We start from the raw sequence: 72,089 nt of genomic DNA, 5'->3' as shown, positions 1-72,089 counted from the left end.
TAAAGTACCTCAAAATTGAATGTGTGTTCCTTATGAAGGGAATAGTTCACCTAATATTGGGTATACATTCCTGCGCACATTTGTGTCTAATTTCAGTTGGATTTTCATTGTCACTTCCTCATCAACATTAAGTGGAGAATCATTGCATGGTTATGCTAATGCTTTCTATTTTTCATTAGAGCAGTGAAGGAACCTTGGTGGAGCTTATGGACATCACAAATTTGTAGGGGGGTCAACATAGACCTCTTTTTATCTCTCATATGGGGGATTATTTTAGCAAATTATTGTGTGTGATTCTAGTACTTATTTACAATATTAGGCACTTTTGGTAGTGTACTATAGGTCACTCATGCTTTGTTAATCATGTTCTTTGATCATAGTTCTATCTCTTGATCTACATCTTTGGAGGTTCATTGATTCCAACATACACCAATTCATCTTTCAAAAGAGTTTACGAATTTCACCATTCTCTAGGAGCTATTCATTATCATGTTCATCTTCATGTGGACATCTTTGAATGAGGTCTTATCATTTTTTCTCTCTCTTTTAGAGGATCTATTTTGTTCACACAAGGTTTAATCTGTTTCTTTGTTTAAGAGATTTTTTCATTTGTACATGAGTCCCTTATTAGGCCATGTTGTTCAAGCATCTTTTATGTAATTATCTCACCCCCTAAGTATTTCTTAAAGTGGGTGGTAGTGTAAAAATAGGTTTTCTCTAACTAGTCAGTTTTTATTCTACATAGTAGAGTCTTATTCACACTACAATTAAGCTCACTTGGAGGTTAGCTAGACTTTTTTCTTAACTCATTTAGACTCACTAAGTTTCCCAACACTTTTCATAGAGTCCTACACTTGTTTCACTCTACCTTCTCACCCCTTCATAGTGGTGTTTAAAGTTTTACTCCTAACTTCTCACCTCTTCTTGCTTGCTTTTATTTCATGGCATTTTTTAATTGACATGCTTATGAAATTTTCTCATTTTACACATTTCTTGTTGTGGAGAATTTTGTATTTGCAATTTGATCTTTTTTTTTCCAACACTCTTTTGTGAGTTACTTTTGTTGAACTTTTTGATCTTGGGATTCCTTAAGTGGAAATAGATAAATGTCATTAATGAATTGATGATGATTGTATGAGTTAGGCTTGAGCTATCTAACCTTATTTTTAGGTTTATGTTCAAGGAGTCTCTCATTTTTATTATCATCATTGTTGTTGTGTGGGACCCTCAACCCTTCCCGACACTCTAACCTCTCTAATGGTGCTCTGACTAACAGTTTGAACTTTTCATGTAGTGGTAGTTGGTCTATGTCAACAAAAATAGTGACTATACTAGGGAGGTTTTGATTCCCGCCCATGATATCTTACTCGCCTTTTGGTCAAATGTGTCTAGTATGGACCTCTCCTCTCAATGGGCTAAACAATTGTCATGTGGTACTCTCAACCCTTCCCAACATCCTAACCTCTTCGATGGTGCTCTCACTAACAGTTTAAACTTTTGGTGTGGTGGTAGCAAGTCTATGCTGAAAAAATTGGTGACTCTACTAGGGAGTATTTGACTCCCACCCATGACATCTTACTTGCCTCATGGTCAACTATGTACAGGACAGACCTCTCGACTAGGGGATTTTAATTATGGGACCCTCAAGCCTTATCGATACCCTAACCTCTCGAATGGTGCTCTCACTAATAGTTCAAGCTTTTTGTGTAGTTCCCTCTTGCCCACAACAAATTAACTTGCCTCATGGTTGACTATGTCCAAGATGGACCTCTCAGCTCAAGGTGCTAAATTGTTGTCACAGGGGACCCTCAACCCTTGCCAACACCCTAACCTCTCTAGTGGTTCTCTCACTAACAATTCAAGCTTTTGGTGTAGTGGCAGTTGATCTGTGTTAACAATCAAACTTTTGGAATAGATGATAGAGTGAAAATATTGAGTTAAGCTTCAATGGTGTGTAATGCCCTTCCCATTTGTAGCTTTTGATGTGTTGATCTCAGGTTGGTCCAACTATGTATTGAGGGATGCATAGGTGTTGAGATTTTTTTGCTTCTATGTGATTATTCTATGTTCTATTTTAGTGTGTATATGGTGTCAATTTGACTCATGATGTGTATGGACAACCCACATGTTCTAGATGAGGATCCATCAACATGTTAGTCATCGATGTTATTGCGTTGAGATATGTGACTAATATTGCACCAAGTTCCCTACAAGGACTTGATGTATTCTTTTGTGATGATACTTCATGTGATGTATGTTAGATGGTATTATGCCTGATTTTACTATGCTTAAATTAGTGATCTAAGAGATATTGTTAAATATGAATTTACTATAATTGTGAACTTACAATGTTTCAAGATATTAATATTGATGTTGAAATTAAATGATAACATGATTTAGATTATTTTAATGCAATAAAGTTATATATGCGATAATTGACCTTGTTGGGTAATTTTATGAAGCTTCAACTATTATATGCATCCATAGGTACACTTGACGTTTGTGAAGTGATTACAAGTATAGGGTATCAACTCCACTTGGCTCCACAAGTCTGAGCATACCCCAAAAATGTTTATATGCAAGATGTCACATTGGCCATAAATATTTAGCCCTAACTCATTGTACTTGGTTTGAGTTTGATTTGTTGTTATTGTGGCCAACATTAATATATACCTCAGATACCATGGTTGGTAACACTTTGAAACCCTAACCCCTATGTGGACATCCTATAAAGAGTGCTTGGGTGTTTTGGTACTAATTTATATATCTCATTCAAATTAAAGTGAGAAAATGAGTTTGATGGTTTAAATGGTAATTTTTTCATAATTTTTAATGCTAATATATGCATATATAGGTTTGAATGAAAATATGAATATTGTATGCATAAGAATAGGTTTTGTATGTCTATTTTGGGTCCAAGGGTGAAACTAGGGGCAAAGGGATTTTTTTAATTTATTTTAATTTATAATTATACATGGTGTTTTGGGGGTTAGAAGCAAATTAAAGTTCATTTTTATACTTATTATGTCAGAGAAAAAACACTCTTTTTATTGAAAACTTAATTTGTGCATTAGGAGGGCAAATATAAATGGATCAAGTGAATTAGGATAGGAATACAGAAAGGATCATATTGTTGCATGGATTTGAGCTATTGTTTTATGTGTGGAGAGTTTCCAATTTGAAGTTTTAGCCTGAATGAAGGTAAGTTCCTCATTTCATCTCCATTCTCTTGTTCTTGTTTCTAAATGGTTGTAAAATGTTTAATTGAGTAGGAAAAGAAATTTATTTGTTTTTATAATTGAAGAAAATGATTTATTTAATTGTTTTGTTAATTTTTTTGTGAAATTTCCAAAATATGGGGTTACCATGCCCATTTTTTTGTAGAATGATGAAAACATGAATTTTATATTAAAAATGGGTGTTTGGCACTTTTAAACCAAAAGGTATTCTTGAAATTTTGATTTTGCAATTTTAAAAATTTTGACATAAATTTTGAAGGTAATTTAATGAAGGTTGAAGAAAATTTATAGTTTTTAAGTTTTTGAGAAAAATAGAAAAATGCAAATTTTATGAATTTTATGATGGATTATAATGTGGAGGTATTGATATACCTTGGAAAATGTAAAATTGGATATGTTTAGATCATATTGTATGTGCTTTTCATGAATTGAGAAAATTGTCAATGTAATGTGAAAAACTGTGAAAACTTGTGAAATGACCTTGTTTGATGTTGATTCTACTTTCGTTGGTAAATGTGATGAGCCTAGGGTGTAGGTATTAGAGTTAGTTATGGGAGTGTCTTCCAATGGGGGCTAGCACACAAAGCGACTACCAAAATAACCCATTGTGAAGTATGATAATAAGTAAAAATTATTGAAACTTGATTAATAATAAACCAAGATTTAAGGTGTGCCCCTTCATACCTTGAGTGCTCGCAAAGAATAAGGATGGTCCTTGGGAAGATCTAGCCATCCATGAGGTGTTGATCTTGTAATATCAAGTCTCCTCATCTATTGGAGAGGACTACTCTATTTTGTGTGAGGCAAAGCATTAAGATCCATTTGGTCTCTTCCATGTTAACCCAAAAAGACACTTTTTGATTCATCTTATGTTCTCTTATTCCATTGTGCTCATAGTTCCACTACCTTTGGGGGATCAGGTCAATTTATAACAATAATACTTTCTATACATTATTTTCTAAAGCCTTTAATGTGGAGGCATACACTCTATTATAAGTTACACTTTGTGCAGAAACCACAAAGTTTGGTTTATACACTTTGGTCACACACCATGATATGCTTGGTGCCATTGCAGCACCTACTTGGTGCACACCACAAAACCCATTTTGCAGCCACATTTTTGGATTACGTAGCAAGCCAAGACTTTGTTTTATAATCTTTATGTTTGGTGTGATGAATAAATTATGAACAGTTAGTACCAAACCAGTACTGAGAGGGTCGGGGTGAATCACTACAAACAAAAACACTTTCCCTAAATCGGTTTGACTGCAAACACTACACTTTGACTAGAAAGCACTAACATTGGTCTAAATCAGATTACTACCAGTAAAACACAGTGAGAATGTCAAAGACATAAACCGGTAACCCTTAGCTTTCCATACAATCTAATACCTCATTTCCACTTCACCCTTATGCATAAGCAAGTAATCTATCATAAAAAATCTAATGACTGCTAGTTCAACATATTTTACCAGTTTGACATAAAGCACTAAACCATCACAAGAAAGGCATCACACATGACACACTGATTTTTCACGTGGAAACCCAACTGGGAAAAAGCACGATGGGGATGAATACCTGCAAGTTGTTCTTGAACTCTTTTGAAGTCCACTCTGTTAGGAGCCTAGTCCAGTTAAAGACTATTACAATAGGTTCTGTTGGGAACCGATCCTGTAAGGGATCACCCGGTTAAGGGATGGTTAAATACCCGGTTAAAGGTTACAACCCTGTTAAAGGTTACCTCGCAAGAGGATTTGAAGAACTCATTGAATTGAGTCACCCTATTAAAGGATTTACACAAAAGCCTATTAAAGCTACCCGATTAAGGGATTTTCCAACTGCTGAAATGGTTAGAAGTCAACATGTAATACACTGATCTAATAGCAGCACTCAATGCCAAGGCAAATCCACTTTAGGTCCTTTTCTTCTACAATCACACTCTGCAGGTATGAACACACTTCTCTAGTTTGGCAAGAATCAAGCATCATTCATTGGGATACACACATACCATTTTCCAACAACTTCAAAATGAAAAACATCATCGACCTTATAGGAAATAGATAGGTCAGTAGCATAAACCCTAAACCCTAAACATTTAGGGTTTACAATCCAGTTGGTTCAATCTTGATCGTTAATCACACTGCATTGAATACAACAGTCTTGAACAGATCTCAAGATGTTCTCCAACATTCATTCTTTGCCACTTCAGGAAGCTGATAACTCATCATGTGCTCTCCACCATTTACAGAGACTTCACACATTCCCGAGGTAGATAGGATCAATCTCCATGCAAGATCCTTAAGGAAATCCTTCACATGCACAAGGCTAACGTGGCAACACTTATCTGGTCTTCATTACAATGCTAACTCATCACAAGATGTCATCGATTGAATCGCACAATCTTGGAATGCATCAACCGGAAACCCTAAAGCTGAGACTACCAACCGATAGTCATGCCAAATGAAACCCCGATACAAAACTTCCATTTACTAGTTCTCATTCCAACATACCGGTTCACCTTGAACAAACATACTGCTTCATTTTTTCACAAATACTAGTTCTTTTGCCAGTTTTCTTACTACAACATACTGGTTCATTCTTCAGCATATTGACATCAATGGTAACATACAATATCATCATGTCATCATGCTCTACACATATGCCAACAATCTCCCCCTTTGGCATTGATGGCAATATACAAAGATATTTTTTTGCTTATGCTTCACATCTTCTCCCCAATACAATAGATATCTACTCCGCTTCACATCTTCTCTCCCTTTGACAACAATGCCAAAGTGGAGGCATACACATGTATGTTCCACTATGCTGCTCCCCCTAAGGAGTAGCATCCTTCAACATGCCAATCCTGAAAAATATATATCAATGTAAGACCTAACTAATGTGGAGCACACACCTTTAGTTCACCACTTGAAGGGGTAGCACCCCTAATTCACCTCTCAAATAGGTAAAGGTAGCCTTCGGTAGAGGCTTGGTGAATATGTCTACTAACTGCTCCTTACTGGAAACATGTTCCAATACAACCTCTTTGTTCTAAACCTTCTACCTCAAGAAATGATACTTGAGCTTGAAGTGCTTGGTTCTAGCATGTAAAACTGGATTCTTGGAGATGTTAATTGCACTTATGTTGTCACAAAATATACTTACTGGATTAGATACAGGAACTTTGAAGCCATTTAATACATGCTTCATCCAAATTGTCTGGGTGCAGTTCATAAATGCTGCAACATACTCCACTTTTGCTATAGACTGAGAGATACAACTCTGCTTCTTACTCATCCATGAGACTAGTCTACCACCAAGAAAGAATGCACCACTAGTTGTGCTCTTCCGATCATCCACATTACCAGCCCAATCAGCATCTATAAACACTTTCAGGTTGAAATCATTACTGTATGGATACCATAATCCATAGTCAATAGTTCCCTTCAGATATCTAAGAATCCACTTGACTGCTACCAAGTGGTATTCTCTTGGGCTTTTCTGGAACTATGCAATGTTCGATCTTCTATGTACTACATAGTGCAACTTACCAATCATTGATCGGTATTCCTTCTCATTTACCAACACTGAGTCATCCTCTTTTGATAATTTACAACCGGTCACCATCGGTGTACCAACTAGTTTGTTGTCTTCCATGCCAAAGGTCTTCAACACCTCTTTGACATACTTGGACTGAGTGATAAAGATTCCATCTTTCATTTGTTGAATCTCTAGTCCAATGAAGAACTTAATCTCCCCTATAAGTGGCATCTCAAATTCCTTCTTCATCTCATCTGCAAAGTCATGACTCATCTTGTCATCTCCACCAAAAATTATGTCATCAACAAATACCTCACAGATTAGAATCTGATCTCCTTCTGATTTCAAGTAGATATTGCTATCTTCGCCCATTCTTTCAATTCCAATCTTCACAAGATGGGAGTGCAAGTGTTCATACCATGCTCTAGGTGTCTGCTTTAGTCCATACAAGGCTTTATGTAGCCTACACACCATGTCACTATCTTCTAATAGGGAAAACTCATCTGGTTGCTCTATATACACCTCCTCTTCAAGTATTCCATTTAGGAATGCAGATTTTATATCCATTTGATATACTTTGAATCTCTTGAAGGTTGCATATGCAAGAAGCATATGAACTCCTTCCAATCTGGCTACAGGAGAAAAGGTTTCTCCATAGTCTTCTCCTTCTTCTTGAGCATATCCTTTACACACCAGTCTAGCTTTGTTTCTTACCACTGTGCCATCCTCATTCAACTTATTTCTAAAAACCCATTTGGTGCCTATGACATTTTTATGCTCAAGTCTGGGTACCAAAGGCCATGTACCATTCTTTTCTATCTGGTCAAGTTCCTCTTCAATTGCATTGATCTAGTCTTCATCTTTATGTGCCTCTTTAAATGTTCTAGGCTCAAATTCAGAGATCATGCAAGAATTTTCTCTGACCTTTCTTCTTGTAAGAATTCTTGCATCCTTATCTCCTATGATCTGCTTTGGATCATGATTCAACTTTACATACCTAGGAATGATCTTAGTTGTTTCCTCTTGCTTTTCTTCTTCATCCCCATCTTCAACAGCATTAGCATCTACTGATGTAGGAGCACTGTTACTGTTGCTAGGTTGTTTTGCAACTGGTTCCCAGAAGGTTACTACATGTTCCTCTCCTACTTGCTCACTATCGATTTCCTCAGGTTTCTCAGAGGTTTCATCAACTCTAACATTGATACTTTCAACAATTCTCTAAGTCCTATTGTTGAAACATTTGAGAGTTTTTCTCTTTGTGGAATACCCTAGAAATATTCCCTCATCACATTTTGCATCAAACTTGCTCTGATGTTCACTCCTCTTGATATAACATTTGCTACCAAACACTCTAAAGTAGCTTACCACTGGTGTCTTGCAGGTCCAATACTCTTAAGGAGTTTTATCCTTACCTTTCTTGATGAGTACCCAGTTCATAGTGTAGACTGTAGTGCTCACCACTTCTCTCCAAAAAGTGTGGGCAACTTTTCCTTGGATTAGCATTGTTTTGGCTACTTCAACTACAGTCCGGGTGTTTCTCTTTGCTAGGCCATTCTGCTATGGAGTCCAGGGGGTAGACAGTTGCCTCTTGATGTCGTTCTCTTCACAGTACTTGTTGAATTCACTAGAAGTGAATTCTCCTCGATCAGTTCTTAGGCACTTAATCCTCTTACCGCTTTCTTTTTCAACCAGTGCTCTGAAGGCTTTGAACTTTCCAAAGGCTTCAGACTTGTCCTTCAAGAATGTGACCCACATAGTTCTTGAGCGATCATCAGTAAGAATCATAAAATACCTATCTCCCTACACACTTCTATTTTTCATAGGACCACACAAATCAGTATGCACAAGATCAAGTAAATTGTCTACAGTGAAAGATTTACCTTTGAAGGTTGAGGAAGACATTTTCCCCAGTTGACACTCTCTGCACAAAGGATTCTCTAGTTTGCTCAGTATAGGCAATCCTCTAACTACCTTGATCTTACTAGCCTTCACAATACTATCAAATTTTACATGGAAAAGTCTCTTATGTCATACCCATCTATCATCAAACTTAGCCATTAGACATGTACTGATATTTGCATTTAGCTGAAATAGGTTACCTTTGGTCTGGATACCGGTGGCCATCATTTCACCACTCTTACCTTTTATTTTACACACTCCATCTCTGAATTCCAGAGTGAGTCCATTATCATTCATCTGGGAAACACTCAAAAGGTTGTGTCTAAGACCTTCTACCCAATACACATTGTCAGCACAGCTTTTTCCATTCAGAGAGATGGACCCTCTACCTTTTACCATACATGGTGCATCATTACCAAAATGAACCACACCACCATCATACTCTTCCAGAGATATAAACTTACTTCGGTCACCAGTCATATAGTGAGAACAACCACTGTCAATAATCCACTCATTGGAATTATCAAAGCGGGAGGCAAGAGCCTTCTTGTCTGACACATCTTCCTTAACTGCTACAAACACAATGTCTTCACTTTCTTCATCTTCTGATTCCTCATCAGTGACACCTTCATCAACTGCTACAAAATAGTTTCTCCTATTTCCTCCTTTGAACTTCTTGAACTTCTCCGATTTGTCCTTATTATCACCATTAGGACAGTTTACAGCAATGTGTCCTATCCTATTGCAAGAAAAGCATTTCAAAGGGAGCTTACCTTTGTATTTACTAGTTCCCTTAGGAAGTCTCTTGGCAAGAAGAGCTTCAAATTCCATCAGGATCTCTTCATCATCCATTTCTCTGCTTTGTCTTGGTTCACCACTGGTACTAGATTTTCTGCCCTTTCTAGATGGTGTAGCAGATGCTCTAAAGGCTTATTTAGTCTTCTGAATACTGCCATCATAATTATTTAACTCATAAGCTATCAACTTAGCAATGATGGAGTCTAGGGATACCTTTGTCTTGTCTATAGACCTCAACTCTTGAATAGAAACAACCCTAATTGCATAGACTGTTAATAAGGATCTCAAGACTTTGCTAATGACAGTGGAATCATCTATTATACCACCTGCACTCTTGATGTCTCCAACAACAGTTTTGATTCTTATTCCATATTGTTGAATGGTCTCTCCTTCAACCATCCACATGTCTTCAAACTTTCTCCTAAGGCTCTCTTCCTTAGCTTGTTTCACATGCTTATCACCACCATAGATATTCTCAAGAGCATGCCATACTTCTTTGGGATTGTCTTTATCCTGAACATCAATAAACTCAATGTCAGATAGACTGCTGATTGGGGCTTCCATGACTTGCCCATTCTCCTGATTCTCTCTCTTTTGATCATCGGTGAGAGTACCGGTAGGGATAACATAAGCATTCTCAACATAGCTCTAGTGTTGAGCACCCATGCTTCTGATGTATATATTCATTTTGTCCTTCCATATTTTAAAGTTGTCTCTGTTGAACTTTGGACCTTCCCTCTTCATCATTAGAGTAGGATCTTTTCCTGAAGCGGTTAAGCTTAGAACACAGAAGACCTGGAAGATGCTCTGATACCAATTGATGAATAAATGATGAACAGTTAGTACCAAACTGGTACTGAGAGGGGGGGGGTGAATCAGTACAGACAAAAACACTTTCCCTGAACCAGTTTGACTACAAACATTGCACTTTGATTGGCAAGCACTAACACTGGTCTAAATCAGATTACTACCAATAAAACACAGTGAGAATGTCAAAGACATAAACCGGTAACCCTTAGCTTTCCATATAATCTAATACCTCATTTCCACTTCACCCTTATACATAAGCAAGTAATCTATCATCAAAAATCTAATGACTTCTAGTTCAACATATTTTACCAGTTAGACATAAAGCACTAAACCATCACATGAAAGGCATCACACTTGACACACTGATTTTTCACATGGAAACCCAACTGGAAAAAACCACGGTGGGGATGAATACCCACAAGCTATTCTTGAACTCTTTTGAAGTATGCTCTGTTAGGAGCCTAGTCTAGTTAAATACTATTACAATAGGTTCTGCTAGGAACTGATCTTGCTAGGGATCACCTGGTTAAGGGATGGCTAAATACCCAGTTAAAGGTTAGAACCCTGTTAAAAGTTACCTCGCAAGAGGATTTGAAGAACTCATTGAATTGAGTCACCCTGTTAAAGGATTTACACAAAAGCTTATTAAAGCTACCCGGTTAAGGGATTTTCCAACTGCTGAAATGGTTAGAAGTCAATAGGTAATACACTGATCTGATGACAACACGCAATGCCAAGGCAGGTCCACTTTAGCTCCATTTCTTCTGCAATCACACTCTGCAGGTATCAACACACTTCTCTGGTCTGGCAAGAATCAAGTATCACTCACAGGGACACACACATACCATTTGCCAACAACTTCAAAATGAAAAACATCATCGACCTTATAGGAAACAGATAGGTTAGTAGCATAAACCCTAAACCCTAAATTTTTAGTTTTTACAATCCAGTCAGTTCAATCCTGGCCGTTAATCACACTGCATCAAATACAATAGTCTTGAACAGATCTCAAAACATTCTCCAATGTTCATTCTTTGTTGCTTCAGGAAGTTGATAACTCATCACGCACTCTCCACCGTTTACAGAGACTTTGCACATTCCTGAGGTAGATAGGATCAATCTCCATGCAAGATCCTCAAGGAAATCCTTTACGTGCACAAGGTTGACATGGCAACACTTATCTGTTCTTCATTACAATGATAACTCATCACAAGATGTCATTGGTTGAATCACACAATCTTGGAATGCACCAACCGGAAACCCTGAAGCTGAGACTACCAACCGGTAGTCATGCCAAATGAAACCCCGATACAAAACTTCCATTTACCAATTCTCATTCCAACATACTGGTTCACCTTGAACAAACATACCGCTTCACTTTTTCATAAATACCGGTTCTCTTGCCAGTTTGCTTACTACAACATACCGGTTCATTCTTCAGCATATTGACATCAATGGAAACATACAATATCATCATGTCATCATGCTCTGCACATATGCCAACATGGTGCACATTGCAACAACCATTTTGTAGTCACTTTTTGTTAGATTATCTAGCAAACTGTGGTTTTTCTTTGCAGTTTTTTGCAAGAGTAAAGTAGTATAACACATCTTGCTAGACCTATTTGACTCTCTTCTCTTATGGATCCTATTAGGATAACCGATGAACAACTGAGAGTGGGGGGGGGTGAATCAGTTGTTCATAGATTATAACTTTTAATCCACAATACAACCTTAAAACAAATCAAGTACTGGTAGGAACAAATACTGGTAAACAATACAACCTAACAATTAAACAGATAATCAATGCAAAGAAACCATACCACATAACACCATGATTTGTACGTGGAAAACCCAAAAAGGGAAAAACCACGGTGGGAAGCCTACCCAAAGTCAGATGATACTTCTGCAGAAAGCATGTGTTACAATGAGGGGCCTGCACATACAAGAAGGCACACTTCCTAGAGCATACTGCTCATTACAAAAGAGTCTCACTAACTACAAAGAGGCTACAACCATCTCAAGATAAATGGACAACAATCCAATAAAGTGAACTATCGGAAATAACATCTACCATGCCTGATTACAGTCCTGGTTAAGCTCAATGTTGGAGGACTAAATCCTCTTTTGAAACCAATTCGATCACAAATGATCGACCAACTCCTCTGCTTGAATGATATTACAATATTCACACATTACATTCCTTGACCATGATCTTTTCATAACCATGATACACTACAAAGAGTTTCTACCTCTTATTTATACAAACCCTAAGGCCTAAACCAATTAGGTCGGCCACCTAAAAGATATTACAATAAGAGCATTACATAATTCCATATTACATTGATATGCTGTGTCAGCTTAAGATTAAAACAACAATATCAAATCCATAAATCATCTCGAAACATCCTAGTAACGTGTAGAGTACATGTTAGCATGATACCAGTCCATAAACTAGATAGGTACCTAACCTATTATGGGTCCACCACGCCAAAGAAATGTCTTCAAGCAGTTGAAGAATGATCAAAGAACATCTTCAACATCCTGAAATCCATGTAGAAGCTGCACCAACACCAATTATGCATCCTGTCAAGATTCCTTAGTGAAAGCTCTACCGATGGAGCCTTAAACCAATGTCGGTAAGGGTTTACCAGAGTGTATGATAGCATCTGATTACTAAGCCAATACCAACTGAACAAAACATGCTCATGGAGCATATAACACATGTAATAAAACATACTTTATTGATCCAAACATGCCGAAAGTGTCCAACAGATAATCTCTTCTGTCGGTAACACTAGATCTTCTACCGGTAACCAAAACCTGTCTATCGGTAACCAACCATAATGCTAGTGTTGACATCAATGACAAAACATCAATGCAACACATAATCAATTCATCCATAATGCCAACAATCTCCCCCTTTGGCATTGATGGCAACACTAGATGTGAAAAACATCTAAGTACCAAGAAGTGCCAAACAAGTCTCCCCCTGTGGAAGACAACCAACAATCTCCTGAATATCAATAGCTCTCCCCCTATGAATGATATCTCTAAATGATTTTTCACATCACTATCACTCTCCCTTTGACATCAATTCCAAAAACCTGACAAAAATATCAAAGCAATAATGTAAACCTCTGAAACTCCGAGCTGACTACTCCCCTTGAGTCGTAGCACCACTCATCAGTGCCGAAATGAACGATGTCTCCTATAATGCATGTCAGACTGATGACAAAGTATTGTATCAATCAAGTCTCTACCAGAGGGGCAGAAACCCCTAACCTATCTCTCAAATACTCAAATGATTCCTTAGACAATGGTTTAGTGAATATATCTGCAATTTGTTCTTTAGTGTTCACATAAACCAATTTGACTTCCTTTGCTTCTACCTTCTTCTTCAGAAAGTTATACTTTATTGAAATATGCTTAGTCTTAGAGTGAAATACCAGATTCTTAGACATGTCAATAGCTACATAGTTATCACAGTAGATAACTACCTGTTCACTACAATTTACCCTAATATCTTTCAACATTTGCTTCATCCACAAGACTTGAGTGCAATTAGTTATTGCTACAACATACTCAGCTTCTGCAGTAGATAAAGAAAAGCATGATTGTTTTTTTTTTATCCATGAAACCAATTTCTTTCGAAGAAAGAAAGCTCCACCAAAAGTGCTCTTCCTGTCATCAGTATCTTCTGCCCAATCTAAATTAGTATATGCACATAAAGTGAAATCATCATTTTTAGAATACCATAAACCATATTCTGTTGTTCCTTGCAAATACCAGAATATCCTCTTTACTGCATATTCATGATTTTCTTTAGGGTTACTTTGATATCTTGAAACAATACTTACTACATTCATAATATCAGGTCTAGTCTGAGTTAGATATAAGAGACCGCCAATCATAGACTTATACATTGTCAGATTTACCGGTGTAGAAGTATCCTTGATAGATAATTTCTCACTTGTCACCATAGGGGTACTTACCGGTTTGGAATTATCCATACCAAACTTCTTCAACAACACCCTCAAATACTTAATTTTAATAGATAAAAATGCCTTTGTTAGTATGAGTAATCTGCAAACCTAAGAAAAATCTCATCTCACCAATCATGGACATTTCAAATTCATTCTTCATGTTGTTAGCAAATTCCATGCACAATTTATCTTCTCCTCCAAAAATTATATCATCAACAAATACTTCAATAATTAGAATATCATTATCAGTGATCTTATAATATAAATTACTATCAGCATTGCCTTTAGTAAAACCAAGCTTGAAAAGATATTTATCCAACCTTGCATACCAAGCTCTAGGAGCTTGTTTCAATCCATATAAAGCTTTCTTCAATCTACAAACCATATCTTTATCATCTGTTAGTGAAAATCCATCAGGTCACTCAATGTAAACTTCTTCCTCAAGCTCACCATTCAAAAATGTACATTTAACATCCATTTGATAAACCTTATAGTTTTTAAAAGTTGCATAGGCAAGAAATAGTCTAACAACTTCAATTCTAGCTACAGGTGCAAATGTCTCACCATAATCCATTCCTTCCATTTGAGAATATCCTTTACAAACCAATCTAGCCTTGTTTCTTACAACTTGACCATCCTCATTCATTTATTCTTAAAAACCCATTTAGTTCCAATAATATTCTTATTTTTAGGTCAGGGAACTAAAGACCAAGTCTCATTTTTCTCTATCTGATCTAATTCATCTTCCATAGCTTTTAACCAATGTTTATCTTTTCAAGCTTCAATAACAGTTGCCGATTCAACTTGAGAAATAGGACATACTTCTTCATTTGCCAGTTTTGTTCTTGTCATAACTCCCTTGTTCCTATCTCCAATAATTTGATCTTCAGAATGATTTAATCTTACATACCTTGGTGTCTTCTGAACTTCAGGTTCACTGCTCTGATCATCAGTCACAGTTGAAATTTTTGATTGTGTTGGTGTAACTGTTTCAATTTCTTGTACCGGTGGAGGCATTGTCAGTTTAGTTATGATCATTTCCACTGTTGGTTCCCTGTCATATGATATAGAATGATTTATGTACTATTCATCCACTTTCACATTAGCACTTTCCACAATTTTTTGCAATCTTTTGTTATAACATCTATATGCTTTTCTTTGAATTCAATAACCAAGAAATATCTGTTCATCACATCTAGGATCAAACTTTCCAATTGAATCATCTCTTTTGATATAGGATTTACTTTCAAAAATTCTGAAATATTTAACAGTAGGTGTATGTCCAAACCATAATTCATAAGGGGTCTTACCGGTTTCACCTTTGATGTGAACTCTGTTGAATGTGTAGACTGTTGTACTCGCTGCTTCTCTCCAGTAGATATGAGGCAATTTGGCTTCGATCATCATAGATCTTGCTGCATCCAAAATGGTTTTGTTCTTTCTTTCAACTACTCCATTCTGCTGAGGAGTCTTAGGTACAGATAGTTGTCTCCTAATTCCATTTGTCTCACCATAGCTATTAAATTCATGAGAAGTGAACTCACTACCATGATCTGATCTTAGACATTTGATTTTCAATCCAGTTTATGTTTCAACCTTCACTTTAAAGATCTTGAATTTCTCAAAAGTCACCCACATCATTCTAGAATAGTCATCAATATTCAACATGAAATACCTATCACCTTGAAAGCTTTTAGTCCTTGCTGAACCACATAAATCAGTGTGAATCAAATCAAGTACATCATTAAATTTATCATGTATGCTTTTAAAAGAACTTCTAACTTGCTTTCCTAATTGACATTCCTTACATACCGGATTATGAGGCTTCATAATCTTAGGTATATCTCTAACTGCCTTAGTTGAACTGATCTTAACAATACAATCAAAATTAACATGACGCAACCTCTTATGCCATAACCAACTCTCATCAATATGAGAAATCAAACATGTCTTATTACCAGTGTTCAAGTGAAAGATATTACTTCCTGTCTGAATACCGGTTGCAATCTCCACCTTGAAAGCTTTTAGTCCTTGCTGAACCACATAAATCAGTGTGAATCAAATCAAGTACATCATTAAATTTATCATGTATGCTTTTAAAAGAACTTCTAACTTGCTTTCCTAATTGACATTCCTTACATACCGGATTATGAGGCTTCATAATCTTAGGTATATCTCTAACTGCCTTAGTTGAACTGATCTTAACAATACAATCAAAATTAACATGACGCAACCTCTTATGCCATAACCAACTCTCATCAATATGAGAAATCAAACATGTCTTATTACCAGTGTTCAAGTGAAAGATATTACTTCCTGTCTGAATACCGGTTGCAATCTCCAAACCAGTCTTGTTAATGATTTTGCATTTTCTATCTTTGAACTGAAGTTGGAAACCCTTATCAACCAATTGACCAACACTCAAAAGATTATGCTTTAAACCTTCTACATAATAGACATTATCAGTATTATGCTTACCATCTAGAGAAATAATACCTCTACCTTTGATCATACATTCTTTGTCATCTCCAAATCTGACTTGACCGCCATTGTTTTCTTGCAGGGACATAAATTTCCTTTTATCTCCAGTCATATGATATGAGCATCCACTATCAATTACCCATTCATCCTTATCTTCAACTTTTTCTGCCATGGCCTTTTCTTCATTCTTGATAGCCGGTTTCAGTTCATCTTCCTTCAAAGCATAGAACACCCATTCTTTTCCATTGCCAGATCCACTAGAAGAGTCTTATGTCGGTTCATCTCCAGAGTCATCAGTTACTCCTTCCTCATCTACTATGTAGCATTGTTTACTTCTTGAATCTATATCCATTCTGGTTAGGCTTAAAAGATTTCTTAACTCTTTCCTCAAACCTTGCATTCCTTTCAGGACATCTAGATGCAAAATGACCAATCTTATTACATGCAAAACATTTAAAAGGTGTTTTTTCTTCATACTTACTTCCAATTGGTCCTTTAGGTACTCGTCTAGCAAATAAGGCTTCAAGTTGCTCAAGTTCTTCATCTTATTTCCTCATGTCTTCCAATTATTTTGCATGTAGGGCTCTCCAATCACTTTTGCCAGTAGATTATGATGATGATGCATGAAAAGCAGGTTCAGACTTTACAGCTCCAGAAGATCCAAATTCTTCAAGCTCAAAAGCAGATAATTTCCCAATCAGAATGTCTATGTTAACTAAAGAGTTTGCCATTGTTCTTAACTCATTAATTGCATTTGTCTTCATCTTGTAAGTCGGTGGAAGGGCTCTCAAAAATTTGGAAACTATTTCATCTTCACTTAGAAATCCTCCACAACATTGAATTCCTATAACAATCTCATTTACTCTTTCCATAAACACAACAATTCTCTCATTATCTTCCATCTTTAAGTTTTCATATCTTACCTGGTAACCATCAAGTTTAGCAATTTTGACAGTAGGATCACCTTCATTCAGAGTTTGCAATTTGTCCCACATAACCTTAGTTGATGATTTATCAGTCAATCCCATGATTTGTTGATCAGTAAGTGCACACAAGAGGGCTTCTCTAGCTCTGCTGTCATTTTCAATATTCTTATCCAAGTTTGTAGGAGCAAGATTGCCAGATGTCGGATCAGAAGGTGTGTATCATTTCTCAGTGATCTCCCAAATATCCTTGACAAGACATCTAAGATGAGTCTCCATTTGAATTTTCCATATCCCATAATTTGTTCCATCAAGCTTAGGGGTTTCTCATCTAAAAATAGTTGCCGGTGGATTAGAAGTGTTAGTTGCCATAGGATCTACCTCAAGCAGTTAAGCTTCTATAAAAGAGGACCAAAGCTCTGATACCAATTGTTAGGATAACCGGTGAACAACTGAGAGGGGGGGGGGGTGAATCAGTTGTTAACATATTATAACTTTTAATCCACAATACAACCTTAAAACAAATCAAGTACTGGTAAAGCACATATAGATGCTGGTAGGAACAAATACCGGTAAACAATAAAACTGAACAATTAAAAAGATAATCAATGCAAAGCAACCATACCACATAACACCATGATTTGTATGTGGAAAACCCAGAAAGGGAAAAACCATGGTGGGAAGCCTACCCACAATCAGATGATACTTTTATAGAAAGTATGTGTTACAATGAGGGGCCTGCACATGCAGGAAGGCACACTGCCTAGAGCATACTGCTCATTACAAAAGAGTCTCACTGACTACAGAGAGGCTACAACCATCTCAAGATAAATGGACAAAAATCCAATAAAGTGAACTACCAAAAATAGGATCTACCATGCCTGATTACAGTCTCAGTTAAGCTCAATGCCGAAGGACTAAATCCTCTTTTGAATCCAATTCGATCACAAATGATCGACAAACTCCTCTGTCTGAATGATATTACAATATTCACACATTACATTCCTTGACCATGACCTTTTCATAACCATAATACACTACAAAGAGTTTCTACCTCTTATTTATACAAACCCTAAGGCCTAAACCAATTAGGTCGGCCACCTAAAAGATATTACAATAAGATCATTACATAATTCCATATTACATTGATATGCCATGTCGGCTTAAGATTAAAACAACAATATCAAATCCATAAATCATCTTGAAACATCCCGATAACATGTAGAGTACATGTTAGCATGATACCAGTCCATAACCTAGATTGGTACCGGACCTATTCTGGGTCCACCACGCCAAAGCAATATCTTCAAGAAATTGAAGCATGATCAAAGAACATCTTCAACATTCTGAAATCCATGTAGAAGCTGCACCAACACCAATTATGCATCCTGTCAAGATTCCTTAGTGAAAGCTTTGCCGGTAGAGCCTTAAACCAATGCCAGTAAGGGTTTACCAGAGTGTATGATAGCATCTGATTACTAAGCCAATACCAACTGACCAAAATATTCTCATGGAGCACATAACACTTGTAATCAAACATACTTCACTGATCCAAACATGTTGGAAGTGTCCAACAGATAATCTCTTCTGTCAGTAACACTAGATCTTCTACTGGTAACCAAAACCTGTCTGTTGGTAAACCAACCATGACAGCTAGTGTTGACATCAATGCAACACATAATCAATTCATCCATACTGCCAACATATCCTAGTAAGCAGTCTTTATTAGATAAAGAAGCCATATTCCTTTTTTTTTCTTGTATGCTCCATGTGTGTAAAACTTATGTTGATCATGTTGCTCCTTTTATCTTGATACTTTAGACCAATAAGATCATAGGTCTTGTGGGCTTGGTGTTGTCTTGTCTCTTTATTGTCTTGGTGAAAGGTTTTTGATGCTATCATGTACTTTACCAAGAGTATGAGTGTAAGACCATACTCCCACTAAAGTGAGGGCTAAATGTAGTATTGTAAATTATATCTTCATATAATTCACACTCATTTGGAGCTCACATTGGTGGTTTTTCCCTCATGCCCCTGATTTTGATTGATTGTGCTCAAGCTAGTGCCAAATCTAGAAGCTTAGCACCTTTCTTTACTCATTGACCAATATTTTGGCTCAAAATGCTAGGTCTATGGTGCCTAGCACCCTAGTCCTCCTAGACTATGGCACCTAGTGCCCTACACCTCTTAGCCTATGGTGCCTGGTGCCATGGTCCAATCAAAATGAGAAGTTGTTGAGCAAGAAAGTGCTCCTTGATGTTAGCCTTCTTCAAATTGTTAACATGTTTTGTGAGGTAGTGTATATATACAAATCTTTCCCCCTCATTTGAACATCTCTTCATGTCTCTCTACAAGGAATTCAATCCCAATTGAGAAATTATAATCAAGTATTTTTAAGGCAGTGAAGTAGAGATCAAGCATTCAAGTTAGCATCCATGATCACTTTTATGCATTTCCTCCATGAGTGAAGACATGCATGAACCCTTATCAAGCAACATCAACCTTTCACGAGGATACAAGGTAAAATGATTCATAGCAAAGGTACATAACATTGTCAATTTTACATTTCCTTAATTTTTTTAGCCTATGCCCTACAAGGGTAAGCTCTCATTTCAATCAATCATTGTTGTAATGGAGGTTAATTCCTACATGAGGTTTGACTTATAAAAACCCCTATATAGCCCAATTTGTTTCTCTCTTTTCTATGCGTAGGTGACAAATCTAATGGCGAAGAGTCGCATATCCAGAAAGTGCAAACAAAGATACATAGTTTTAAATTCAGAATAGGTGAAAAACCCTAGTCATTATCGACTAGTGAATAATGTTTGACATTTTTTTGCTGCAACTTTAGGAGGTTGATCTACAGAGCATATTGATATGGATTCTGCACACCTTAGTTGATTAAGATACCCCTTGGACAATGGTGCCTAGCCACAATGGCTGACACTTTCAGGCCCAGATTGCATGCATTGTTTCTCTTTGTATCACATTTCTAGATTCGAGCTTACTTTTTTATTTATAGTTTTGTATCTCCCTATTCATGTTGTTTCTTGTCAAAACCCCTAGTTCTTGCATCATTTCTTATTCTAATCATATCCAATCATATCAAAATCCAAAATAGAATAATCAACCACAAGTGCCTAGCTCTCTTAAGGGTTTGAAGTTGGGCCTAACTGGTTATTCTCCAACGTATGGTGATGTGAATGAGTTTGATTCCTAGTTTGCATGTTTAGACCGGTAAACATCCATTTCCTTCACCATTTCAATAGGTCATTAGGTGTTATGTTTATCATATCCTATCAAGGGATTAAAATACGAAATTCTCTCTTTCATCTAAAATTCATGAAACCAGATAATTCATGATCTTCATATTTATTTGATAATAAGATAAATTAAAATGAGTTGATTACTTAAAACTAAACAATCGACTTAAATAAATGTAAGGATAGATTCAATATACTCATAACTCACTACCGAGATATTCAAGCTATCAAATAATTCATAATCAATGTTCATATTAAAAAAATCAAATATGTTTGATAACCCATAAAGAAGGCTCCTAACATTCTCTCCTTATAAGAGAGTATCAATTTAAATAATTAGAATAAATTTGTAACATCAACTATTTAATTTTCATCATAACAAAAAATAATTAAAATTAGTTAATCAAACAAAACTAATAAATGCTAATTAATAAAATATTCATTCTAAAATTTGTGAGGATTTTAGATAAGGCACATAAACCATATGACAAAAGCCTTTAGAGACTCTCATGCAATGACAATAGGTAGACATTATTTAATAGAATATCTGAAAAAAAATTAACTGAAAAATAAGTTTATTCCAATAAATTATCTATCATACTTATTCAAAAATATTATTATAAGCTTGAACCAAGAAGGATTGAGTCTCAAATCTTTTATCTAAATCGGCATTGTGAAATAAAAGTGTGGCTGCTGGGATTCGAGCCCAGGTCTCCACGGCCACAACGTGGAATTATCACCACTAAACTACAGAATCATCTACAAAAACTCTAATTAAGTGTAATATCTAGATTTGATGTAAAAATGAACATAAAACATAATTCGAAGACCATTTATCTTCACTTGACATATTTACAGAGCCTAATTTATGTCTTGATGCTTTAACCATTGATTTTTCATCATGCTTAAAAATTATATACAGATTAATATATTCCACAGCTCATTATAGACTGAACATCATATACACATATAAAACGTGGAAACCTTTCATATCATCAATAATTTTGGTGATATTATGTTTGACTATGACACAGTTTTTTATAGCGTTTAAAGTATGATTAAAATTTTTAATGCTCGCTAGCATATAGGAGGCTATCCTCCTTGCTTGTTTTATTTATAGAATGTACTTAGAGTCGGTGTAAATGTCATTCGGACAATTTTCCATTTCATAAATGAAAAATAAAAAATATTTAATTTAATATAATAAAGTTAATTAATATCAATTGTTATATTAATTATAAATCATTTATACATTTATACAATTTAAACATAAATGTAAATATCAATAAGATTCAATAATAAGCATAGTGTTCAATTAGAAAACATAATAAATCATATATAATCATAATATGTGCATCTCATAATACACAATCAGACAAAAGATGTCAATACAAACATCATCAACTAAATACATTGATAAAAATACTCTTAAAAAAATATATTATCTTAAACAGATATTTATACAAGCAATCATGGAAGGTTTGGGCACCTAAAATCTTAAAACCACTTAAAACCATAAATAAATAGTTTAACTTTAAATAGTTTAAAACTGGAGGGAAAGTAAGTACTTTTCACCTTTAACATCATGTCTTAATGTAGCTTTATTAGTGTGTTTTCTACTTGAATTTGGGTTGTTAGACTATTCCCATGCCAAATTTTAAATTATGGAAAAAGGGTAATTTGGAATCTAATCCTATTTTAATAATCTACTTCTTAGGAATTGTAAATAAATTGTGGAAAAAAAGAGGGGCTTGAAATAAGTAACTACTTGGGGAAAGGATCTATAGTAGTTGAGGGCATTCCAATAGCTATGATAGCATTTGTTGATTTAATACCCATACTTGTAGACTTTGTTGAAATGGTAGAGCCAACATAGAATAGAAAAAACTAAACCATGATTGCAGAGAATGGCACAAATGAAAAATATTATTGATTTGATTTTGTAGGATAAAATATATTATCAGATGCTCATATTCATTCTAAATGTGTGCCTTTAAATAGACAATACAAAACAACAAATGGTTGTGTAACTGCACAACTGAAAACACAACCACTGGTAGTTTTATTAATTAAATCTAAACTAATGTAATAACACCAACATTCCCCTTCTTATTACATTAATCTAAACAAGAGTGGAAGTTGCAAGGGTTTTAATCCAACCCTTGAGTGACTTTGATGAAGCGCCTTCACCAATCCTCCTCACTCGCCCAAGAAACACCGAATTGACTACATCAGTGGATCTCTTGACCGCAAAACTTGGAACTGTCTACAAAAGAACAAAAGTTCCCACCTCCCCTGCACAATGAGACACATTTCCTCCTAAATTCTTCATCTCCTATGAGTGTGTTTAATGCCTCCTCCAGTGCTGCACATGAGACGCCTTTCCTTTGAAATTTCAGTCCACATCTCCTCCGAGTGTGTCTAATGCCTCCTCAAGTGCTATGGAAACTTGATCATTGCTGCTATGCCTGCACAATCATGTCCCTCCCCTTGCTCCTAGAAGGGACAATCACACTACCAAGCTCCCTCTTCTCTTTAGGAACACAGATAAATCGCACCCCTTTTTTAGGGACAAATCTACCAAGCCCCAACTTTATAGGGACACAGATAGGTTGCTTCTCATGCAATGATCATCTTTGAGCGAGAAGCTAACTCGAGATGATAAAAGATCCTCTTGCCTCCGTTGCCTCTAACCTCTTGTCAATATTCACTATTCTCTAAAGTAGAAATCTTGTATCAACCCTTATATCATCTGATGGACTGTCACCATCAGATGAGTCATTTTTATGTACTGCAACTCCACAAAAGTTGGCCTCACCTTCTGTTGCAACAAAAGATGTATCTTTCTTTAACTTTCCATCGATTAGATCTTTGGCCCATTGAAAACAGTTCATCTGCACATGCCCATTTTTTTGACAATAAAAGCATTTGAATTCTCTTCTACTAGAAACATTAGATTTATTCCTAGCAACCAAAGCACATTCTTCAGGAAGTTGATAGTTCTTATTAGTTCTATTTCCTTCATCAATTAGAGAAGAGTTTATTGTTTCCAAGCTAGGATTTATTTTGTTTAGAGTAAAGACAATATGGTCAAAACTAGAAGGCAAACTGTTAAGTAATATTGCCTTGGCATCATCATCAGTGAAATTAGCATTTATACCTGCAAGTTGATTAAGGAGAGAACAAAAAATGCTTATATGATGAATAATATTATCACCTCCATTCATCTTTAACCCGAACAATTTCTGCTTAATAAACATCTTCGCACTGGAAGCCTAAGAACCAAACAAGACATTGAGCCTGTCCCATATTGTTTTTGACGTTTTTGATAAATCAATATGATGCAAGTATGCATCTGATAAACCAAGACCAATCAATGTCATGGCCCTACAATCTTTTGTCGTCCACTTCGTTGTTGCATCTACATCTTGTGGCTTTGTTATAGTCTCATCCACAATCTCCCACAAATCTTTCTCAATTAATGATAGTTGCACTTTAATTTGCTATGTGTGGAATTCATGCCCTTCGAATTTAGGAATTGTAACTACTTTATCCATAATCTTTCTCACTCAAAGACAAATAAAATGATAACAAAAGATTTGTGATATCACCCTATAAAGAGAGAGTCCATTTCATACCTCTTTTCTTGGAACATGATTGCAAGATTCTAGTTTGGCATTTGGACTTGAATCATATCTCTATTTTCACTTCCACCTTCCTTTTATTGTTCCTCTCTCACCATTACAAACACTAAAATCATATCACTACCATCTACAGTTCTTCTAAGTCACGCCCAGTAGCCGCTTTGTCTCCTCTGCAACACAGTAAATGCAAAAGCCAACCCCAATCTTATTCCTCCATTAGCCACAGATCATAGAAACAAGTTTTCACTCTGATACCATGTTGAAATGGTAGAGCCAACATAGAATAGAAAAAACTAAACCATGATTGCAGAGAATGGCACAAATGAAAAATATTATTGATTTGATTTTGTAAGATAAAATATATTATCAGATGCTCATATTCATTCTAAATGTGTGCCTTTAAATAGGCAATACGAAACAGCAAATGGTTGTGTAACTGCGCAACTGAAAACACAACCGCTGGTAGTTTTATTAATTAAATCTAAACTAATGTAATAACACCAACAAATTTAATGTCCAATATTTTTCTAACAACATTGCACCAATAGTTGTGACTTTAAAGTTGTTGATGATGATGACTACCCATAATTGAATGAAATGTATCCCTTAGATGTAAAAAGCAATGAATCGTGTGATGCCACATCAGCTCACAAGTATCGGTCTCCCTTTTGCACAAGTGTGTGTCTCACTTTTTTTTTTCTTTGGGAGGGGGCTGTTTTGGGTGACTCCCAAACCTTGATTATAAGCAAGAGACTTGCCAAGTAAGCTAATATAAAATATTGAAAGTGATATGAAATTGCACCAAGTTAGGGTGCTCAACTACTAGATCCTCTCTCCTACATATTGTCAAAAATGTCACATTGCTCCACAAATTTCTTTCTCTTCTTTAATATTTGTCTCCAATTTTAAAAATACACAAATTTTTATTAATATTTAATATAAATTTAAAAATTAAAGAAGTTTCGGCTAACCAAAATAAACCAAACAAATATGAACTCATAAAATATCCATAGATTTTCTACAAAATTCACCCATATACATATGTTTTGCACATCAACTACAAATAATCCTCTCTTTTTAATAATTAAAATGGGTCTGATTCTTTCTAATTCCCCACTTCAGTGAGCAGCACAGTTGAAGGGAAATTACCAAGACATTTTTAATACAATAAACTGTCTTTTCACTGTTTCTTGGGCCTAAGAACAATGAGTGCAAAAAGATGCTTCCACGCTATGCAAATTACAATAAATCTAGTTTTTACTACAAGATGAATAATGGTTATGATGAGCATGGCTCCCTGAATCTTTGGATCTCTCCCACACATACATTTGAATGGCCAAGATTCTCATAGGATGAATAAAGAAGCTGCTGCAATGAAAATCATGATGAAAACAGAGAGATTGTGTGGGCGCAGAGTAGGTGGAGTGGCATTTGGGAGCCATGGATATGTATCTGGTGGTGGCAAAATACATTCATCTCCATTGAAATATAATCTCCGAGGAAAAGCCCATCCCTGCTTCAATGTGAAAGTTTCTTTGTCCTTCCGAAGCAGCACTTCTGACTGCACACTGCCCATCACTCCAGCCTGCATTAACATGTCATTGTAGAACTTCTCTCCCCAAAACATTGCAGTGTCATCTGCACCAAGCTTAAACATGTTAGACTTTCTTTTGCAGTGGAAAGATGAACCCACACAATCAAATAAATATTGCAGCACAAATTAATTGCGAAGAAATAACAGAAAAATGAAACAAGATGACATGATCCAACATCCTGCATATGTAACATTGATTTCATTGAGAATGGCATAAGGAAAAGAAAAATGCTTACTGATAGAGCCATAAGGAGTCAATGGCTTATAGTTGAAACTGAACACCTGGGTGACATTATTGAAATTTGGGTGCTGAGCAACCAATGTCCAATCGGTGTGGTTCATTTTGTAGTTGAAATTGGTGATGGTGATTTTCACTCGCCAGTACGATTTGTAATTCAGCTTGACATGCCAGTGTACTCTGATTGGGCACATGTGACGTGTACATTGTAACAGAGGCATCAGATTCTTGGTGGGGGAATTTATCCCTGGGTTCTTCAAAATGGGTGAATCACTCCTGCATAACATATTTCATCACAGATTGTTATTTGGGAATTTGGATGACCAAATCATTGTTTTAAGCTTCGCCCACATGAATTCCCCGATGAATTGAAGTTAGTAGACATACTCAATACAGCCAGGCTGAGTGAGGTTTTTCCGGCAGGTGCAAGCACAATTGGGGCATGGCGTTATGGTGTCGTTATAGAATGAAGAGAATGAAACACAGCAAGTTGGATTCTTCTGAGCCAGGAATTGAGAATAAGTGCATGTTACGTTCCATGTCACTGCAAAACGTTTCAAAGTTAAAGATTTTAGTGGGTAGAAGAAACCAAGTTGAGAATGAATGTAAAATCCAGACATTGTGTATGATTAAGCTTACTTAGAGCTTGCGTGGTTCGTCGGCGATCTGGAGTGAAGAACAAACTGGCCGGAACTTTTTTGGCAGGGCCACAAGTGTAACCTGGTCCGGGTGCCAATAGAGTGAAATTCTTAGGCAATTTCACAGTTTTGTTAGTGTTTCCTGAATTACCAACACTGATTTGGAAGGATGCAATAGAGTTGGGAGGATCCTGAGCCCATGATGCCAACGCCCCTGCTTTGCAGCAATTGACAAACTGTTGGTTGTAGGGTACCCCTGCTAGCAGATCCACAACAGTCGGAGTTTTCTTGCAACAGTGGGGAATATTTGCTTTCCATTTAGAGCAATCGCCTTGCTCTGTCGTCTGAGCACCCACCATGGACCAGATCACCTCCTTTTTCGCCCATGCCCACCCCAATGTCCATCCAGGAGGGCTCGGCACATGTCTGTACTGCTGAAAATTGTGCATGGTCACCGCCACCTATGCACATAAAAAACATACATTTGATGAAATTTTGGTTTGAATAGCACACTCTAAGCTTTGATTTGTTTAGGTGGTTCAACTGAAATTGCATTAATAGATGAGTCCTATTTTAAAAGTTTAAGTCATTTAAGCAAATCAATTTATGGATCATGAAAGCTTCAAATAATTTTTTTGAAATTTTATATCATCTACAGATTCATTTTGTTATCTGATACATAACACGAATCTATGTCGATGCCTCTTCAACTAAAAGATTTGAAAAATATGTAAGAATAAGAAATATATTAGCAGTAAGAAGGTATTTTACTTACAACATAGCCATCTGCAGTCCAGGACATGATATCCCATTTGATTGTTATATTCCCCAATGGATCTAGTGGATCATATGCATCTATACAATATGCAACCCATATTATTATATAAAGAATCTACAAAATTTGCTGATTAAAACAACTTTGTGAATGAAGATATGAAGAATCAGATCACTCACCAGCTGATTGAAAGACAATAACCAGGACTGAAAAGGCCAAGAAAAAGCATACATTCTTCCTCATTGACATTCTAGAGTTCTGCAACAGTGAAACCTGTACTGAATTCAGAATTCAGAGTGAAAAGGCAGAGTTGGGTAAGCCAGTATTGCATTTGCATTTCAGTTCACGATGCTTGAGTTTTAATGATAAAAGGAAACATTTGTTGGTTGATGAGGACAGAGTTGTGTGTAGAGGAATCTCGAGTCCCACCTAGAGTTTGTTGAGTAGAATGTGTCAAGCAATTAGTTGGGATGGAATTTGGTGAGATGCCCAAATAGAAAGCAAAATGGAGATGATTGACAAAGTGAAGGTTGCCTGATGTGGCGTGGGATGGTCAGCTGTCACTCTACATGTAATTGCATAGACATGAAGATTTGCTGGGCCCATTGCTTTACATTCAAGAGTTTATACGTTGATGAACTTGAAGGTATTGAATATGAAAATATCATTTGGTTGGTGGAGAGCAACTCCCCAATTCAACCGGTTGAGGAGGACAGCCTAACATTTGCTTAGCATTTACAAAGCAGCCAGGAGGTCCACATCCATCACGCAACTAACAGAGTAGTTCTTTCAAATATACTCTATTAGTTTCTCATTTGGAGTGATTCCTACTCCATCAACTACAATATTAGTTGTATACATGATTTTTTAGAAGGTTTTATATATAAATACTTATTGAAATATTATAATATGGTATTGTTATGTAATTTTATATTTACAAGGCTTCAGATTTTTCCTTAAATGGGCCTTGTCATTTATATCATGTGGTTTAATGTATGTATTTTATATTTGCGCTTGTTTGTCTCAGAATTCTAACATTAATGGAGAAAAGTTATTTAGTAAGAAGTAGTAAAATTTAGTTAAAAAAGTAAGTGTGTAAGTTTGTAAAATGAGTTTAGGAGTAAAGATCTGAAACATTGAACACCCTACAAGTTCATAATAAGATTTCCTCCATCTGCACAGCTACAGCTATCCAATACCGGCAAATTGGTTTTGCAGGAACATCGTGTGCCTGCATTTTTAAATAGCATTTCTGCGTATTACAAAGTGTTGGAGATAAGATTTCAGTTCTGGAGATAATATTTATCCAAAACATTTCAGTCTGTGGAACATTCGAGCATATGTAAACTTCCATTTGTTTCTGAATTTTTTTTTTCACACTTTTTATTAGCTATTCTAGATTTTTTTAGAATTCTATGAAATCTGTAAATACAGTAGTCATTCTACCACTATACATCAAGAAGAAAGCATCAATTTTTTTAACAAATGAAATATTTGATAAGTTTAAAGAATTTAAGTTTTTGGCTGAAAATTAAAATGGAAGATCTAAAGATAATAAAGATAATAATAAAAAGTACTGAATATGTGAATAAACAACATAGCATAAAGAAGAAATCAACTATTTCCTATTCACCCGAACAAAATGGAGTTGCAGATTGAAAAAATAGAATATCATAGGAACAACTAGATGCATGTTACCTCTCGAGATATAAGAGCTTAATTTTAGGCTGCAGTGATTCATATTGTTGTATATATTTTGAATAGAACACCTAGTAAGACAGTTATAAACATAACACAAGAAGAGGCATGGAGTGCTCAAAAGCTTATAATGTCTTTGGATGTAATGCATATGCTCACATTCTTAATGAAAAACAGTAGCAATTTAGATAGGAAGAGCAAGAAGTACATAACTATTGGGTATAGTGAAGAATCCAAGAGGTTAATTTATTATAATTCTTGTTCATTCTAATATCATTCAATTTGGAGTGTACACATTTTGAATTATTCATCTAAGTTTAAATTTAATTCATTTAAAAAAAAATATGATCACTTTTGACCCTTATTATGTTCTCTATTTCCAAGTGCTCACTCTTCTCTTAGTTCTAAATACATATAGGGTAAAACACCTGTTGCATGTAATCTCAAATTTATTGTACACCTCGCATAATGTAATATTTTTATTTAGTTGTAGTACATTTTAGAATGTGTAAAACATTAAGAACACATGGGATATTCAACATGATTTAGTTTTTGGGGGTCATAAATTAGTGGGCACATAGTTTTGAGCTTGTAGTTTATATAATAACACATAATGATTTTGTGCAAGTTTTTCTTATAAAAGCAAGAACATGGGTAGTTGGAGAGCACCCCAACGAGGTTGTATATGTGATAGGATCCTAAAGAAGGCATGGAGTGGAATGTGTGGCTCCCATACTTTTTTGAATTGATCACATGTAGAATGCACTTGAGTTTTGTAATTTTGTTGAAACTTCAATGGGGAACTTTGTTGGTGTATTAATCTCATTCTTGAAATAACACATTGAACTTGTTGCATTCTAGAAGCTGGGTTTTTTCTTAAAGGGCTTTACAAAAGTATGTATATGATGTTATCTTTTGTTTTTTACATTGTTATTCTTTCCACTGTGCAGTTTGCATACTATTTTAGTATAAGTTTTTTGATAAAAATTATGCATATTTAATATTTATGACTTGAAGTTCATAACATTTGATATTAGAACTTAGTTTCGAGTAGTAAGAAAGGATGTCTTTCTCATTCATTTAACTTTTTTTCTTTAGTAGAATCTATGTATAAGTGAATCTGGAGTTTTGCTGAAAAGGATGACATGCCTTGCAAGATATCAAATGTTTTGCATACCCATGTTATGTAAGTTTTGGTGCAAGTGTAATATACCTCCTTAACCCTAGCCTGATTGAGGTGATATTATGGTACTGATTCATGCTTTAGATGCTTAATGGTTAAATTAGATTTATGATTGCAATTTGATGTTAATTGATTAAATGAGATATATATTGAGAATGTATTGTAAAAACTGTGTATGTATCATGGGCTTGCTCAAACTATGATTATTAGGCTTCAATTAATCATAAGATGTAAAGAGGATGATGTTATATCGCTCAAATATAATGAGAATAAATACAATGTTAGAATCCCCATATGGTGATCATTAATGGTTCATCTATGTATAATATATATTGAGTAGGTACACTTTACACGTGTGTGTGTGTACCAGTATTGACTCGAACACCTAGCTCCACAAGTCTAAGCATACCCTGATAGTGGTTAATTGGAAATATCACACTAGCCAAATCTTTCTAAGCCTTACTCGTCGTACTCAATGGATTATGGTTTGTCATGTGATGACCATGTTATACCCTCAAATACCACGATTGGTGATGTATGAAAGCCCTATCTCTCATGTGAATGCCTAGCAAAGGGTGTATGGTATTAGTTTTATTCATGATGCATTTAGTTGCAAAAGTGAGTTTATGTTTTAACTATTTATTTATCATAATTTAACAATTAAATAGATTTATTTGGCTTTTTAAGGAAATAATATATGTCATATTCAAAAGATTAGATTTCAAATGCTTGTACTAGGTTCGGGAGTAAAATTTGGTTGAAAAGGAATTATATTATTATTTTATTTCATATTTAAAATGAACTTGTGTCTTATAGTTTAATTGGCAATTATTATTTAAAAGGCAAATTAGAGCTACATATATTCATTTTTAAGGTTATTGCATCTCTAGGGCAAAAATTGGACAAAAGGAAGTATTTTATTATTTTAGTTCAGTTTAATATTAAAATACGTTTTATATTTCTAATTGGTAATTTTATATTTAAGAAGGAAAATAGGGCTTATCGTCATTCCTTTTTATATGCATTGCATAATTACGAAAAATACATATTGTTGAGAAATTGGAGATTTTATTCATTTAATTTTAGTTATATTTCAAAAAGGTATAAGTCAATCTGGTTTTACAAGAGGAAAATAATTCATTTCACACTTAGCCAATTTTTGGAAAAATTGGGAGAGGAGAAAACCCTCATGCACTTGGATTTTGGAATGGAGATGTGAAAGCGAAATCATGGGAGAATTTTTGTGGGTATTCTTGCATTGAAATAGGAATAGAAAATTGCTCTTGCTACTCCAAAATTGTTCTAATTCATTTGGTATGGTTAAAGATTTAGAAATTTTAAATTTGGAGCTAATTTGAGGTAGAATCTTATTTCTTTCTACCTACTCTTTATTTTTTATTTCTTTGTTGTTGCAAATGAATTTTATGATGAAAAAAATAATTCTTTAGTTGAAAACATTGCATTTCAATGATTAGATAATTAGTTATGAGAAAAATGTGGAAAAATTTCATTGACAAATGCTATGCCAAAAAAATTATTGAAAGGGTGAAATGCTATGCAAAAACTCGAAAGAACACACACAAATGGGAAACCAAAACTATTTATTTGCTTCAAATCTTCAACCATCTTCAACAACTGATTATCATCAGTCTTTCCAAGCCTTATACTATCCTTGGTGTAGTTACAAACGCTCACAACTGATTGTGTCAACCAACTAACCATTGGAGTATGAAAATGTTGCAAAGTTGCTATGAGCAACTTTTGCAACTATTGCAAATTGTTGCATAGGTGAGCAACTTTGCTCAAACACAAACTTGATCACTCTCAAATGACTCATATGATCTTAACAATCTTAAAACAACATCAACCAACCTACATTAACCCAAAAATAAGTTATCCTATTAAGTGCTCTACTTGGCACCCTTAAGGGCTCACAAGCCAACATTGGCCAAACAAAGACTCTTAGGGCCCTTACAATCATTTGAGCACACTCTTAGTGGCCTCTTGACCTTATTACAAAACTAAAAACATGATTCCAACATCCTAGAAACAAACTCAATAGAATTTGCTAAGTGCCCCTACACCAATAACCCATATCAAGTTATGCAATGAAACTCTCCCCTTGTGAGCACTAGTGTCTTGCCCCCATGTTATGGCTTCTAGAGCATACTTTTTATGTGATCCATCTATGTGTGTCTCAATGGTGATTTTACCCGGTGGAAGTGAGTTTAGACCATGTATTGCTAGTTTATCCATTGTTTGTGTGCTTGAGGGCCCTATTGTCATCTCCTAGCTCGAGGGTAGACATTTTGGTTCCACATGATTGGGTGGTCGATGCCTTCTACCATTGGGATGTCTTCATGTTGAGTTGTTTGTGATGATTGGTGGTTCCTTGATCATTTTTGCATTAGTGTATTCTTGTTGTAGATTCTATATCTTCATGTATTGAGATCCTATATGATCCTTGTATTATGACACACATTTATATCCTATGTGAAGGATACCTTGATGTATTATGATGCCAATTGTATCAAGTTATCTACATCTTATGTAATGTTGTAGCATGTTGTATTACAATGTATTCTACATTATAATATAACAACCTAAGAGGAAGTGATATATGTACTGTAATTATTGGAATTAAGATAGGAATCTGATTTATATCATATTAAGTTGTTATCATAGGAATTATATGAAATGGGATTAAATGAATATAGTATATTGAGTTAATACGCATTTTATGATGAAGTTGTGTGGTATCATATCCTAGGTGAATATATTATAAATGGTGAGTATTAGCTAGTGAATTAATGATTGTAACATAGAGTAGGGCCTAGCATGCATGGTACTTCATAACTCAATCTTATGTTAGGAAATGAGGAGGATTAATGAGTAATTTAATATCTTGGTGTTGGGAAAACTATTAATGAATGTTTATGAGCATTTAAGGAATTACTACCTAGGTGTCCAATATGCATTGGTAGAGATTAGTATCCTTTGCTTTGGCATTATTATATGTGATGGATATCATAATGTATTATTATATGACTATGGTATACATAATTTAGTGTTAACATTGATGGAATTTATTATAAGAAATAATTGTGTTGATTTATATACTTGTGAAATGAATTATACATAGGAAATGATCCTTTATGTTTAACGAATAATAATTGTTTGTTTTGAATGTAAGCTCATTGATGTAAATGTTAGGTAAATGAATGAGCCTAGTAATGGTGGAAATGAACATAGTTGATTATGGATAAAGTTAATAATGAATTGATTAGAATTCTTTTATTGGAAATGACACTTAGGATAATGGTTGTAACTGAATTCAATAATGATATCATCAAGTATCTTAGTTGCATTGAATGTTAAGTTATTAATGAGGTTTAGTTTCCCTAGAGTATAAGGGTTAGTGCAGGATCATGGGGGGCCAAAAAGTGGCGATGTGAAAAAAATAGCCTTCTCCACTCACCTATAAATGCGAAAATCTATGTTGACTTTTTGTTTGGCCTGGGTGTTAGTTCACCTTGACATGGTAAACACCTAAGCAAATCGGATATCGAATAAAATCGAATATCCGATTAAATCAGAAATCCGATAATATCGGATATCCGATTTTTATTTGTAATTTGAAATTAAAAAATAACTTATATAATATATAATGCAATATAATAATATATTATATATTACATATTATATAATATATTATTATATTATATTATTTTTGTATTAAGTATCATAGAATCACAAAGCTCTTTTTTTGCTCATTGAGCATCCACGTTACAAACTTATAAATACCAGCTCCTTTCGAGCAAACTTATTACAAATACTAGCTCCTTTTGAGCACCAAACTAGAAACAATAATTGGAATACCAAGGGTCACAACTTAGAAATCCACTTTAAACCAATGGAAGACCAAGAGTCACAACTTAGAATTCTACACAACGGTGTCCCTCATGGGAGTTGAACTTGGGTCTCCACATTGAGAACTCAATGCTTTAACCAACTAAGCTCAACCCCTTGGACTATATAATATAGTATTATATTATATATTACATTATTATATTATATAATATAATATATATAATATAATAATATATTATATAATACATATTATATAATATATTATTATATTATAATATAATATTATATATTATATCATACGTATTATATAATATATTATCATATTATATATAATACATTATCATATTATATATAATATATTATTATATTATATATAATATATTATTTTGATTAAGTAAAAACAGGTATTTGAAAGGTACCTGAACCTTTTACAAGCCAGGAAAACAGAAATGCTAAAAAAAGTGTCTGATCACTTCAAAAAGTCAAAATGAACCCACCAGAAGGGCACAACTTAGTACATCATTACATAGCTCAGAACAAACAACAAAAGGAAATCAAAAGACAGCAAAGAGACAGAACCAAGGATAGCAACTGGAACTAAATACTATTCAAAATCTCCTCAGCATGAACAACCATTTGTTTCATGTTGTTTGTCGAGGTCTTCATATCCTCTAGCTCACAACCATCGATGTCGACCTTATTCTTTGTGTTGGCTCTGGTCCTCCTTTCATGACCCTTCTTGTTCACCTGCTCTTTATCACCATCCTTCTCTGCATTATTCTCAAACCTGTTGATAAAGATGTTCATGTTGTCCACCGAAGATTTAAGGATTTGAAAATTTTGATCAGCAAGCTACTTGACATTGTGCTCCAACTTGTCAATTCTACTGCCAAAATCTTTCAGTTTGTTGTCCATTTCCTTTCTATCTCCCATTTCATTGACCTTTTTCTTCGTGGCTAAGATTTTTCCAGCCATACATTCAATAGATTACACATTATGCAGAACGACCACTAACTCTTTAACATGCTCCGCCAAGGGCTTGTCACCAACTGTAATTCTTGCCATGGCCTTTGTATCAGTTTTCAAACTATTAATATCCTTCACCAAAGTAGTAATGGTCTCACAAAAAGCCTTAATGGTATCTTTGTCAGCACTATCACTTTGACCCCCTTTTTCCTCGTTATGCAGACTAGTGGTATTCACGGTCTCCACGGTTTCCAAATTATCCTTAACCGGGTTACCCTCCCCTTCTTTGTCCTGACTATCAATCCTCTTATTATCATCATCCTCCTCCTCAGACTCAACCAGAACATAATTGGATCAGAATTGCTACCCTTTTTAGTGTTCTTTTTCTAAGCCTTCTTTCCAGAGGCTTTCCCTTTCCTCTTTTTAACAGATTTTTCCTCAAGGGAATCAGTTTCAGAGTCCGACATTTCAGAGTCCATAATAATCCTCCTCTTCTTGGCCCTAATCCTCCCTTTTTTGCTAGTTTCTTTCGACTCTCCCTCGGTCTCAGAATCAAAGTTGAAACCACTATCCTTACTTTTCGTAGTCTCATCTCTGGCTTTTTTGCCTTTGATAGGCTTTTCAATGCACTTCCCCAATAGCATTTTATAAACCAAGACCATAAGCCCCTGGTGGAGGGCATGATCGCCTTTAGGGTCCTTCTGGATCTCCTTTATAGTATGATCCATTGAACAGGCCACGTAATAGGGAAGGCTAACCCTTTCTCTAGGATGGAAATGGTTAAGAAGGATGAAGTGATGCCCATAAGCCCTGGTAAACCTACCATCTAAGGTAATATACTCAATAGAAGCAAATAAGACAAACCTCCATGGCCTGCAAATTCTCTTCGGGGAGTGGTAGGAGTTGTCAATTTTGATCATCTTTCTTCTCTCACCATCCGTAATAGGAAACTTGTCTGCAGCTTTATTTGATATCCCTCTGTCCCTGTAAAATTTCATACCCTCGATAGTCATCCCCGTGGCCTCAGCGATAACCTCTTCATCTACATTCATCATATGTGATCCAATCAGAACTTTTCCATTTTTCCAATTCTTGATGAAGTAGCTAGTAATTGTGGGGTCCTTCCCATTCAATCATTCCATGAAAACATTGAGACCCCCCTGCTAAAGGATACTCCAGACTTCTTCATTATTTCTCCATTCAAAGCAGGAAGCAGGTTCAAATCTCTTCTTATTTCCTCCCATTTTTCCAGCACCTTCCTTGCAATGCCTTCTCTCATTTTGATAACTTTTCCTCTGGTTTCTGTGGTTATTCTATAAGAGCGCCCATAATCCGTGCCAAATAATGATGATATGACACCTATTTAATAGCTCATTATCTTCAAGCAAGCCCTGCATCAAAAAAGGCGGAAAGGTCATTAGAAATAATGATTAAAAGTACCACGTTGCCTTGTATAGCTTTGGTCCTGATTGAGCAAGGATTTCATTTCACTTGCAATCTCCATTTCACCATAACTAGTGATGATGTCTCCCGATTGGCAAGCTAGGTCGGCTGCCCAATTAGCGCAAGAGTTGGCCTCCCTATAAACATGTGTAAAAACACACATTTCAAACTCTTCGCTAATTTTCCTAGTTGCTTTAATAGCATTACTAATCGACCATGATGGCGGGAATTTCATATTTAAACAATTGATAATGTTTAAGGAGTCTCCTTCACACCAAACTTTAGTTCATTTGGCTTCTTTGGCAAAGATAATCCCATGATAAGCCACCATGGCTTCGGCAACATGGTTGGTTTGTTTTCCTATAGGAATACATTTTATGATTTTACATATTCCCCATTCATCCCTTAGGACCACTCCACATCCTGCAACCCCCGGGTTTCCCTTAGAGGCCCCATCAAAATTGATTTTCATCCATCCCCTAGGCGGACTGGTCCATATCACTCCCTCTCTAGGGTTACTCTGGATACTCTCTTGAGCTTTTAATCTCCATTTTTTATAGACAATTTGATCCTCCTTAGTGTTAGGATTATCAATACCACCTATAATATTCATATTTTCCACTATGCTTCTTCTTATTTTTTCAAATATAGGAGTTGAGAAATACAACCCCACAGTAGCCTGAAGATCTTCTGCAAGCCTAATAACCTATTACAAGGAGAAGCAATGAAGCAAAATCTAAAGAGCACACAAAACACAGAAAAGTATTCTCAAAAGATGAGAGCTCCAATTCACCAAAAAATGTATTGTGAAAAGATAATACAATGAAAAGAAAAATAACCTCTAATAGGTCAAGAAACCCTAAAAAGGGAAAACCCTAGGCTTGCACATAATAATTAATTAAAATAATTAATTATATGCACCTAATGTTAGCTTAAGTGTAAAAAGATAATTGGGAACTTAAAGAATTAAACAAATATTGTTTAATTAATCAAGTAAAGACCCAATTACTCTAACACCCCCCCTTAAGCTAGACTTAGGGAGAAGCTAAAACCTAGAACAACTACTGAAAGCATGAAAGATAGGTCCCAGCAACAAGGCCTGATCAGGTACCCAAATACACAAAAATCTCTACGAAACGGAGACAAAGGAGAAAACCCAGTGGGAAAAAACTCCTCTCCAAAAAGAGATAAAAGAACATGCTAAAAGAAGAAGAAGGAAGGAAGGCCTCATAAAGACCCCCCAAGGACAACTTCCTTCACCCCAAGCATAGAGTGCCACTGAAGATAGCGCGGTGATGCAAAAGGTTTCGTGAAGATGTCTGCAACCTGCTCAAAAGTGGGAATGTACTCCAGAATGAGAACACCATCCTGAATCAACTGACGGATGAAATGCATGTGAAGCTCAATGTGCTTCATCCGCTGATGCTTTACTGGGTTGTAGGAAATATGAATAGCACTTTGATTGTCACACCAAAGAACAGTGGGACTATCAGGAGGAAAACCAAACTCAGTCATCAACTGTCGAAGCCATAAGATCTCCTAACTAGCGAGCACAACAGCTCGGTACTCAACCTCTATAGATGATAATGCATGAGCAGTCTACTTCTTGCAAGACCATGTGATAAGATCAGAGCCAAGAAAAAAAACAAAGCCAGAAGTAGACTTCCAATTAGTGACATCACCAGCCCAATCTGAGTCAGTGTAGCCAACAATGTGAGGTTCCCCTGATGTGTATTGATTGCCATGAGAACTAGTGCCCTGAATGTACCTCAAAATGCATTTGGAAGCTTGCCAATGAATCTCATGAGGATCATGGGAGAATCGAGAGATAAGACCAACTGCAAAGGAAATATCAGGATGGGTGTGAGTCAGGTACAACAAACTACCAACCAACTGCCTGTAAAGTGAAGAATCTATTGAAGGAGTGGGGCAAGCAGTGGTTAAAACAGCCCCTAACTAAAATGGAGTGGGAGCAGGCTTGCAATCAAGCATGTCGAAGCAGTGAAGCATGTCAAGAGCACACTTCTACTGATAAAGAGAGATCCCATCAGAAGACTGAATCACCTGAAGACCAAGGAAATAGTGCAACAGACCGAGATCTGTCATCTCAAACTGATCCATCAAGTCACGCTGAATATGCTGAATCATAGAGGATGAGCTACTCGTGATGAGAAGATCATCAACATATAGCACAATAATCAGTATGTCACCCTTAAGAAGCTGAATGTACACTGTGTGATCAGAATGACTGCAAGAGAACCCAATGGAGACCAAGAAAGAGTCCATCTTCTCATACCAAGCACGAGGGGCCTATTTGAGACCATACAATGAATGCCGAAGTCTACAAACCAAAGAACTATCCTGCACAAATCCCTAAGGCTATTCCATATAGATTTCCTCCTGTAGATCCCCGTACAAGAAGACACTCTTCACATCCATCTGAAAAACAAGCTAGTGCCAATAAGCTACAAGAGATAGTACAAAGTGAATGGAATTCATCTTGGCAATAGGGGCAAATGTCTCAGAGTAATCAATACCCTCAACCTATGAAAACCCCTTCGTAACAAGATGTGCTTTGTACTTATCAATGGAACCATCAGCAGCATATTTAGTGTGATACAACCAGTGACACCTAACCATCTTTCTGCCCTTAGGAAGAGGACAGAGATCCCAAGTATGATTCCTCATCAAAGAAGAATACTCCTCCATAGCACAATCCCACTCAGGGTGACCTGTCACCTCTAAAAACTTTTGAGGATCATCTGAAATAGCATGACTCAAAAGACTAGAACCCACTATATGAGAATGAGTGTGATGAGTATCTAAAGGATCACCAACCATAGGACTGACTACCTCAATAGTAAGGCGAGCCCACTTGGGCATCTAAGGTGGAGTAGGGGGACATGGGGATGGTGGAGGTGGGGATGGTGGATCATCAACACCATCATCAGAATCATCCTCAAAAAGATCCTGAAGGTGTGCAGAGGCCAGAGGAGGCAGAGGAGGAGACACTGGAGTCGGGGTATCCACTGTGGGAAGATGCTCATCAAACTGAACATCCCGTCGAAACAGGACCTCTCTGGAATCAGGATCAAACAACCTATATGCCTTAACATCCTCACGGTAGCCAACAAAAATGAGTGGTCAGCTCTTTCGCTCCATGGCTTTCCTCTGAGCATTAGAAATAAAGGCCCATGCCTCACTACCAAACACTTGAAAAAAGGAAACATCAAGCTTGTCATGAGACCAAGCCTCCTTAGGAGTCATATGTCGAATAGCCTTGTGAGGCATCTGATTCTAAATATAGTTGGCACAATTGACCACCTCAGCCCAAAAAGATGAATCCATGGACCTGGACTGAATCATACAATTCGCCATCTCTCGTAAATTTCTGTTCTTGCGTTCAGCAACACCATTTTGTTGAGGGGTGTAGGAAACAGTAAACTGATGCTGCAAACCATGCTCAGTGCAAAAATCTCTAAAAGCCCAATTCACATACTCCCCCCCATTATCTATACGTATCCGCCGAATAGAACAGCTAGACTACTTCTCTACATATGTCTTGAAGATTCGAAATGAATCAAAGACATCAGACTTGTACTTAAGAAAGTACACCCATGTGCGTCTGGGGAAGTCATCAATAAACATGAGTACATACTTGGCCCCGAAAAAAGAATGAGTGGGAAATGACATGAGGTCACTGTGAATCAACTCCAAGGGTGCCAAAGCACGAGAGGCTCTCCCCTTCGGAAAGGGATCTCTATGACTCTTGCCAAGCACACAACCATGACAAACACCATCAGTGCAAGAAATCTGTGGGAGCCCAAGAACAAGTGCCTGTGTACTCATCTGTTGAAGATATCTGTAATTGACATGGCCCAATCGCTCATGCCAAAGCTTACTCACTGAATCTGTATGTGCTATGAGAGATGAACTTGTACCTAAAGAGGGCTCAAAGTCATCAAATCTATAGAGACAAGATGCAGAATCCACACTACCAGTAGCCACAACCAAATCAGGGTCATGGAGGTCCCGAACAACCACATCATGTGGTGAGAACTCAACTGTCTTGCCAGAGCTAGAGTGGCAAATCTGATAAATGGATAGGAGGTTCATTGAGATGTTAGGGACAACCAAAACATCCTATAGAGTACCCCCATCCAAAGAAACAAAACCTAAACCCAAGACGGAAAGCTGAACTGAGTCACCCACTGCAATCTGTGAAATACCACAAGAGGCAAGAGAAGTAACCAACTACTGAGTGTGTGTCATATGGTGAGAAGCACCAGAATCTAGAATCCTTATGGACCCATAGGTTGAAGCTCTAGCAATGAGAGCATGACCTTTCCCTGTGGAAGGAGAAGATGCCTGAGGTGAGGAAATGTGATGCTGCTGCATGGCTTCCTCTAAAGCCTCTAATCATTTCCAACACCTAGAAACTGGATGTCTGTCCTTGCCACAAAAACTGCAAGTGTTTGATGATTTCTTCTTAGTCTTGGAGGAAGACTCACCAGACTATGAAGATTTCCCTTGTTTGGGAGGAAATGGTTTTGAATCAGACTTAAAGGCTTGGAGGAATTCTCACTACCTATAGAAGGCTTCTTCGGCTTTGGTTTCTGCTTCTGTTTCTCCTTCTCCTTAGAGGACTGAGCAACCAATGCTTTGTTCTTGGAGCTTGAGAGCATATCCAGCTGAGAAAGATGAGTCTGCTCATGAGACAATCACTCACAAAAGATATCAAAGGTAGGCATGTTGAAATGAGTACCCAAGCCATCCACGGTGGAGTAGAAAGCAGAGGCAAAAAACTGGAAGTGACCTCAAAGCTTCGAAAGAATCAAATGAATGCACTCTATATCAGTCTTGTTCTTTCCACATCCCTGAAGAACAGATCTAGTAGTCTTGAATTTGTTCAAAAAATCCTCAATAGTGGGAAAGGAATCAGGTAACAAAGAAGTCAACTCTGCCTCAATTTGTAATGCCCGAATTTCATTGACCCTCCCGAAGAGAGAATCAAACTTCAACCACATATCTCGAGGAGTAAGCAACTCATCAAGGTGAAACAAAAGACTGTCGGAGACATGAAAAGAGATCAAACCCATGGCCTCATCCAGCTTGTTCCGGTGCATAAGAATCTCATAAAGACATTGCAGGACTGGCTGAACCTTATCCAAAGAAGCCCACAACCCTCGTGCCCTGAGAAGCCTCGTGATGCGGGGCTTCCAAGTGTGATAGTTGTGTGAAGTCAACAACTCAACTAAACGATCTGCCATGAGAACAAAGAAAACTCTGCACCTGCACCTATTTGTTGGTTGTTTTTATTATGTGATCTTTCAGAATAGACAAAAGATGCAGAAGGGTTTGTTTGTTTTGAGAGTTTAGGTGTTCTTGATTTCTAATATAAATGACAGAAAGCGAGAAAAAACACCCCCCCACAATAGAGAAACCCAAACCCTAGTACATAGTAATGAGAAGGAAGTAGTGCATAAGCAAAAAAACTTCAAATTGATATCTCATGTACCTGGTCAAAATTCTGAGAAAAAAGATCACAAATCTGAATAGAGCATGCCGGAGTTGCCGGAGTGGAGCGGGGGCGGAGCTGGGGTGGCTGCCAGAGCTGGAGGTGGGGGTTGCCGGAGCCAGAGGTCATCGGTGGGGCCGGGTGGGCCAGAGGGCCGACGAGGCCTGTGGGGCCGGCTTGACTGGCCTGCAAGTGTCGTACGACGCCGGACAATCAAGTCCAGTGCCCAACAAACTTCAAAAAAAAGATTTTTTTTCCTTTTCCAATTTGTAGTTTTTTTTTTTTTAAATTTTTGTGAATTTTTTTAAAAAATGAAAAAAAAATTGGCCTGCATGCCGTAAAAAGGCAAAAAAATAATTTTCAATTTTTTTTCTCGGTTTGCATGCCAAGGCCAAACGACCTGGTTGAGAGAAAAAAAAATCACCCAAATGCTTAGGGGTCAAAAATGGACAAATTTTATATGACTATAGGGGTTTTGGGGCCTTTTGAGCACGATGGCAAGGTTCATTTAGGCCCAAAGTGCTCAGAAAAAAAACCTTAACCCTAAGCACACAAAAAATGCCCGAAACCCTAGATCTGCTTCAAATGCAAAATTTTCAAAAACAGAAATAGGTAGCTGCAGATCTGAGCTCTAATACCATATAGGAGTTGCGAAATACAACCCCATAGTAGCCTGAAGATCTTCTGCAAGCCAAATAACTTGTTACAAGGAGAAGCAATGAAGCAAAATCTGAAGAACACACAAAACACAGAAAAGTATTCTCAAAAGATGAGAGCTCCAATTCACCAAAAAATGTATTGTGAAAAGATAATACAATGAAAAGAAAAATAACCTCTAATAGGTCAAGAAACCCTAAAAAGGGAAAACCCTAGGCTTGTACATAATAATTAATTAAAACAATTAATTATATGCATCTAATGTTAGCTTAAGTGTAAAAAGATAATTGGGAACTTAGAGAATTAAACAAATATTGTTTAATTAATCAAGTAAAGACCCAATTACTCTAACATCAAACACAATGTTATCCTTAGTATTCTTTTCTCTGAAAATTCTATCATTTCTCTCTTTCCATATACCCCAGCACATGTGTGGTAAAGCAATTCTCCATAGTAAGGTAGTGGTTCTATTTTTTGAAGGATGATGCCATGACTTGAAAATCTCCTGAATCGAGTTGGGGAATCCCCAACTGATATTGAATTGATCTAGACAACTTCCCCAAACATCCGCTGAGAAGGGGAAATGAAAGAGCATATGATTTATTATCTCCTCATTTTGCTTACAGAGAGTATAGAAACTTGGTATGCTGATACCTCTTTTTTTTATATTCTCTGTGGTAAGAATTTTGTCTTGGAGGGCTATCCAAAAGAAAATTTTGATCTTGGGGGTAAGGCCTTTCACCCATGCTTTAGCCCACTAAGGACTTTCCATGTTATTGTATTGTTGATGATAAAGAGATGCCACAATAAAAGTACCACTAGCTGTGAGTTTCCAAATTAACTGGTTTTCTTCTTCAATCCTCACCATTGAGTTCATGACTTTGTTCAAACTACCCAAATATTGATCCACTTGAGATAAGTCTTTCCATTGTCCATCTTTCCAATTATCCTCCACCTTGGTTCCAAATCTTTCCTTGCATTGGTTCTGATATCTGTTCCACTCAGGGTTTTCATTTAAAGGGATCTCCAAAAGCCAAGGGTCCTCCTAGAACTGAATAAGATTCCCTTTCCCCAACTTCCATTTGTACCTCTGCTAATTAAGTCTCTAGTCCTAGAGATATTTTTCCCAATATTGGATCCAATTGGGATAATCTCCGCTTTGAGGAAACTTTGAAGATTTGGACATTGGCTTTTATATTTGTTGTCCCATATTTTTTTCCACTCTCCTTGATTTCTATATCCTCTCCAAATCTGCTTGGCCATAAGGTATTCATTTATGTCTCTTATTCTTCTAAGGCCCAGACCACCTTTATTCATAGGCTTACAGACCTTCTCCCAAGCAATTAAGCTCATTCTCTTCTTCTCCTCAACCCCTGTCCATAAAAAGGATCTCTGTATTTTTTCAATGGCCTCAACATACTTAGTAGGAATCCTAAACAGACTGATGGCATAGAGAGGGATACTTTGAAGAGTGGTTTTTAGCATTTGAAACTTACTTGCTTGACTAAGTAGAGCTCCCTTCCATCCAGACAACTTTTTATGGAATTTATCCACCAAGGCTCCCCAAAAGGTATCTGGAGTATCTTGACCTAAAGGGAGCCCCAAATAGGAGGCAAACAAGCTACCAATTTGGCCACCTAGAATGTTACTAATTTTAATCCTCCTTCTCTCTAGGGTATTGATAAAATAAACAAAGCTTTTAGACCAGTTTATAAGCTGACCAGTAGCCTCTCCATAGTTATCCAAAGCCTTTTTTAGTCTTCTAGCATCCTTCATAGTGGCTTTTCCCATTATTATAGAATCATCAACAAACTGCTGATGAGAGCATATTTGATCTGCTGAAGAAGGATCCAAACCACAAAACTCCCTTTTCTCAACCAGTTTTCCAATACATCTCCCCAAATATTCCGCCATGATGATAAAGATCACTGGAGATAGGGGGTCCCCCTGCCTGAGACCTCTTGAGGCTTTAAAGAAAGGAGAGGGGGAGCCATTCATTAACACAGAGAAAGTAGTCGAAGAAACAAGTTGCCTGATAAGGCCAACACTCCTAGGATTAAAACCAAAAGCGGAAAGAACATCCATCATAAAATCCCAATCCACTCTATCATAGGCTTTAGAAAGGTCAAGTTTTAGAAAAAAAACCTTCTTTTTTAGAAAAGGCTAGAGAATGGATGTTTTCATGAACAAAGATGATAGAGTCCAAAATTTGCCTTCCCAGGACAAAACCACTTTGTTGAGGTGATATAATGGAAGGAAGCAATTTGATAATTCTAGAGGTAAGGACCTTAGAGATAATCTTGTAGAGAGAGTTGCATAAGCTTATAGGTCTGAAAAGATCCATTGAATCTGCCCCCATATTTTTGGGTATAAGAGCTATAAAAGTACCATTAACTTCTTTCAAAAGTTTTTAGCACCAAAAAACTCTTTCACAAATTTGGTAACATCATCTCCAATAATATGCCAGTACATTTGGAAGAAGAACATGGGAAAGCCGTCCGGACCTGGGGCTTTGCTGCCCTCAAAGGACTTAACAACTATCAGAATTTCATCATGGGAGGGAATGACAGTTAAATGATCATTGTGATCTTCCCCCATAATGGTAGGTATACTATCCAAAAGTTCCCTTTGGTCCTGTATATTCAAATTATGATCCTTAGCAAGTAAATTAGAGAAAAAATCCATAGCAGCCTTGCTCATGGAATCATCATCTTCAACACATCTGCCATTCACTTTAATCTATAAAATTCTATTTATGGCCTTATGTATAAGGGTGGACATATGGAAGTATTTAGTGTTCCTATCCCCCTCCTTTAACCAGACGTTTCTCGATCTTTGTTTCCAATAGCTTTCCTCTTTAGCTATTATTTCATGATATCTCATTAGAATAGCATCTTTAGTGTTTCTAGACATATAGGTATAACCATTGTGTTGTATCTCATCCTGGATTTCCTTGAGTTCTAAGAGGGTTGTTTCTTTTGAGGTAAAGATGTTCCCAAAGAAATCCTTATTCCACTTCTTAACATTATCTTTAACATTCTTCAGCTTTTTGAACACTTTATAGATGGCATTGCCTTCAATACTAGCCTGCCACCAGTCCTTAATCTTACTTTCTAGATCTAGGTGTCTAGTCCACATTTTTTCAAATCTATAAGGGAAATATCTCCTTCTATTCTTTACTTTAGTCATTAAGGTTATAGGGTAATGATCTGATCCCGCCCTTATGTGAGAAGATAAAGAACATTCATGAAGATTAAACCAATCTAAGGAAAGAAGAGCTCTATCTAATCTAACCTAAATCTAATTCTCACCACTTCTTTGATTAGTCCAGGTGTATTTGACTCCTTGCAACTCCAGATCATGAATGACATTATTGTTTATAAAGTCCATTAGGTCCAATCTGCTATCCAGATTAGCATGACTCCCTCCCTTTTTCTCATTTTCCTTCAAGGGAGTGTAAATCTCCCATAATTATCTAGCTATCCTCAGCAAACCTTCTTCTCAGCATAGTAAGATATCTCCACATCTCGCTTCGTCCAATCTTAGTGTTAGGAGCATAAACATTAGTTAGGACCCACGTAGTGCAATTCTTAATGTGCTTAAATCTAATACAGGCCATATTATTGTCCTGAATTAACACCTCTCCTTCTATATTGTTTTTGTTCCAGAATGTAATAATTCCTTCCGAGGCACCTTCTGAACTACCTCCGTTGACTCCTCTGTTTTTGAAAATATTCAAACTTTCAACTTTATCTTTCACCATCTTAGTTTCTTGAATCAAAAAAATGTCAGGGTTTTTGTCTCTAATCATGTTTCTAACTAGATTATGTTTGTGAGGACTATTAAGTCCCCTAATATTCCAGGAGATGATTTTCATGGATTTTTAGAAATACCTGCCTCAAAGATGGTTCTTTGGGTACCATCTGCTAAATTCCTGCTTGTTTCCAATGTTCTTTCTTTGGCATTTGATTGTCTTCCTGGAGAAGTGTGTTGCACTCCCACATCACCAAGCCTGCTTCTAGTGTTTCTAGTCAGCGTCCTATTTACTAGGTTATTGTTATTCTTTTTTTTTTGCTTATTCTTTCTTTTCTCCTCTGCTACTTCTTCATCCTCTTGCTTTGATTCATTCTTCCCTAGTGCCTTTTTTATGTCCTCTTCATCTCCCCATTTTGGATCTTGTTCCTTTGAATAGGCCAACTTTCCCTTTGCTGGGGTGGTTAATGAGATTTCCAATAGCCCTTGGCCCAAAATGGTATCAGGTTAGGCCTCTTAGAACTAGTCTATTTCTTTATCTTGATCTTGAGATTTTGAGACAAGGTTGAAGTTATCTCCTTCCTCTTTATTATCTGTGGGTTGTTTATCTTCTTTCTCTACCTTTGTCTTATCCTCTTTCTGATCCTCTTGCTGAGTGTTGTCTTTTTCTTTGTGTACTAAGTCCTTAACACCCTATTCCAACATCTGAATCTTTGGTTCATTACCCACTTCACTGGTGATTTCTTCCTCCACCCTTACCATCTGGGACTGCTTCTCCTGATTAGGATCATTGGAATCCCAAGCTTTTAGTGGCTTGTCCACTTTTTTCCAAACCTTAGTTTGGATATGGGGTTTATCCTCTATAGATGGACATTTTTTAACCCAGTGTCCAACTTTTTTACAATGAAAATAGGCGAAGGGGATTGTTTTATAAACAATATTCTGCTTCCACTTCCCCAGTTTTGATTCTATCTCTATTTCCTCTGGCAAGTTCGTATCAGGTCCACCTCCAACACAGATCCTTGCATAGATCAGCCTTCTTCTAGAAGCCGTGATCTGATCAGTGGTGATAAGCTCCCCAAAGGTATTGGCAATTCCTGCAAAAATGTCTTCCTCCCAGAATTCCATTGGGAGCCCAGGGAGTTTGACCCACACCGAGACTTGGGCCAAAAAATTCTTTCCTTTCGCTACATTAGGGTACCACTTCTGGATGTACATGATGTATTTGCCTATTGCCCAAGACCCACTACATAGAATGTTTCTTCTATCCTCATCACAAGAGAAAGAGAAGGATAGACAACCTTTGTTCATTGCTACCACATCAACCTGACCTTTCAAGTTCCACTTTCTTTTGACAAATCCATGAACTATTTCTATGTTAGGTCGAGATCCAAAGAAATAACCAATCAAAGTGTTTTCCATTCTAGCGATGTTTTGATCAATGATTTGGTCAGGAACAACGATAGAAAACTTGCCTTGAGACACATTCGAGGAGTTTTTAACAGGAGGTGATGAGGACTTACCTTTGGGCTTGACCCCAAACAATGAGGACCACTTACGTGTCTGTCCATTGGGTCCCCCTTTAGGGTCTGTTGACAAAAGAACATTTTCCGGATGATCTTTACCTTCTACCGTGTTCTCTGAAACACAAGTTGTTTGTTGTCCTTGGGCTCCTTCTGAGTTGGTGTCTGTTGGCAATATTACATTATAATAGACAATGAAATATTGTTGACATTTCAATAAGGATATTGAGAAGGTTGTTGATGATTATGGACATAACTGATTAAAGATGTTTTACTATCTTGAGATTATTATTTTGTCATTGATGTCAAGAAATTGATTTTCTAATTCAGTATGATGTTGCCATATCTTGAGAAAGTATGATATGAAGATTATAAAGAAGTTGGTAAAAGACACAAGAAAGAATATGATGAATAAGGGGATAAGTTATTCAATGGGCAACTACTACCGAGTTAGACAATGATGAGATCTTGATGTTTTAGATTGTTTTAACATCATACATATGATGTAAAATGTAAAGGTTAACACTATACTATGTTATCAAGCAAAGAACCTAGTCAGTAAACCCTAAGGAACCTAGTTGGTAAACCCTAAGGTTATTGCTATCGGTTAATGAAGGCAGAATGTCTACTGAGTGAAGTTTAGTATTTACCGAGTTACAACCGAGCTATAACAGAATGTATTAAATGTTTACATGTGATATTTAATGAAAGAAGTGATGACCTGGAGTGGATCAATGATTGGTAAGCCATGGAAGAAGTTTGTTAATGAATCTAAGGCAATGGAAAGTCGGCAGGAAGATCTATAGCTCAGATTGAACCACAATACCCTAACACAAGTTCCAAGGTGAAAACACAAGTTCCAAGGTGGGGTAAAACATTTTCAGATCGAAAGATACATTGAACCTGGACAAGATTGAAGATCTGATGGCTATGATTGATCATGGGAAATGTGATTAAGCGGTTAGAAGATTGTTTATAAATAGGAAACTGTTGATAAACAATGTATGCGGGCAAGTGTATGCACTGGGATGCTACATAGTGATTACCGAGCACAGAAGCTTGAAGACCTATTAGAATAATAGAGTATTGATGCCTAGCAGATAGACAAGATTAGTTCTATGTCTAGATTGTATTGAACAAATAGGAATCTACTTTAGCATTTTAGATGCGAAGTTGCAGATAGATTCTTATTACTTTTATTTTGTGAAAGTGACAGAAAATCTCTTAATCGAGTGGACTTAATAGTCTTATATGTAAATCCTCTAGCAAGGTGACATTCTGATTGAGTGTTTGAAATCCTTTGACAAGGTCACTTCTAACAAAGTGAAGATCCTAACAGATCTAAGGGAAATCCCTTAACTGGGTCACATCTAGCAATGTGTTTGTAATCTTTAACAGGATTTGCTTTTAACTAAGCATAATCTAGAAGCGTATATTTCTTAGTGGGTCCGAAATCCCACAGTGGTTTTTCCCTATTTGGGTTTCCACGTTAAATCTAGTGTTATGAGGTTTATATTGTTCATATGCTTTTGAGTTTGCATGTTTGACAGTTTTTGGTTATATGACTGATATATGTGTTACTGAGGTTAAATCTGATGTTTTTATGGATGATTAAGTTTGTATGACTCACCCCCCCCTCTCATCTTGTTGGCTATTGGATCTGTACTTATATTAAGAATCAGAACTATCACCGCCTTCTATTTTTGAAGTTTGAACCTGCCCTTTCCCGCTCTCTATTGCTAACTGCTCTTCACGTGGAGTTGTTCCTCCCCCTGGGTCCCCCAAGTTCATGGGATCATCGGGGTCCTTACCATCTGAACCTCCTCCTTTATCAGGAATCTCTGAATCATTTTCTGCATGCTGTCCTGATGCTAATCCAAAATTCCTGCTTGAATTTGAATCCTGGAACCGCCCGCCTTCCATCCCGCTCGAAACCTTAATATATTATTATATAATATAATAATATATTATATAATATATTATTATATTATATAATATAATGTTATTTTAAAATAATTTAAGTATACAAATCGGATATCCAATTTTTTGAGACAATATATTTGGACGGTGACAACTTGTGAGTTATTTTTAACCCACAGGCTGCACAATTTTTGGGAATTTGATATCCGGTTTTTCACCCAAAAATTGCTAAAAAATACATTGAAAGGTAAGATTTTTATTGTTTTCAATCATTTTCATTCAATTTTTGTATTTTTTTAAATGTTTATTTGTTTTTCATTGAAAATATTATTTTTTTCATGAAAACTTGGTTTTTTTCATGAAAACTAGGTTTTTAAAATCAAATACAAAATTGTTTAAATTTGTTAACTAAATTCAATTTTTTACATTCAATTAGGTTAAAAATGGGGGATAATAGTGAAAACATTGATCAACCACAACCGCAACAACCAAACCCTCCTTTGCCAAGCCTCCCCTCAATTCAGGATTTAACAACACAAAATTTGAACGAATTGAGGGGGATTGCAGATGTATATCATAGGATCCCTTGCCTAAACCCAATGTTTGATCCTCTCACATCAATCATAAAGAGTATGGAAACCATGACTGAGGAGCACAATGTCGCCCTTTTATGGCGAGATTCTATGAGGGAACAATATGTGGATGGCTTGTCCTATAAGGAGATCAAGGATCTCGAGATATTCAAAGCTGATATCGCCTCATTGTTTGTGAATCCCCACACTGGTCAACCCATAGACCCTAAAAAAACAAATATTTCTATTAAATGGTGCACAAATGATGGTATTATGAAAAACTTTTGGGATCGTTGGTGGATGGTTTTCGACAAACCACCCAACAACAATCTTGATGTCCCCTTCTACTTCATAAAAAAATTATATGCTAAGTTTGTTTTAGAAAAACATGTGAACTACTTTGACATCCAACCTTTCTAGGGTGTGGGTTTAGGTATGCCCCAAAATAGACATGGGGTAGTCAGAGTAGTCCAGGGCCCATATGTCCCCCCTCCTCCTGTTGATCCCCCACCTCTAGTGCAACACCCAGATATCATTTGTGAGGCGGCATCACGGACCATATCGACTATTCACTCTTTGAGTAGCATTTTGGTTTCTCAGGCTGGGTCAGTAGCTCAGCCTACTTTTGATGGTAGTGGTGCATCTGGTGGCATTAACACATCATCCTTAGCTCCACACATTTGCATGCCCCATAGTTGTGTCATGTGTGGGCATGTATTCTTGGGTCCAGTTGGACATCCTATTGATCCTCATGCGGACAATGCAAATTATGAGGTGCATGAGATGCACGATGCACCAGATGTTATGACACAGACTGGAGGATACTTTGGGGAGTCCTCGCATGCTAGAGGCAAGGAGGAACCATCATCATACATTGATGATGTAGTGGTAAGATTTGTATTTTCACAGTTCATGCTATATTTTAAATGAATATTTATAATCTAGATAATATTAAGTACTAATTTTTATTTACATGGTCTATTTAACAGTTGATGACTGAGGAGGAGTTGACATAGATTCAGGAGGGAACCTTGATGACCATTTCATTTGACCTTGATATCTTGATGGTACATATATTATTGCACTTAGTCTTTTGTATTTTATTGTACATACATGCTCATCATTTATATTGGTATTAATTAGATTATATAGTAACTTGCATGTATATCTTATTTTACTCTTGTAGGGCACAAGCAACATGAGTGCGAGGCAGTGTGATTTAGGATCTGGCAGTGCAGTTGGAGACAAGGTTAAGGTAATTGAATGCAAATATGATTGAATGAATAGTTTAAATAACTTATAGTGATTATACACGTCTAGACATAGATTGCCAGTTTCATATACTTGTTGTGTATATGTACAGAGAATTCTTGGCTTCACATCCTTGTTGACTACACCCAGTATACCCGAAGATGAAGAAGAAGAAGAGATGCCTCGAGTACATGTGTGTTTATTTTATTTTGTGTTTAGTAGATATAATTTGTTATTATCAGTGACAATTATATGCTAACTTGTATCAATGTCATGTTTGTGAACATATGTAGGTTGTGTATGAAAATATTAAAAACATACCTCCTCTACCAAAGACATACATCAAGAGTCCTGCAAAGCCGAAGAGAAAATGTGGAGATGAGGTAAACAAGAATAGTTCAATTATAGTTCATTTTTATGTTAACTTTTTGAATGTGAGTTATATAATATAACTAATATTAATCATGGTTTATTTTTTCTTGTGCAAGATCCTTCAAAGCTGAGCAGTGCAGTGAAGAGGATCAATTTTGATGATCCATTAGTAACTTAAGATGTTATAGATAGTTTTGGGATGCTTACATGTCTAGTTGGCATGTATATTTTGTATATGGACATAAATTCACGTATATAGACATACATTTTGTTTGAGTTGGCGTTTATGCCATATTTGTGTGTGGACATACATTTGTAATCATTTGACATTTTCATATATATACAGAAGTTGATATTTGATCATATAAATTGTTGCTCATATGTGCATGGTGTTATCATGGAAACCTTTAATCTTCATTCCAATAATTAACAATTGTTAATAGTGGTTATTTAATGAACAATACAATTCATTTCATTTCATCATGAGTGTTGTTTTTATAATGAACAATACAATTCATTTAATGAACAATACAATTTATTTAATAAACAATACAATACAATTCATTTAATGAAAACTACTTGATACAATTCATTATTACCTTATGTATGCTCCTATTTTGGCCCCCCACTCGGTTGAACGCTCGGGGTCATACCCTACCAACACCCGTGAACAGTCCCTTGAGCACCCCAAGTGCTAAATATTGTCAAACTTTGATGGGCCCTAACTCAAAATTCATGGCACTTGTGAATGATTTGTTTGAACCTACGGATCCATGAGAGGGGTCCCTACAAAAGCCTATCTTGGTTTTTCAAGTTTCCCTACGGTTTTATTAGGGCAGCATTTTTTCAGTTGGCAAAAAAATCATCAATCTCATTCAATCGAATGTTGTCACGTGGCCAATTTCTTGTTCTTCTTGTCGTGATAATGAATCATCAGCTCTGACATGTCCAATTAGGCATTATTACCCTATGCATGCTCCTAATTTTCCCCCCCACTCAGTCGAACGCTCAGGGTCATACCCTACCAGCGTCGTCCCTTGAGCACCCTAAGTGCCAAAAATTATCAAACTTCGACGGGCCCTAACTCAGAATCTAAGGCACTTGCAAATGATCCATTTGAACCTACAAGTCCACGAGAGGGGTCCCTACAAAAGCCTATCTCGGTTTTTCAATTTTCCCTACGGTTTTATTAGGGAAGCATTTTTTCAGTTCGCAAAAAAATCATCAGTCTCATTCAATCGAATGTTGTCGTGTGGCCAATTTCTCATTCTGCTCATTGTGATAATGAACCGTCAGCTCCGACATGTCCAGTTAGGCATTATTAGCCTATGCATGCTCCTATTTTTCCCTTCCACTTGGTCGAATGTTCAGGGTCATAACCTATCATCGTCATCCCTTGAGCATCCTAAGTGCTAAACATTGTCAAACTTTGACGGGCCCTAACTCAAAATCCGTGGTACCTACAAACGATTCATTTGAACCTATGGGTCCATGAGAGGGGTCCCTACAAAATCCTATCTCAGTTTTTTAAGTTTCCCTACGGTTTTATTAGGGCAGCATTTTTTTGGTTGGCAAAAAAAATCGTTAGTCTCATTCAATCGAATGTTGTCGTGTGACCAATTTCTCGTTCTACTCGTCATGATAATGAACCGTCAACTTCGACATGTCCAGTTAGGCATTATTACCCTATGCATGCTCTGATAGGGAGCTTACTAGGTAAGCACTCACAAGGCTAGTTTTCTCAAAGGATCAATTTATTTACCAAGGACTTGTAGAGTCTATTGTATATGATTGCTCAATCTATCTTGTTGTTGTAATGCCAAGTACTCCATGGTTGGCTTGCCTAACAAATTCCCTTTTTGGTGATGACTCTTGCCCATGCACAGATCTACTAAAAAATGCTTAATCCTTCCAGCTACACTTTCTCATGCTTGGCTCTTGGGGACTTCAACCTTAGGTTCCAATGTGTACTAGGGGTCTTCCACATGGAAATGCAGGGGCAATAAGGTATTGTTCACCTTTGAATGCTCATAATCTTGTTTTGGGTCTATAACCCTCAACTTGCTCAAATTAATTAAAAAGGCTCAACTGCCCCCAAATGAGGCTGCACACTGTCTAGGAGTCCCAAATACACTTGTTGGAATGTTTGGAATGTTTTCATTATGTTTCATAAGCCCCAAGTTTCATTTTTCCATCGCGTTCATGCATTCTTAAAAAAATTGTCATTTTTTTGTGTGTTATGTAGCAGGGCTACTAGCCCGTGGAGGCCTAATTGGCCTTATTTTGCTCCTACCGGTCAACAATGGTCCTTTCCACCACAAATATTGTTTGGAGTCATGTTTTAGAAGTGTATGCTCAAGGATTTTTGAGGTTTAGCCCACTGTTAGTGCAGATTTAAGACTGTCCACCTTTTGTGGCATAATTGGAGGGTTTGGTAGGGTTTGGAGCAAGTAATGTTTGAAAGTCTCTGTCACTCCACTCTTCAAGCCTCCTCAATGGTATAGGACCTTTGCCACATATTAAGGAACCTTCCCCTACTTTTTCCTTGCAAGGAAAATGTCAAACACTTGGCAAACAAGAAGGAAAACGGTGAATTGCCTCTATCACTGTCTTTTTACTGCCCTTTTGATAGTCAACAACATTTGCTCTTTGGAACCTGCAAGAATGAAGAGTTTGGAAGTGTTCAAGTATCTCAATGAGGTCTTAAAACATATAATACTCCTCCTATTACATTTCCTTCAAAATTCAAGGCTTTGATTATGCTCTTCAAGCATTCCATAGGCATTTTGCCACATACAAATTCATGAAAACAGTGAACTCACTGTTTGATTACAAGATGAGAAGGATTTAAGAAAGAACAAGCTATAATAGCCATCCAAGAAGGTACTTAGTTCCCTTGTCCAAATGTCCAGGCCTCTATCACATCCATTTGCTCACCCAGATTACCTTTGAGTGCAAACCTTGAGTTTTGCTTAAGCTACTAGCCAAATGACAAACACTTGCCTAGCATTCACTCAAGTACATCTTCAAAACACATTCTTTGGCACAAAAAGAAATTAATGTACATTATATACACATGGATCAACTTGGAAGAATCCATTGGAGGGATCCAGACCTGGATCAACCAAGTTGACACATTTTACAACTCCAAACCCCTTGCAGGGCAGTAGATACATAGTTTACAAATATTTTTGTATAAACACCTTGCAAATGAAAAACCAATGAAAAAATTACATGAGAAACCATGTTACATCAACATCTCAACTTCCAAGAAGGTATAGTATGGATTTGTATAGCTACAGTACGAACTGCCCTTCAAAAGGAAAATAAAATAGTCATAAAAGCCAAAAAAATTGATTTCTATTAAGTTTCACTTGTAAGTATAATCACTAACCCTTTCCAAGGAAAAGGGAGGTGTTATATATTTCTCCAGTTGGTTTTCATGCCCTTGTATGGACAAGAGGCTTCAATAATTACATTTTTCAAGAAAATGACAATTTTGACAACTTTCTTAGGCCAAATGACAACTTTTCTTGCTCACAAAGGCATTTTTGACAACCTAGCCTTATCAACTTGCCTAAAAAACTTAGAAATGCTTAGAAACACTAAAAAAACATGTTTCAATGCTCTTGAAGACATTAGGAGACCCTTTTGGCAATTTTTCACATTTTTTCCAAAAATTGTCAACTCAAAGGCTAAAAGGCAAAACTTGATCTCTAAAGCCCAAAATGAGATCAAAACCACTAAACATGGCCCAAAACAACCTAAAAAAACAAAATAAATGTAACACAAGACTTTAAAAACATAAAAGCATTAAATAGCCAAAAAAATGGGAGTTTTACTCAACTAGGTGCTCTTGCACCATACTCCCCCAAAAACAAAGAAGTCATGTGACTCCTTGAGGCAGCAAAGAAGAAGAAATGCCAACTTTTTGAAAGTTAGCTTCAGGTATCCAAGTGGCCTCTGAGGTAGGGTGATCCTTCCACTTGATGAGATGCTCCATGTAGGTGTGATTCCTTGTCTTTTTGAGAATTCTGGAGTCTAGAACCTGTTCAGCTTGGGGAAAAGAAAGAGAAGGGAGGGATAGATCAGAAAGGGATTGAGAAACATCTGAAACTCTTTGAATTTCCTCAAGTGGCTTCCCTTTGAAAGCAATCAGATTTTCAACATTAAAAATGGGGGACAAGGAAACATTAGTAGGCAAATCAACTTTATAAGCATTATACCCATACTTAGCCAAGATCTTGCAAGGGCCTATTCTCCTGATCTGAAGGTTGCTTGGAACTCCCTTTTGTAGCCTTTCCTTATTCAAATTAACCATCACATAATCACCTATGGCAAATTGAACATCTCTCTTTGTAGCATCCACTCGTGCCTTGACTTTTTGAGAGGTGTCTTGGAGAGCTTGTCTCACTTGCTCATGAACCTCCTTCATGGAGTGAGCCATGTCACCTGTTGTCCCACTCTTATGCTGCAAGTTAGTGATATCCCTCAGCTCCATTATACCCCTTGGATCCATACCATAAACAACTTCAAATGGAATTTTACCTATAGACCAGTTAACACTATCATTGTAGGCATATTCTGCTTGATGAATAAGCTGATCCCAACTCTGCCCACAGTCCTTTGTCAAACACCTAAGCATGTTTCCAAGAGACCTATTCACAAATTTGGTTTGGTCATCAGTTTTTGGATGATAAGCTAAACCAAAAGAGAGATTAGTACCCAATCTCTTCCACAATGTTTTCCAGAAATGACCAAGAAACTTAACATACCTATCTGAAACAATGCTAGTAGGCAAACTATGAATTCTAACAACTTCTTTAAAAAATAAGTAGGCAGTATGACTTGCATCATGTGTTGTTTTGCAAGGAATGAAGTGAGCCATCTTGCTAAATCTATCAACTACCACAAAGATGCTATCAAATCCTGCTTGAGTTTTAGGTAATCCTACTACAAAATCCATGCTAATGCAATCCCAAGGCCTATGTGGAATGGGAAGAGGCTGATATAAACCAACATTAGAGGAGTTACCTTTTTCTTTTTGGCATACCAGTTATTGCTCAACATACCTCATGATGTCTCTCTGCATCTTAGGCCAATAATAGAACCTTTGAACCATCTCTAAGGTCTTATTGAGACCGAAATGTCCACTTAAGCACCCATTGTGCTTCTCTTGAATGAGGTTCTCTCTCATAGAACCCTGTGGAACACACAACTATCCACCCCTGAATAACAAACCATCCTATAAAGTGAAATCAGCATATGCACCAGGGAAGTTATTCTCAAAATCTTTACAAACTTTATAAGCTTCAACAAAATCACTATCATTAGGATACATGTCTTTGAAACTATCAATACCAATGCTCTGAACTTGAATCTCATGAATAGTTAACAACCTTCTACTCAAAGCATCTATTGCTTTATTCAACTGACCCTTCTTATGCTTAAGAGTAAAAGTGTAAGCTTGCAAGTATTCTACCCATTTAACATGCCTATGATTCAGTTTATCCTGTGAGTTCAAGAAACCGAGTGCTTGATTATTTGTGTATACAACAAAATCTTTAGGAAGAAGATAGTGTCTCCATTTCCTAAGTGCTTGTACTAATGCATAAAGTTCTAAATCATAGGATGAGTACTTTTTCTTTGCATCATTCAATTTCTCACTAAAGAATGCAACTGGTCTATTTTCTTAACTTAAAATAGCTCCTACTGCAATTTTACTAGCATCACATTCAATAGTAAAAATCTTATCAAAACTAGGTAAAAAGAGCACTGGTTGAGTAGCTACTTTAGTTTTCAGTAATTCAAACCCCTTATTTTCTGCACTTGTCCATTGAAACTTTACCTTTACACCCCCTTTGATGGTGTCCAACATTGGGGCACAAATCTCACTGAATCCCTTGATGAATTTCTTGTAAAAATGAGCCAAACCATGGAAGCTTCTGACATCACTGGTTGTCTTAGGAGTTGGCCAACAAGTTATTACTGCAACTTTTGAGTGATCCATTTTTAGATTGCCTCTTGATACAACAAAACCAAGATAGATCAATTCTTGCTTCATAAAATCACATTTCTCAAGATTAATGGTTAGTTGTTCATCAGATAACTATTTCAAAACATTAGCTAAATGTTTTAAGTGCTCTTCCTTAGTCTTGCTGAAAATAAGAATATCATCTAAATACACTACAACAAATTTTCCAATGAAATTATGTAAAACTTCATTCATGAGCCTCATGAATGTGTTGGGAGCATTAGAGAGTCCAAAAGGCATGACTAGCCACTCATAAAGTCCCTCATTTGTTTTGAAAGTTGTCTTCCATTCATCCCCCTCTTTGATTCTTATCTAATGGTAGCCACTCTTCAAATCAATCTTACTGAAATACTATGCACCCCCCAAAAAATCCATCAAATCCTCTATCCTAGGTATGGGAAATCTATATTTGATGGTGATTTTGTTTATGGCCCAGGAATCTGTACAAAGCCTTCATGTTCCACCCTTCTTAGGTGCCAACACTATAGATACTGCACAAGGACTAATGCTTTTCCTAATCAGCCCTTGGTCTAAGAATTCTTGTATTTGTCTTGCTACCTCTTTGTTTTGTTCAGGGGTCATCTTGTAGGCTGCCTTATTAGGCAAAGAGGCTCCAGGAATGAAGTCAATTTGATGGCTAATGGCTCTAGGAGGTGGTAAGGCTGCAGGTGTACCATCACCGATTATTTTTTTGAAGTTATCAAGGATTTTCTGCACCTCATATGGTATCTCAACTTTCTTTTCTACCTTTTCTTCCTTAGGCTTCACTATGAGTGCAAATCCTACTCCTTCACCTTCTTCTAGTGTTTTTATGAACTCTTTCTCATTCACTAACAAGATGTTAGGCACCTTAATGCTGCTCTCTCCTTCTTCAATGAGGGATTGAATTTGATAGCTTATTCCATCTTTCTAAAAAGAATAGGATTTTCTTTCCCCATCATGCTATGCTTTTCGGTCAAACGACCATGGTCTACCCAACAACAGGTGGCAAGCATCCATAGGAAGGATGTCACATAGGATCCTATCTACATATCCCCCAATGTGGAAACCTACCTAGGCTTGCCCTTTTACCAACACATGTTGTCCCTTATTCAACCAGGTGACTTTATATGGCTCCTTGTGTTGTATCCTAGGTAGTTTCAATTTGCTTATTGCTTCTTCTGATATGATGTTATCTATGGATCCTGAATCTATGATCACCTTACACACCTTTCCCATGATTTTACACTTAATCCTGAACAATGCTCTTCTCTATGAGGCCTCTGTACTATGTGGCTTCTTCATTAACACTCTCTTGATAATCAAACTCTCACCATCTTCTGAAGCTAGGTGGTTCAATGTTGAAGTTCTGGTACTACATCCATCTTCCTAAACATAATTTACCCTCTTTTCACCTCCATAGGATGAACTTGGCTTCTTTGGGCATCTATAGGTAAGGTGGCCTAACTTTTGGCAGTTTTAGCATTTCATGGTTGAGAAGTAGGACCCTCTCCCTGGTCCATTAGATCTACCCCTACTTGGGTTTCTTGATCCCCTACCCCTATAGTTGGGTTTGCTCAGAGAATCCCCACTTTGCTCAATAATCTTAGACTCTCCCTGGGACCGTTGATCTATGTTTCTTCCCCCAAAACTACCTCTATGGCCTCTACCATCTCTTCCCCTACCTCTTCCTCTATTGTTTTGTTCTTGTTTTCTCCTACCTTTCTCTTCCACCTTAAGTGCCAATTGACAACACTTGTGTACGGTTTGTGGACACAATAAGCTCATCTCTTCCTGGATGTTCCATCTTAACCCATTCAAATACCTTGCCACTTTGATACTCTCATTCTCTACTACTCTGGATCTCATGCATGGTTTCTGAAACTCTTCAGTGTAGCTACTAACATCTAGGTCTTTTTCTCTCAATTTTTGTCTTTTCTTGTGAAGTTGTATCTCATAGTCTTCAGGAAGGTAGGTCTCCTTGATTTTGGCTACCATTGCTTTCGAGGTGGCTAGTGGTTTCTTACCTGCTTTCACCCTTTCCTCTTGGATGAACTTCCACCAAGTTAAGGCTTCCCCTCTTAGCCTTGATTTTGCCACCTTGACCTTTTGTGCTTCAGTCACTCCATCACACTCAAAATGGTTTTCTAACCCTTCAATCCATTCTATTAGAGCATCTGGATCCATCTTCCCACTGAAAAGAGCCACTACTTCTAAGGTCTTACCACTCATAGCTCTCAAGGCTTTCAAGAATGGTTCTTGCTCAATGATAGGGTTGGGCATGGGGAATTCATCCTCTATTGCCATCATTTTACCCTAATCTCCAACCTTATCATGGACTTCTTCAGTTTTGACTTCTACTTTAGCTAGTTTCATTGCTAGTTGATCTAATCTTTCTCTGAGTGCCCTATTTTCCTCTTCTTGGTCCTCAACCTTCTTAGCCAATTCTGCATTGGTCACCATGTTTTCCTAATGTGTCTTTCCCCTGAATCTTTTACTGGCTCTAATACCACTATGATAGGGAGCTTACTAGGTAAGCACTCACAAGGCTAGTTTGCTCAAAGGATCAATTTATTTACCAAGGACTTGTAGAGTCTATTGTATATGACTTCTTAATCTGTCTTGTTGTTGTAATGCCAAGTACTCCATGGTTGGCTTGCCTAACAAACTCCCTTTTTGGTGATGACTCTTGCCCATGCACAGATCTACTAAAAAATGCTTAATCCTTCCAACTACACTTTCTCATGCTTGGCTCTTGGGGCCTTCAACCTTAGGTTCCAAAGTGTACTAGGGGTCTTCCACATGGAAATGTAGGGGCAGTAAGGTATTGTTCACCTTTGAATGCTCATAATCTTGTTTTAGGTCTATAAGCCTCAACTTGCTCAAATTCATTAACAAGGATCAACTACCCCCAAATGAGGCTGCACACTATCTAGGAGTCCCAAATACACTTTTTGGACTATTTGGAATGTTTTCATTATGTTTCATAAGCCCCAAGTTTCATTTTTCCACCAGGTTCATGCATTCTACAAAAACTGTCATTTTTTCGTGTTATGCAGCAGGGCTACTAGCCCATGGAGGCCTAATTGGCCTTATTTTGCTCCTACCGATCAATGATGGTCCTTTCAACCACAAAGCTTGTTTGGAATGATGTTTTAGGAGTGTATTCTCAAGGATTTTTGAGGTTTAGCCCACTGTTAGTGCAGGTTTTAGACTGTCCACCTTTTGTGGCATAATTGGAGGGTTTGGTAGGGTTTGGAGAAAGTAATGTTTGAAAGTCTCTCTCACTCCACTCTTCAAGCCTCCTCAATGGTATAGGACCTCTACCACATCTTAAGGAACCTTCCCCTTCTTTTTCCCTACAAGGAAAATGTCAAACACTTGGCAAACAAGAAGGAAAACGGTGAATTGCCTCTATCACTATCTTTTTACTGCCCTTTTGACAATCAGCAACATTTTCTCTTTGGAACCTACAAGAATGAAGAGTTTGGAAGTGTTCAAGTACCTCAATGAGGTCTTAAAACATATAATACTCCTCCTATTATATTTCCTTCAAAATTCAAGGCTTGGATTATGCTCTTCAAGCATTCCATAGGCATTTTGCCACATACAAATTCATGAAAACAATGAACTCATTGTTTGATTACAAGATGAGAAGGATTTAAAAAAGAAAAAGCTAGACTATCCATCCAAGAAGGTACTCAGTGCCCCTGGCCAAATTTCCAGGCCCCTATCACATCCATTTGCTCACCCAAATTACCTTTGAGTGCAAACCTTGAGTTTTGCTTAAGCTACTAGCCAAATGACAAACACTTGCCTAGCATTCACTCAAGTACATCTTCAAAACACATTATTTGGCACAAAAAGAAAGGAATGTACATTATGTACACATGGATCAACTTGGAAGAATCCATTGGAGGGATCCCAGACCTAGATCAACCAAGTTGACACATTTTACAACTCCAAACCCCTGGCAGGGCAACAGATACACAGTTTACAAATATTTTTGTATAAACACCTTGCAAATGAAAAAAAAATGAAACAATTACATGAGAAACCTTGTTACATCAACATCACAACTTCCAAGAAGGTACAGTATGGATTTGTACAGCTACAGTACGAATTGCCCTTCAAAAGGAAAATAAAATAGTCATAAAAGCCAAAAAACTTGATTTCTATTAAGTTTCACTTGTAATTATAATCACCAACTCTTTCCAAGGAAAAGGGAGGCCTTATATAGTTTCTCCAGTTGGTTTTCACACCCTTGTATGGACAAGAGGATTCAATAATTACATGTTTCAAGAAAATGACAAATTTGACAACTTTTCTTGTTCACAAAGGCATTTTTGACAACCTAGCCTTATCAACTTGCCTAAACAACTTAGACATTCTTAGAAACAGTAAACAAACATGTTTCAATGCTCTTGAAGACATTAGGAGACCTTTTTGGCAATTTTTCACATTTTTGCCAAAAATTGTCAACTCAAAGCCTAAAAGGCAAAACTTGATCTCTAAAGCCCAAAATGAGATCAAAACCACTAAACATGACCCAAAACAACCTAAAACAAAAAAATCAACCTAACACAAGACTTTACAAACACAAATTCATTAAATACCCCAAAAAATGGGAGTTTTACTTAACTAGGTACTCCTGTACCATGCTCCTATTTTGGCCCCCCACTCGGTCGAAAGCTCGGGGTCATACCCTACCGACATTGTCCCTTGAGCACCCTAAGTGCTAAAAATTGTCAAACTTTGATGGGCCCTAACTCAGAATCCATGGCACCTGTGAACGATCCGTTTAAACCTATGGGTCCATGAGAGGGCTCCCTACAAAAGCCTATCTCGGTTTTTCAATTTTTCCCTTAGTTTTTATTAGGGCAACATTTTTTCAGTTGGCAAAAAAATCGTCAATCTCATTCAATCAAATGTTGTCCCATGGCCAATTTATCATTATGCTTGTCATGATAATGAAAAGTTAGATTTGAAATGTCTAGTTAGGAATTATTACCCTATGCATGCTCCTATTTTGGCCCCCACTCAGTTGAACACTCAAGGTCATACCCTACCGATGTCGTCCCTTGAGCACCCTAAGTGCTAAAAATTGTCAAACTTTGATGGTCCCTAACTCGGAATCCGTGGTACCTATGAATGATCTATTTGAACCTACGAGTCCACGAGATGGGTCCCTACAAATATCTATCTCAGTTTTTCAATTTTCCTTAAGGTTTTATTAGGGCAACATTTTTTTGGTTGGCAAAAAAATTGTCAGTCTCATTCAATCGAATGTTGTCGCATGGCCAATTTCTCGTTCTGCTCATCCTAATAATGAAACGTCAGGTCTAACATGTCCAGTTAGGCATTATTATCCTATGCATGCTCCTATTTTGGCCCCCCACTTAGTTAAAAGCTCGGGGTCATACCCTACCGGTTGTTGGTCCTCACAACTGGAATGGTAACTAGGTAATAAAACACAATTCAAGGATTGAATATCCTTAAATAGCTAACTTTTCTTGTGGCAAAGGCTCATCTAGTTATCAACTAGGGACGTAAATGTGAAATGGGCCAGCACTGTATGTGCGCCGAGTTCATATTGCAACCATCTTTTGTTACTGTAGGAAAGGGAATTCTTCTCAAAGTAAACACACATAATCTCAAATGAACTAATAATTTAATCTTACAGGAAATTACTTTAAACAACTACTGTTAAATAATATAGTTCTGGTGGGCAGTTGGAACTACTTTGCTGCTATGGCTACAGGAACAGACACATGAACTATTTCCTATGGCTACAGGAACAGACAATTATAGAAACAATTGCTACAGAAGTATAAAACTAACTGAAACATACAAAGGATTACTCACCAAGTGGGCCCCCTTGAGTGAGTATCTCAAGAACTTCAGATTATAATTATCTAATTATCCAAAATCACATTGATCTCTTTATTTCATCTTGACTAGAAAATACATAAAATAGTACCAAAAGACTGTGTATTACAAAATACTATGGTTTTTCTTTGCTATCCCTGAGAGGAGAGAGATCCCTTTATTTATAGGAAAACTTATAACAAACTTCTAACTAATTGACCACATTCCTATGGAATAGGTGAATAGGATTTATTAACAAGAGAATAAGTCAGCACAGGACAACAAAACATTTGTCCTGCAGTTGAGAAAATATAGCATGACTAGCCTCCTAGATCTAAGCTCCACTAAGAACAGTTATAAATGTTCATAAATTAATCTGTTGAAGAACTGGTCAAGTGGTTTTGATCATTACTGTATTTCTCTGACTGGGTCTGCATAGCGGTTATATATTTGATGATCTTTTAAACCACCATTTGTCTTTACTCTACCTTTGTTGACCCTGCATCATGATATTAATGCACAACAAATATGTGTATATACTAATGCTAACATGATATAATGCAAACCATATTTATAATTATTTTCACATATTTGCATAGATAGATCATTACATGACATCCTTAGGTATAAGTTAAACCAATTTCAGAAACACTTAAAGGTATAAACTTAAAAGAGTATTATAATCCAAATGTCATCTAATCATAAGACCTAGGCAGGAGTATTATATCAAAAATCTATCAAAATAGAGCCATTATTTAGACTCATCATCTCCCCCTAACCTAACTTCTTGTTGATCCTCTATTAATAGGAAAATTTTGGATTCTGGCATTGATTCAAAAATCACCTAGGGTAACCTGTTCAGAACCGCTTGTAGATTATCTCCAGTAGAATCCTTTCATTTTCTCCAATCTCTTCCACCTGGTATGTTCTGTTGCTTCACTGTATTTTAGATCACTATCCCTACATCCCATTAATGGCCATAGGAGGATTGGAGGCTAGAAGCTAAGAGGTAGCCAATATCATCCCTTTGTTCTTCCCAAGTGCATATACTTGGGTGCTCTGTTTAATGTTGCATGGTAATTTTGTGCAGAGTGTGGCTCAAATTGTTTCAACTCATCTGTTAGGTTGTTCTAGCACTGGACTACATGTCCTATTGCCTTTTTTCCTTCCCTTGGAGCCATTTTTTCATATTCTCTAATACTTCTTCCCTTAAGGGTAGGATTTCCTTTGCATAATCTGGCTCATATACAATCTTCTGCCAATCAAAGTAAAGTCACCTAGGTTCCCTTGATTCAGACCTTAAGGGTAATGAAAGTTCAAGCTCTTCCTTGTGATGCACCTAAAACTATTCTCCCCTTTATATCTCATTTTGCATCCAGGATATATGAGCCCTCAATTGGATATCTCCAATGTAAAGGAGAGGGTTCCAATCAACATCATCAAGAACAACATAATTATGTACATATAGTTCACAAAGTAGATTTTTAATTGTTGTAGGAGATGTCTGAAAAGCACTATAAAATTTCTCTGGTGTTTGCAATGAGGGACTTAAATCTCTGACAACCTTCATCATTTGGAAACTAATGTGTTGTTCTCTTAAGTATAGAGAGTAAACATGAGGAGGAGCCTAACATTTCATCAGTTGTGGTACCATGGTGGCTACTATTTCCACCTTATCTTTAAGTTGGGCTATTTCCTCATCCTTTTGCTCAATAACTTTCTTCTGATAATGAATTATCATTTGCATTTGTACCTTTTCAAGTTCCCAATCCTCATAAAGAGCAAGTGCTATTGCATAACTAGTAAGGGAAGTAGGTGGCCTATGAACATGTGCTTTAGGTTTCTTACTTTATACTTTGTCCAATGCTTCAATGACCTACTCTACAACAAATGCTAATTTGTCTAGTCTTTCAAAACCTACTTCCTTCTGAGGCTGCTCAATATCCTAGAGTTCCCCTTCTTCCTGAAACTGTAATTCCTGTTCTTCCTCAATATTTTGTGGTTCTTATTTTTCTTCATGGTCTCTCTGAGGTTCATTTGGTGGAGAAGGAGGGATATCATCATGGAGTTGACTATGTTGTTCTTGTTCTAGGGAGTCAATCAAGATTCTAATATCTGGCTCTCTAGGTTGGTCTTGGCTTTTAAACTTTTCACGAAGCCTACCACTACTTCTTTGAGATTTCCCTTTTTCAGTTGCAGGACTACTTCCTATAGCTAATTCTTCAACTACTTCAATAGTTACTATAGGAATTGGTTTTACAATTTTTCTCTTCTTGGCCGTAGGAGGGGGTACATTCTCATTTTTACTTTTCTTCTCGTTATGCTCTATATCAACTTGTTTTTCTTTGCCCCTTTCCTTTCATTTGGCAGCCCTAGTTTTTCTTGAACCTTGAGGAGGAACCCCTATTGTAGCTTCTTTTTGTAAGGGTTCCTCTACTGTAGGAAGATTTTGTTCTAAAGATTTCAACAAGGATGAGGATTCAAGAGGGGAACCAGGTTCTACAAGGTTTTCTTGTACCTGAGATGGAAGTGGTTCCTTTATAACTATGTTCTCTACCCTAAACATTATGGTTTAAACAAATTAATTCAAGAGCATTGGAGAAACATCTCTCAAGGATTTTTCAACTAAAGGCTTAATTAGACAATGGTGAGAAGCAGAGTGAGGCCTACCTTTCTGGGTCACTGTTGTACTTATAGAAAGAAGGTTGTACAATAGACCTTGAACATTCATCCTTCTTCTGTGGCACAAATGACTTAGGAGCTTGAAGTGATGAGAATACAGACATGAAAACCTTCCTTCATAGGTTAAATATTTTCAAACATACAATTCCACTACTTTCCATTAAGGGGGAATGGATTCTTGCCTAGCTCCTTGCCTATCTACTACTAATGGGGGGTCTCCTAGATGTGTAAATTTTTCTCTTGCACTGCATACATCCTTGGACTCTAAGTACTTCTCCCCATCTATTGGTAGCCTAGTTACCTCTGCTATCCTTTCCTCTATAACCACCACTCTTAAAACTTTTACCTGAGCTTCTCCATTTGACAACGTGTGGGTAAATTCCCTCGCAATTTCTTCATTAAACTCCATCAGCTTTAAGAAATAATCTAGCCATCCACTGTTCCTAAACACTGGTTCACAATCTTGGTCATGAAGAAGAACTTCATGGACTATCAGCTCATGTCGAATAGGTGGACCACCCATTACAACAATAACACTTTCAACTTTAAAATGGCATAAATCTGCCCAGTTTTTGGACTATGTTCTACACTATAGCATACTCAATGTGTCTTTACTTGGTTGGAACCTAGCTGTAGTCTAAAAATAACTCTAAGCAAACAAACAAGCAAAATGCAAGATATCACCTCAAACGAGAAATTTGAAAAATTAAAATGCAATCCGAGAGGGCATCAAAATTATCTGCTAGAGTAATTATCATTGTACTTCCCCCCCCCCCCAACCTAAGGTTTGACAGATGTCCACACATGCGGAGGAGGACAGAGAAAGGACAATATGCAAAATATCATAATTAGAGTTAATATGGTTTAATTATATACATGCAACAAGAATAAATACACACAAGCATACCTAACATCATGCGATAAGGACTGCAACTTGAAGATATTTGAACCATCATGCATGGAAAATGATGCAAAAATGAATGGAGTGAAAGGAAAGAAATGAGTGAATGCGGAATGGAATATTTATTATGGAGAAAAGTACTCCCACCAGATGGGGAAGTATTTATTATGATCATGTAGTAAGGATATTAAGATGGAGTGGTGACGAGAATGTTGTCATCAGTGGCTGTAGAAATTTTGGCATGCTTGGTAGTGGAAAACTGTCGCAAGAAGTCATCTTTGCTCAAAGGTTTATGGTATAGGTGCAACTGATGATCATTGAATAACAATTTAAACTTAACAGGATCTATGATAGATAATCTAACAACACCAATAGAAAATGTTTCAATTATTTCATAAGGTCCTAACCACCATGTCTGTAATTTTCCCAAATTATCTTTATACCTGGAATCATAGAGTAGAGCCCAATCTCCTAGATGGAATGATTTGTACTTAATATAGTGATCATGCCATTTCAGGCAGTGGTTTTGAAGATATTCAATATGCTGTAGGGCGGACTTCCTTATCTCATCTAAAGCATTAAGTTGCAGGAGCCTTTCCTCTTGTGCTACAGAAAGAGTCATATCTAAGGAAATAACTGTTCTCAAAGTTTTATGTTCAAACTCTACAGGCATCATTACTTTTCTCCCATATACCATTTCAAAAGGTGTAAACCCTGTTGTAGTTTTTCAGGTGGTTCTATAAGCCCATACAACTTCAAATAATCTGCTAGACCAATCTTTTCTATTGAGTGTTATTGTTTTGGTCAATATTGATTCAAACTCCCTGTCAACAACCTCGACTTGTCCATTAGCCTATAGATGGTAAGGAGTAGATTTCCTATGTCTAACATTGTATTCATTAACTAAGGTTGTGATCAGAGTGGAAGTGAATTGTGCTCCTTGATCTGTCACTATTTCTCTAGGAACTCCATACCAAGTGAATATTTCTTCATATAAGAATTCTGCCACCTTATTGTCTCTGACATGCTTGAAGGCTTTGACCTCCACCCATTTAGTAACATAGTCAGTACAAACAAGAATGTAAGAGTGACCATTTGATGGTGGATCAATTGGCCCAACAAAGTCTAGACCCCATTTGTCAAATGGTGTGACAACCACTTGAGGGTGTGGAGGCATTTCATCATACCTAGTTGGTCTACCCATTCTTTGACATGTGTCACATTTCTTGGTATATTTAACTGCATCCTTGTGTAAGGTTGGCCAGTAGTATCATGTAGTTAATATCTCAAGAGTTTTTCTTTTGGCTACAAAATGACCTCCACAAGATTCATCATGATAGGCATGAAGTATATCGTATGTCTCATCTTCCCTAACACAGCGCCTCATCACCTGATCTGGCCCTATATAAAATAAGCAATCTGCTATCCAGGAGAAGTTGAAACTCTTTTCTACTAGCAGTATTTTCTCTTTGGGTGAGAAATGTGGGGGTGTCTTGTTAGCTGCTAGGTAGTTGGCCATATCAACATACCATGGACTATGTAAAATGATGGAAAACAAATGCTCATCTGGAAAGGAATCATTAATAATCTCCTTATTATCTTGTGTGTGAATCCTTGACTAAAAATCTGCCACTACATTTTCTTTCCCTGGTTTATCAATGATAGTAATATCAAATTCTTGCATTAATAATAACCATCTTGCCAATCTACTTGTAATGGAGTTTTTGTTCATGAGGTACTTGATGGTTGCATGATCAGTATGTACAAAGATTTGATATCCAATTTTATAATGTCTGAACTTATTAAGGGCATAGATGACTGCTAACATCTCTTTTTCAGTAACAGTGTAGTTCAGTTTTGGTCCTTGCAAATTTTTACTAATGTAATAAATTGCATTTTCCAAAACTCCTTGCTTCTATCCCAAAATTGTTCCTATTGCAAGATCAGATGCATCTGTATGAATGTGAAAAGGAATTGACCAATCAGGTCCTTTAAGTATAGGGGCCTAGGTTAAGGCTTCTTTGAGTTGAGAAAATGATTTTTCACATACAATTTCCCATTCAAACTTAGCTTCCTTTGTCAATAAAGAATATAATGACCTTTCTCTTTGACTAAAGTCCTTGACAAATCTCCTATAGTACCCTGCATGTCCTAGAAAACTTCTCACTTCCTTTTGTTTAACAGGGGAAGGAAAATCAAGTATTACTTCTATTTTAGTTGGATCCACTTGAATACCTGGTTGAGAGATCTGATGCCCCAACACTATACCTTGTTGCATCATCATAAAACATTTTTTACTGTTTAAGGATAAATTGTGATCTTCACACTGCTGCAATACTTTGGTTAGATTTTGTGATGTGTCCTTAAATGTAGTTCCATAAGTAGTAAAGTCATCCATGTAGATTTCCATACAATCATAGGATATGTCTGAAAATATACTAAGGACAACCATTTGAAAGGTTGCAGGGGCATTACATAAACCAAAAGGAAGGACCAAATAGGCATATGTGCCCCAAGGGCAGGTAAAGGTGGTCTTTTCCTAATCTTTTGGAGCTATTCTAATATTATTATAACCACTAAACCCATCCAAGAATGAAAATTATTGCTTACCTGCTAGAGAGTCTAACACTTGATGTATAAATGGAAGTGGGAACTGATCCTTTTTACTAGCAATGTTGAGCTCCCTATAGTCCACACAAACTCTCCATTTTCCTCCTTTCTTTGGAACTATAACCAAAAGAGAAACCCATTGACTATCTGAAATAGGGTAGATGAATCCTGCATGAAGCAACTTTTGTAGTTCCTCTTTAACTATTTCCCTTAAAGAAGGATTAATCCTTCACTGAGGCTGTCTAATTAGTTTACAATCCTCTTTGATATAAATTCTATGGGTACACAATGTAGGATTTAATCCTTTCATGTCCTGATAATTCCATGCAAAAGCTTGTTGTTGGGCTTTGAGTAATTCTGTTAATGACAATTTTTGATCTGCTACTAATTGATTATTTGTATTTAGATTTCTCCTTGCAACAATTTCTATTTGAATTACTGATTCTGCATTAGATATTTCAGAGAGATAGGAGGTTTTAATCTCCTATGGTAGCAATGTGTGAAACATATCTGTGGTTGCAAGAGAATTTACTTAGCATGCAGATGGAAGAAGGGTATGCAAAGGACTTATTGGTATACCCAATGACTGATGAGCTGCTCCATAATGATTCATTATGATGTTAGAGAGTATTGTATCATCCTCTTGAAGTGCTATGAATGGGTCCCTTGATAACATCATTAGTTGTTGAACAGAATTAGTTTCCTCTACTTCTTCTCCTATGTCTGGCCATACTTCTCATTCTTGATCAAGTTGTGGTTGTGTTGGAGAATAGAGTGCAAGTATTTTGGTAGTAATACCATTTGAAATTGTCATATCTCCAGATCTGCAACCTATATATGCATCAGTTGTTGCCAGCCAAGGTCTTCCCAAAATAATTGGATATCCTCCTAATGTTGCCTTGGGAGAGAGGATTATGAAATCAACAAGATATTCCCAGGAGTCTAATGTGACAATAATATCTTCAACCATTCATTCAGGCTGAACAATAGAGATATCAATAAGTTGTAGGACCGTTGGAGTTGATTTGAGACTAGTAATGCTGAGTTGTTGCATGACATCCTTAGTCATCACATTAATTGTTTCTCCTAAGTCTATCAAGGCATTTTTTATTTGAGTTTCATTAATAACTACCTTGAAAATAGGGCTACCTAGGTCAGAATATTTAGGGACTGCTTGTAATGCCCTGCCAGGAAACCCCGAAGGGATAAGCCAAAACACAAGAATAGAGTGCAATAATTTTTTATTTTTTTTAAAGTTACACCCCATTAAGATACAACAAGATATCAAAGATTCAGATTACATAGCGGAAGACATCAACTAACACCCAAAGAGTTTCCCAATGAGATTACTTAAATTTCACAATTCACTTAACTCACACAATTAATCCAGTAAGCTGATTATCTTAATAATGAGATAATTCTTAATCAGGATAATTTCTTTCAAAAGATGGAAATATAAAT

General features: G+C 36.7%; 2 protein-coding genes across 2 annotated transcripts; both read right to left on the bottom strand.

Moving 5' to 3' along the window:
• Positions 1 to 25,570: 25,570 nt before the first annotated feature.
• Positions 25,571 to 28,185, bottom strand: LOC131029757 (COBRA-like protein 4). The gene is made up of 6 exons (XM_057960404.2): positions 28,008 to 28,185; positions 27,829 to 27,908; positions 27,055 to 27,514; positions 26,803 to 26,959; positions 26,414 to 26,691; positions 25,571 to 26,221 (listed from the first exon to the last, which is right to left on the bottom strand). Exons 1-6 carry the CDS (start codon positions 28,075 to 28,077, stop codon positions 25,929 to 25,931), a joined length of 1,338 nt encoding a protein of 445 aa, XP_057816387.1. The 5' UTR covers positions 28,078 to 28,185; the 3' UTR covers positions 25,571 to 25,928.
• A 40,020-nt stretch (positions 28,186 to 68,205) lies between these two features.
• On the bottom strand, positions 68,206 to 68,715 carry LOC131029794 (uncharacterized). The gene has a single exon (XM_057960439.1). The coding sequence runs from the start codon at positions 68,713 to 68,715 to the stop codon at positions 68,206 to 68,208; it is 510 nt and encodes a 169-aa protein (XP_057816422.1).
• Between the last annotated feature and the right edge of the window lie 3,374 nt (positions 68,716 to 72,089).

The sequence above is a fragment of the Cryptomeria japonica genome, chromosome 9 (genome assembly GCF_030272615.1).
Source record: "Cryptomeria japonica chromosome 9, Sugi_1.0, whole genome shotgun sequence".
Classification (NCBI taxonomy): Eukaryota; Viridiplantae; Streptophyta; class Pinopsida; order Cupressales; family Cupressaceae; genus Cryptomeria; species Cryptomeria japonica.
The sequence above is the reverse complement of the archived record's forward strand: the minus strand, read 5'-3'. Positions and strand labels throughout refer to the sequence as shown.

What these genes read in the sequence shown, in the direction of transcription:
- LOC131029757 (XM_057960404.2), bottom strand. Translation starts at nt 28,077, where the DNA reads ATGTCAATGAGGAAGAATGTATGCTTTTTCTTGGCCTTTTCAGTCCTG. An exon ending in ACTCAGCCTGGCTGTATTGA is followed by an intron (nt 26,692 to 26,802) that starts GTATGTCTACTA and finishes TATGTTATGCAG; the next exon opens with GAGTGATTCACCCATTTTGA. An exon ending in GACTCCTTATGGCTCTATCA is followed by an intron (nt 26,222 to 26,413) that starts GTAAGCATTTTT and finishes AGCTTGGTGCAG; the next exon opens with ATGACACTGCAATGTTTTGG.
- LOC131029794 (XM_057960439.1), bottom strand. Translation starts at nt 68,715, where the DNA reads ATGGTATATGGGAGAAAAGTAATGATGCCTGTAGAGTTTGAACATAAA.